Source organism: Rosa rugosa, chromosome 1 (assembly GCF_958449725.1).
Source record: "Rosa rugosa chromosome 1, drRosRugo1.1, whole genome shotgun sequence".
Taxonomy (NCBI): domain Eukaryota; kingdom Viridiplantae; phylum Streptophyta; class Magnoliopsida; order Rosales; family Rosaceae; genus Rosa; species Rosa rugosa.
Genome location: NC_084820.1, coordinates 70113472 through 70174419, shown reverse-complemented (window position 1 = coordinate 70174419; position 60948 = coordinate 70113472). Strand labels below are relative to the sequence as shown.

At 36.7% G+C, this 60948-nt stretch overlaps 3 long non-coding RNA genes and 1 pseudogene across 11 annotated transcripts; 2 read left to right on the top strand and 2 right to left on the bottom strand.

Moving 5' to 3' along the window:
* Positions 1 to 226: 226 nt before the first annotated feature.
* LOC133726545 (uncharacterized) lies at positions 227 to 16395 on the bottom strand. Its single transcript, XR_009854856.1, has 2 exons — positions 16232 to 16395; positions 227 to 390 (listed from the first exon to the last, which is right to left on the bottom strand). It is a non-coding gene; the product is annotated as an uncharacterized LOC133726545 (long non-coding RNA).
* A 592-nt stretch (positions 16396 to 16987) lies between these two features.
* LOC133726544 (uncharacterized) lies at positions 16988 to 20784 on the top strand. 9 transcript variants are annotated; one of them, XR_009854853.1, is made up of 4 exons: positions 16988 to 17536; positions 18885 to 19062; positions 19482 to 20443; positions 20530 to 20784. It is a non-coding gene; the product is annotated as an uncharacterized LOC133726544 (long non-coding RNA). The 9 variants fall into 9 exon arrangements; XR_009854855.1 differs by having other exon boundaries at positions 16991 to 17536; positions 19471 to 19612; positions 19693 to 20784; XR_009854850.1 differs by having other exon boundaries at positions 16993 to 17536; positions 19482 to 19791; positions 20052 to 20784.
* A 974-nt stretch (positions 20785 to 21758) lies between these two features.
* Positions 21759 to 24404, top strand: LOC133726542 (pentatricopeptide repeat-containing protein At3g28660-like; annotated as a pseudogene).
* A 173-nt stretch (positions 24405 to 24577) lies between these two features.
* LOC133726543 (uncharacterized) lies at positions 24578 to 26504 on the bottom strand. Its single transcript, XR_009854846.1, has 3 exons — positions 25908 to 26504; positions 25205 to 25293; positions 24578 to 24587 (listed from the first exon to the last, which is right to left on the bottom strand). It is a non-coding gene; the product is annotated as an uncharacterized LOC133726543 (long non-coding RNA).
* Between the last annotated feature and the right edge of the window lie 34444 nt (positions 26505 to 60948).

The following is a 60948-nucleotide window of genomic DNA, read 5'->3' as shown; positions in this document are numbered from 1 at the left end:
TAATGCGCCGCTCAGGGCGGCACACTCGAACCACCTCAAATAGTTTGCTAAGGATAGTTGGCTTCTGCTCTTGTGGCACGCCCATTATCGAAAGGTGTCTGGCCATGGGTTCTATGAGGTGGTGATATGCATTAGAGAAAGGAATGGTAGTAACCTTTCAAGTGAATGACCATTCAGTCCTGATGTCACTTATACGATCATAGCAAAAGCTGCTCTTCTTGAGGAGATAAAAATCGACAATAACCCGGTCCTCCTTTCCGGCCACCCGTTCTCTTATTTTTCTTTGAAAAGCTTTGCTAAAATAGTAAAGCTTCTCCGGAATCGACGTCGACGACATTCTTGAAGTAGTGAAATTCACAATGCCCCTTTCTTTCGAGGAACTAATATCGCCTAAATAGAAAATTAATCAAAAAAATTCACAATGGAGATAAGACTCAACTATGTGGCACATATATATACACAGCCACATAGCCCTAAATCAACTAGGACAAGAAGCCTTCTGCTACGAGGATTACGAAACTGCGTTTCAATTCCCTAAATCAACAAGCTGAAAAACAAAAACCTCTCTTTTCTTCTACAAGGATTGGGAAAGGCGATTTTTTTATCATTATTTTTTAAACAGATAAAGGAGTAAATCATGTCTAGATGATGAAAATAAACTAAAACAAGGAGTGAATCAAAATCAGATCTTTTGGCAAAAAATCTGATCTGGGTTCAAAATCGGAAAGATTTGCAAACATGGTGATCCACAATTAAGCACATTTGTGTGTGCATATTGAGATTTACCATACCTCAAAAGCATCTATAGAAGTAGGGGTTGAAAAATTGTTAGCTACATAATGTGGAATGAAATGTCACTTATAGGGTAGATTTTATAATTGTCTGTATGAGGCTGACACTTGAGGTTATGTAGCAGATATTTTGAACACTCTAGCCTGCACATATCACAAAGGAAAGTGTGCAATATTTGATTCGTGGAATATTAGGGCTTGTCCGGTAACGTTTTTAAAAATCGATTTTTGAAAATAAAAACGAGAAAACAAGATTGGATTTTTGAGATCCGAAAATGTGTCCGGTAGCTTATTCCGAAAACAATTTTCAAAAACGAGGAAAGATGGCGACTAGAGATGAGAGAAAGACTTGAGAAGAAGATGGCGACTAGAGAATATGAAAGAAGAGAGCATGTTCTTTTTTTTCTTTGTTTTGGAAAATATATCTCTGTATTTTCTAAAATATGAGAATGAAAAGGTGAAAACGTCTATTTGTCGTTTTCCTGTTTTACAAGTAAAATAAAAAAATATTTTCAAAAATTATTTTCTGCATTTTTGAAAACAGACCAACGAACGCATTTTCAAGCCATTTTCATTTTATAAAATGAAAAAGATGACTTGAAAACGTTACCGAACGCCACCTTAGAAGTTGAATACTCTCTTGGCTTGATGTCAAATAAACACTAGAATGAAATATGATGACATGATACGTACAATATATATTGCCCAGAAAAAAAGGAGAAATCAGTTACAAAACCATTTACTCAAATACATCAGTGCTAATTTGAAAAGATAGCTAATTAACTACGCCCCACACATCCATAACATTGTTAAGGCATACACCCAAACCGAAGGGAAATTGCAAGTACAGAAGAAGAAAATGAAAGTAAAGCCTAATATATTGAAACGGATAAAAGATATGACTACAAGTCTGATTAACCCTAACAAACTTAATAAACCCTACAAGTCTGATATACTAAGAAAGAACTTCACTCTCAATCATTCATAGACAACAGTAAGCATATTTCTCCAATTTTCATCCAATTTCTCCTCACAAGCAAGCAGGGCAATCATTGAAGCAGTTCGATTCTCAAACCTTTCGCACTTACTCCATTGAATATTCTCCTGGTGGTACCGGGTGATTAACCCAGCCACCGACGGTGCCAAGGATGCGCCAAAATCTTCGAACGTCGTGAAGGGCGATCGGAAAAAGTGAGACTCAAGCACAAATGGTCAGCCTGCAAGTCGTTCTGTGGCAAGTCGTAAAGCCATGAGGCACGCTTTTGGTTCTGCATCAGGTGCCGATGTGGCCACCCCAAGCTCACATTCATAAAAGACCAGAGAACGATCAGCATCGCGTGCAATGACACAGAATCCAACCTTACGACTTGACTTGACCCAAAAGGAGCTGCAATTCAACTTAACCCGGAATGCATGAGGACGCCAGAATCTATACACAAATGCAAAAACAAATCAGTTCTATTGAAAAATTAATGAGAAAAAAAAGAAACAAATTAAAAAATAATTTATACCTATCGTTGACAACCAGTGATACTGCACCTCCAGCGAAAATTTCAGCACCTAACTCTAAATCCTGTCACATTTTAAAAAACAAACATCATTTAATGAACAAAGACACACAATTTTAAAGATCACACAGAAAACGTCAAAACCACATATTCAGGAACCCAAGTAGCAGCTCATATTCCAACAAATTTCAAGCAAATGATCACTTTGACAAACATTTGAACCAGTGTTAAAAGCTCATGTTCCAACAAATTTCGAGTAAATGAGAGAAAATGATCACTTCGACAAAGATTTGAAAAACATCACTCTAAAACCTAGCACATTTTAAAAAACAAACATCATTTAATGAACAAAGCCACACAATTTTAAAGATCACACAGACAACGTCAAAATCACATATTCAGGAACCCAAGTAGCTTCTCATATTCCAACAAATTTCAACCAAATGAAAGAAAATGATCACTGACAAACATTTAAACCAGTGTTAAAAGCTCAGATTCCAACAAATTTCGAGTAAATGACAAAAAAAGATCACTTCAACAAAGATTTGAATCAGTGTTAATAGCTCAGATTACAACAAATTTCAAGCAAATGAAAGAAAATGAACGCTTCGAATTTCAAGCAGACAAAAGAAAGTGATCACTTTAAAAAACATTTGAACCAGTGTTAATAGCTCAGATTCCAACAAATTTCGAGTAAATGAGAGAAAATGATCACTTCGACAAAGATTCCAACAAATCTTCAAACGTCGTGAAGGGCGTTCGGAAAAAGTGAGATTCAAGCACAAATGGTCGGCCCGCAAGTCATTCTGTGGCAAGTCGTAAAGCCATGAGGCACGCTTTTGGTTCTGCATCAGGTGCCGATGTGGCCACCCCAAGCTCACATTCAGAAAAGACCAGAGAACGATCAGCATCGCGTGCAATGACACATAATCCAACCTTACGACTTGACTTGATCCAAAAGGAGCTGCAATTCAACTTAACCCGGAATGCATGAGAACGCCAGAATCTATACACAAAGGCAAAAACAAATCAATCCTATTGAAAAATTAACGAGAAAAAAGAAAAACAAATTAAAAAATAATTTATACCTGTCGTTGACAACTAGTGATACTGCACCTCCAACGAAAATTTCAGCACCTAACTCTAAATCCTGTCACATTTTAAAAAACAAACATCATTTAATGAACAAAGATACACAATTTTAAAGATCACACAAAAAACGTCAAAACCACATATTCAGGAACCCAAGTAGCAGCTCATATTCCAACAAATTTCAAGCAAATGATCACTTTGACAAACATTTGAACCAGTGTTAAAAGTTCAGATTCCAACAAATTTTGAGTAAATGAAAAAAAATGATCATTTCGACAAAGATTTGAAAAAGATCACGCCAAAACTTACCTAAGCTAAAACACACGATTAAGGATCATTGAGATGCTCATATTTAAACGAGTCTATACAAGAATGAAAAAAAACCTTGTCTCATATGGAAATAAATCATTCAACTAGCCATCATTTGCCAATCACGCAATTGTGGTACAAGCAAAAACTAAAAACGTCATAGAAGACTCATAGAAGTTTATCTAACCTCACACATGCTCAACACATTAATACATTAGGGCCCAGCTTGCCTCGACTTGAGTCTAAGCCAAGAGGCCCAAGCCCAAATCAAGTCGTGCCTAACAGAAAGGCTTTCCAGCCTCATCAGTCCAAGGTTGAGCCTAGGCCCACAAATTTGAGCCCAACAGCCCAAGTTTGAGCCCAGGCCCGAAAACCCAAGCCCAAACCCAGCTCAACAAGGCATAAACCTTAGGCTTTAGCTGCCAGATTGCCTCCACCTTTGTGTCCGGCAGCCGGCTTGTGCACCACTGCATCATAGGGTCGATCAAGCTTCCTGCGACTCGGCCTCGGCGTCTTCTCCATCACGTCTCCGGTAATGAACCGCCAATCTATTCAAACCCAGACGATACTCTCTGACCTTGCGACTATTCTCCTTGTCCATGTGAACAGCCGATCGGGTATGTTGTCGATAATAAGACAAAAATAGCAGCCCCAAACCTGCTCTGATTCAAAACTGATCTGGCCCTGTGTTGTCCACAATTGCGAACTTTCAAAAGCCAAAAGCGTTGCCTACTCTGCTCAAGGTGGAGAGAGACTGCGGGGTCCCAAATTTACAGTCACTGCTAGTCTTGAATTCTAGGGTGCTGCACGTTTTCGGCAATAGTCTCATTTTTATGAATTGCAATTCTATTGATGCTTACTATACTAGAATAATAAGAGTAGAAATTCTTATTATTAATAAATCATAAAATCAATACTATATAACATATGACATAGTGGAAAACACTTTAGAAATGATTTGAGTCGTTGTAAAATTACGAAAGTATTATATTGTACAAACGGCGAATAATAATGCCTAACATCAGCTCAAATATTAGAAAACATTCAAGATCCAAAATTTTAACGAAAATGTGGTCTCTTCCTATCTCCCATAAAATCGAGGTTTTTGCCTGAAACCTTATTAGAGGTAGACTTAGAACTAAACATATATTATTTTCCAATGCTATTGACCGTTCTTGCCCCTTTGTAATTCTGATTTGGAATCCCAAAATCACATCTTTTTACCTTTTTCATCTCAAGTCTGGCTTAATTTAAATACTAAATATTGAAATGACTATTATCAGAATTGGATCAATCATATAGCTTCTAATACTTCTCACAGTGACGTTGCCTATTTTTTCTCATGTTTTGTTCAAGTGTTACAATACATGGCATGCTAGAAACCAAATGATCTTTAAGAATATTAGAAAAGAACTTATCCAAATTGTTTATGCTGCTGTAAATATGTTTCTGTCTTATGACTGTATCAATCGGAAATAAAATAGAAGAAGAACTAATTCTTCAAGTTTGATCCGATGGAAACCTCTCACCAAGGAATTTCATTAAATTAAATTTTGATGGTTCATTTTAATGATTTTATGATGATAAACAAGGAGCAGCACCTCTTCATTTATAAGAGATAATCAAGGATTACTTATTGAAAAATGCTTGGGATCCCAAATATTTTTACCAAAATTGAGTCCCAAATGATGTGGCAGTTGCCACGTAATCATTTTCATCCCAATAGTTTCTGACATGTCCACTTTCTTTTTTATTAATTTCTTTTTATTTGAAAAAGAAAAAGAAAAAAGAAACTCCGGTATTTTTATCTTCAATGTTCAAATTTAGGGTTCTAGCTACCCGAACATTGATTCATGAATCCAACCTAAGAGCATGTTCATCTCTTCTCAATATAATAACATTTATATATGCTGCACAAAAATGGAACCTAACTCAACTAGAGATGAGCAAGTTCTTTTACTAGATGCTTGATCTTTGAAAAGGTAGTTTTGCATCTCCTACCCATCAATTTTCTACCTAAAGATGTTTAGAATTTTTTATTTCTTCAATTAGAGAATGAGCATATTGGGAAGATAAGATCTATGGAACCAATTAGAATGTCTTTTTCAATATTAATTGCTACAAGAGAATGGTCTTCGATTCTAGGGTTTGAAAAGAGAGAAAACAATGGCCTGCATATGAAAGAAACTTGTTGCGTTTATGATCTTCAGTTTTTTCCCTGAAAATAGATGAAAATAATAGGCACAAAGTGAAAATAATAAAGCAAGTTGGAAATTATCAAGTTAAGGTCATTATGTGGCAGTTGACACATCACTTGCCACATCATTTGGGATCAAATTTTGGTAAATATATTTGGGGTATGTAGCATCACTCTTACTTATGCTTGCTTCTACGGAGAAAATTGGGTACTCTAAGAGCAACTCCAACAATAGGGTTCAAAACCAGATTTTGTTGAATTATAGGACTTTTCATCTCCAACAATGTTTTTTAGGGAGATTGGTCCTAAAATTATAAGACAAGTCTCATATTTGAGATTTTTCCAAGACCAATACTCGAATACTGTTCATGGAGCCCAACAAATGGGTTATTATTTGCTTTTACTCAAATTGGCCCTATTTAATCTGACTGTTCAGATTTGAGGAACAAAATGTGATCAATGACTCTTATTAAATCAAGGGTTATTATTTCTATGTTGTTCCAAAATTTTTTTAAAAATTACCAGAAAATTGAGGGAAAAAAAATATACTCATTGGAACAGTAAATTGTGTGAAATTCTATAAATACCAACCCATTCTTTTCTATTTCCTCACACCAAAATATCCTTCATCTCCTTTACAATTTTTCATTCATTCACCCATCTCCTTCACAATTTTTTATTCATTCACCCATCTCCTTCACACCAAATATCCTCCATTCATTTAATAAAAAAATTAATTAAATGAAAATAATAATTTTTAAATATTATGATAAAATTAAAATTAATTTTTTTTACCTTATTTAGCTATATTAACATGCTTTTAATATAATATTCATCAATATTATACTAATATTATATATTTTTTTTGAAGTAAGTGCCAGTGCGGCTGCCCTCAAGCCTTGATTAGTGAAACAGCGAGATACATGGGGGAGACATGATACCAAAACCCTAGATAACAAAGTACAGCAAGAGAACTTCCTGAGATAATAATAGGAGCCTCGACTACAAACATGTATCCTAATGAGCACCAACTAGCAAAGAGCGCTCTACTGGCATCTCTATTTGCTTTGACATAAGTCACACAGCGGTGACACAACGGAAAGATAACTTTGTCTGCAACTCGATTACAGCTTAGCATAATTTCCATACGTACAGATTTCCCATCATGTTGCCACTGGACAAAATATCCAGCGATACTAAGTTTCACCCTGCCACTAGGAGGCAGTGACCATTTGACCAAGCAAGGAACTCGCCGCCTACCTAGAGCAGACAAGGCACACTGAGTGTGCATACCGGGACAACGCCCACTTCGCCCCGCCATAAAATAGCGGGGACTTATTACCGGCATAAAGCCACTTGTACCTAACAGTAAATAACAATAAAACATAAAAGTAAAATAATATGGGTCCAAGGCCAAAGCCCAGGCCCAACAATTACCAAGCCCAAGTAGAAGGCTGCAATGAGCCCAACGCCATCTTCTCGCCTGAAACCTAGCCACGACCTTACCACCGCCGTCACAGTTACGACCTCCCTCCTCTGACTGTGCACCTACCAGCCATCCAATCGCAGCTCCCAGACGGCCATAAGACGCCTCCAAACTACGACCTCCCAAATCCATTCCCTGAAGCCCCGGACTTCGATCTGCATACAAATCAAAAGTAACCCCTCAACATCCACTTCGATCCGCACCCTCTGACCTCCACCAGAGAAAGAAACCGGGAACCCATCGCAGGACGCACAGCCCCACCCTCCCTCCTTCAATCTTCCGCCGTATCTCTCCACAAATCCCTGCAATCTCCAATAAGAATAAACTGGCGCCGTCACCATCACCTCCTCCACTCCGATTTGATTTGTTTGGGGAGATCCCATTGTTGTCCATCAAGAATACTATGCACCAGAGGTCAATAGATCCCGTCCAGCTGCACCCGCCGTGCGCCGACGAGGCTAGAGGCCCACGCCGACTCGGAGGGCCGTCGGACAAGAAGGGAGGAAGGCTTACAGAAAACTTTAGGGGAAGCGCGTTCAGTATATGTTAATATACTCATATTATATTTTAATAAAGAATAGTGAAATAACACCCCTATATAGCACCTCATTGTTGGAGATGAGAATTAAGTCATAGCACCTCATTGTTGGAGATAAGAATTATGTCATATATGAATAGTGCAATAAGGGGGTGCTAAAATAAGAATAGCACCCCCAAATAGAACCTATTGTTGGAGTTGCCCTAATGTTTTGATTACTGGAACCTTAGCCTTAAGAGCCAGACACTGAGTTGTACTCATTCATGGTTACTCCAAGATTAAATTAGAAGGAGATTTAAAGATCTGAATGGACAGCATCAACGATATGTAGGCGCATCAAATTACATGTCCAGGACATCAACTATACGGCAAGTCAATTTTAAGACATTGAGTTCAAAGTTCATACTCATATGGAGAGAAGACACACAGGCAAATTTAGGACACACGGGCGGAATAATGCCTTTCTTTAGGGTTAATTTGGAAGGAACTACTTTCCCCCTTATTCTCTCTTCCTTTAGGAAATGATTTCATTTCCTTTTGCATCCCAAACGCAGGAAAGGAACAAGTTTCATTTCCTGATGCTTACTTTCTGCGAACCAAACGAGGCCTAAATGCTTTTAATATCAATTTTGATCTCCATGGTATAGGTTGTTTTAGGGATTTAGGGATTTTTTTTTCTGGTAAACTTTTCGTAATTAGAAAAAAATAATATATATATATATATATATATATATATATATTTTTTTTTTTTTGAAGTGAAAAATAATATATATATATATAGACACACAAAGAATTGTATTTTTCAATTAAGCTAAAATTGTTAGAGGATCCGTTTACTTATTTTCCATCAACAACAACAAAAAAAAAACAGAAAAGGCAAAACATTAAGATGCCATCACTTTTAAGATTTTGCACTTGAATTTACTTGTGCACCTACTTTTTCTCTCGGATATGCTTTGGGTTTTATAGAGCTTTGACTCTATAAAATGGGATGCCTAAAAAAAAAGGCTTAATGGCCAAAATGTCCCATGACATTTCCTCATATTGTCAATTTGCACGCTAACTTATTAATTTTACTCAATAACACACTAATTTTTTCAAAATTTGCCAATTTCCACATTTCCGTTAAGTTCCACTTCCACCATTAAATGCCATCATGTGCGAAACACGTGAGGGTATTTTGGTCTTTTATTTTATTTTTTAAAATCTTTTTTCTTTTTGGGATCAAAATCCCACTATCCTTTTTTATAAAATAAATAAATAAATTCCCCTATCCATGAATCTTTATTTTCTCATGGGAAAAAATGATTTATACATGAATGATTTAATTTGATAAGCTCATATATTCATCATATGTCGAATGATTATTGAAAAAGTATACCAAAATGCTAAAAAAGAAACCTAGATATTAAGAAAACTAGTCTACACACGTTAAGCTGATCATATATATATATATATATATATATATATATATATTACATCCAACCTTTTGAATCATTATTAACTTCCATTACATTCCATATATTCATCATATTAACGTTGTTGGATATGAGAAGAAATTTTGACGCAAACGGTGAGAAGGTCTTTTCTTCTTCCACGTAAAAGATGAACAAGAATTAGGTTAGATAAACAAAAACCAAAAAATAGAAAGAAAAAGTAAAATGACCAAAATACCCTCACATATTTCGCAGACACTTATCGGTGGAACTTGATGGAAGTCAACGGAAATGTGGAAATCGGCAAACTTTAGAAATGTTAGTGTGTTATTGAGTAAAATTAATAAGTCAGTGTGCAAATTGACAATATAAGGAAATGTCATGGAGTATTTCGGCCATTAAGGCAAAAAAAAAAGGTATAGAGATAAAAAGAGCAAGAACATTAGACCCATGGTGAGTGTTGCCCCAAGTTGAAAAGTACAGGAGGGCAGGATCAAAACATCGAACCCAGGACACTAGCGATGCCTCCAAATATCACCTTAACCTAATGGGAGAATAGTTACTTTGGTCACTCAACTATGACTCATTCGGCACTTTGGTCACTCAGGTTTTAAATATATCACTTTGGTCACTCAAGTATTACACTGTCATTCACAAAAGTCACTTTGTTGTGAGAAAAAATGTCCATTGGGTGACTTTTGTGAATGACAGTGTAATACTTGAGTGACCAAAGTGATATATTTGAAACTTGAATGACTAAAGTGTCGAATGAGTCATAGTTGAGTGACCATTTGTGGAATTCTCCCTAACCTAATTGGTTCGGAAGTTTGTTTTTTTTTTTTGGTAGTCAATTGGTTCGGAAGTTTGGCCACTTTTTTCTTAATACAGTAGGGTATTGCTTAATTGGGTTTTACTTCATAATTATTGTTTTAAATTAGGGTATTGCTTTGCAGAAATGAAAATGAAAATCCCTTCTATTGGCTTTTGGCTTACTAGTTGGCTGCGAGTTCATTATCCATCGTGCCAGAAGAACATGTACAGAGTGTTCTAAGTTAGATGGAGGGAGTTGGTCGAGCGGGTGACTAGAATAAATGGTTATGGGAATATGGCTACGGTTTAGTCTTTGTTTTAGCAACACGTTACATGTATGTATGGAAAGTATATACTGTAACTCAGGTCAATAAGTTCATATTCCCGTAACATGAATGCATGTTCTACTGGTCCGATGTGGTGGGCGGGTCCATGCCTTGTCTTTTTTTTTTTTTTTTTTCCCTTGTCAGAAGGCAGGTCCATTCCTATGGGGGATGTGGCTATATATGATTAAAGTGGAACGAGCTAGCTAGGTGAGCCAGTGACTTATCAAATCAAAGGTCTGCGACTACGACTAGTCGTAGGGCTCAAAGCTATATGGCAGAGCCTAACCTACGATATTGCCGGTCACCGAGGGAGACTAAATAGTCGGTGTTATTTAGCGTCAAAGTGGTCAGGCACTGTACTGCAATGCACAGTTGGAGCATTTCACATACACTTAAGAGGTTTATCTTGAGCCTAAGAAGCATTTGAGTTCCCCTTGACAAAGTCAAAAAAATATATATATATGAACCGTATCTATTCATCAATCATGATGATAAATGCGCGAATTTAATATGTTGTGATAATTTCACATTTTTTAACAACAAGCCATGATTTGCAAACATGGTGATCCACAATTAAGCACATTTCTGTATGCATCTTGGGATTTACCATACCTCAAAAGCATCTACAGAAGTAGGGGCTGGGAAATTGTTAGCTACATAATGTGCTATAGTTGGATAAATACATAGTGTGGAATGAAATGTCACTTATAGGGTAGATGTTTATCATTGTCTGTATGAGGCTGTGGTTATGTAGTAGATATTTTGAACACTAGGCTGCACATATCACAAAGGAAACCATGCAATTAATAATTGATTCATGGAAAATTAGAAGTTGAATACTCTCTTGGCTTGATGTCAAATAAACATTGGAATGAAATATGACGACATGATACAATTAACCCTAATCTCTAGTCACCCCAACATTAAACACCAGCAGCTGCCAGAGTATACTCATTGAACCACTTGAAGAACCCTCAAGAGTCAAGAGCTTCCCCAGACCGACCAACCAAGTGATTTATCTTTTAATATTTCCAATTCCATTCCAAAAACAGACTCCAAATATATAGAGGACAGATTACACAACATTCACCAAATACTTTTATCTGCTAGTACCAAAACTAATGAATTAAGAACAACAAGTTGCAAGGAAGCTAAAACTTGGCATAAAAATCCAATTGATTATGATATGATGACAACCATGTTGTTAAGGGAAGCAAAGACTTTACCAAAACTCTTGGCATATAAGTTGGATTAACTACAATTCCAAGGCAGGTATATCCTACCACATTTGTATAAATAAATGCATATGCCATGCTAAGCATCATATGTGTAAGCTTGCTATTAAGATTATACAGAATATTCCTTGGCATATAAGTTGGATTAACTACAATTCCAAGGCAGGTATATCCTACCACATTTGTATAAATAAATGCATATGCCATGCTAAGCATCATATGTGTAAGCTTGCTATTAAGATTATACAGAATATTCAGACTCAAAATCTGAAACAGATAACAATTCAAGGAACAAATACAGAATTTTAGATAGGAGAAGTTGAAGACTTTTATCTACTGAAACAAAATTTGAAACCAATAACAATACCTTTAATTGAATTGCAGTCCAGAGAGGATCTATAATCACAGAAAGTCTGCATCTTGCACGAGGCATTTTGTTGTATTTTCATTTAGGTCTGGGGTATGTGGCAAACATTGACTGGTAGAAAAATAGGGCTTACAAAAACATCAGGTCTGTTTTCGTAAATCCATGTGCTCCTAGGGTTGACAATCTCTATATATGCTCCAAAAACTGATATGATGCATCACCAGAAGATCATAAGCCTAAAGGGTCCAACTGATGTTTCAAAATGAAACTCAAGCAATAACTGAAACACTAATGACCTTAATGCTTGAACTTAAATTGAATCAACATGTTGACTGTAATACAAAGTCATCTGATAATGTAAGACGAGATTTTAGCCAATTTCAACAAAAAAATATCAAAAAAAAGAAGCGTTGTCATATCAAGAAGAATGATTTGAAGATTGGAATTGGTATTCAAATAGGCTTCTAAAAGGTAGAATTACTCGTAAATTGCTCTTTTGGATATATTAGGTTTTCACTAAAATCACAATTGAGACCCTAGATACAAATTGGAGTAATTTGGAAAACCCTTTTGGATATATTAGGTTTTCACCAAAATAAAAATTGGGACCCTAGATACAAATTGGAGTAATTTTTTTTTTTTTTTTTGATCGGGTTAGTTGTTAGTAACTCATACACCCATGCAGTGGTATCCCAGCGCCAGGACACCTGCACCGACATTGCGGCGAAAGCCTGGTAAAGCCAGACTAATCCACTGCACCGCAGACGCACGAACCCAAAGGGTCCCTCAAATCTGCTGGCCACGGGATGGAGCTGGGATTCGAACGCTAGACCTGGGGGTTCCAGACTAGGCCATTCGACCAACACACCACACCACGTGGTTAAATTGGAGTAATTTGGCAAGCATAGTATTCTTCTAGAATTTAGAATCTTATTATGATTTTAGTTAAGTTCGGTTTCCTTGTCGTAGTCTATAAGGAATTTTTATTTATGTTCTATATAAGCACATTATTCGATTGTAATTTTAAGTTATGAGATATTGAGTAATTTTTATTTCTTACGGCTGATATCGCTAGTAAATTCTAGCCAATTTTGCTAGTAGAGTCTATCTTACTTCATTTAATTTTAACGTTGACGAAATCATGTTTCTACCGTAACACGCTTTCGTAATCATCTAATATCAATGTAATTCATAACACAAAACGTGACATTATAAAGCTGCAGTAGTAATTCAAATCTAGAATCCCATTGATAATGACGAGTCAATAATACATAAAAGTTATACAAGAACTCAGAAAGCACTAATATATCAAGTTTGCTCATATTTATCTTGGCTTAATGTTTTGACTCAACTTTTTCTTTACTACAAACATTAGAAAGGTGATCTGATCATTATTAAACAACACAACATGATACAAATGATAAAAGTATTGAAAATTGAACAATTTTGATGATCACTGACTGATGATACAACTGATAAACTAAATGAACATTGAACACTTCTGATGACATTGGCTGACATACTTGCCCCAGATGATATGTTCATCTTTTGGCCTCGGTTAAGAGTTTGAAGGCTCACTATGTTCCACAATTGGCAGGGCATATCGACACAAGGGGCACACGTGACTGAAGGAATGGATGGATTTCAAAACTTTTTAATTAGTGCGGAATTAGTTTAACCATTAAACTACTAACTAAACATAAAATCCATTCCTTTAACCCATGATCTTGGCTTATTGTGATATGTATATAAACATAGCATGCATAGTAAGGAAGAACAAAGAGGGAGTTTATGTTCTACTCACCCTTGGAGCGTGATTTTAATCCGATCCAAGTGAACCACCAAAGTTCCTCTCCTTGATCTCTCCTTGTGTGTGTTTCCTCCACCTTGAAGCACCTTGGATTAAGAACTCCTTCTTGTGCTTGTAATCTTCTCTTTGATGTAACAAGTAAAGCCACAAAAGGACATGGCCTCTAAGGATCTTCACCAAGTGAATCAAGAGATGAAGAAAGATGAAAGAAAAGAAGAAATTATGCAAGTGTTCTTCTTTCCTTTAATTTTGTAATGGACCAAGAAAGAACTCTTTCTCTCTCTCTCTAATCTGAAAAATAATGGTGTAGAGATACTCTTATTCTCTTTGTCCATGCTTTCACTTTTATATAATAGGAAATAACTCCAATTACTAAAAGAAAATATTGACTTTCATAAAGCCAATATTTTGGCTGGTCCATACTTGTTATTGGGCACTAAAAATGTGTCTTGGGCTTTCATTTAAATCTCATTTAGTGAAGCCCAAGTCCACACGAAAAGCCCGACAATCGTTTAGGCCCAATAGGTTCGGTTTTACCCGAAAAACCTAATTATGTCCAAATAATAAATCTAATTAATTATTTGGTCATAACCAACTCTTGTTTAATCTTCTTCATATACAATCTCAATGATCCACTTATATGGTGTGCGATCTCTTAGGTTCTAATTAACAAGGCAGTGAAGTTTATAGAAACCATTCTATTTTGTTTACGAATCAAAAACTCCATTTTTGATTCTCCCTTGTTATTAGGATTATAAATGTTTATTAATCCTCGGGGACTTCACAAGTCATGAGTGACGTCTTGCAACATATCATGACTACCCTAGTTAATGTAGAATGACAAAGAACCTATTCAATTGGAATTACAATACAATACGGTCCTTCTCTAACACTATGTTCTAAATCACATCATCGGGGTATGGAATTGATATGTCAATCCCCTAATGTGATTTTCATTCTTATGTGATTCTTAGAATGTGATTAAAAACTCCTTTTTAATCTCATTCAATGATTTGGCCAAAGACTCATTGAATCACATCTTTGAACATACACCTTATTTACTTAAGGATAGAGATTCCTTATTGTACACTCACATGTCTCCATGACCGAATTGATTATACCAATGAATGCATCTATTATATCCATTAAGGGACACAATGTTATTGCATCATCAAGAGATAATCCATTCACTCATAAGACAACTATGGTGTCTCAGGTCAAAGGACTAATTTGTATTATTGCAATTTAGAGTTCAAGTTTGACATGTAAGTAAGACTCCATACAAGAACTCTAATGATCGCGTTCAGTGTACTCTTTAAGTTAAGAGTACCCACATACTTGTATTAGTGTCTCTACACAAATGACAAGAGACATATCATCCTCCATATTGAGCATACATAGTATGTGCTAGTCTTTCCGGATTATCAATGTCCAAGTGATAATCCTATGACTAGGAACCTTTTAGGATAAGAGTGTGAAAGAGTAAAGGTCTCACACATCTAACTCTTTAGATTACTTTCTCTTTAACTCATATTCCTTGGACATTGTTCAATCAAATATTAAATATAAGCAATGAACAATAAACTTGCCCTTTTGATTAATAATAATTACATCAAAATGATTGTTTTAGGACATAATTCCTTCAGTGACTCCTCTCCAACCACTGAGAAATGCAATCGGCATGGAAATGGTGTTTGCAAGGCAAAGGAGTAATCAGTTGATCAACACTGCCTTCTGCAAATTCATCCTGACATACACTACATGGTGAGTTCTGTCTGATAGTAGCTTCTTCCAAACTATCAAGTCTCACTTTCTGCAAACTCTCAATTGCTGATCTAGTGGCAGGAATAATCTTGAGCGTAAGAGTTTCAAAGGATCCCAATAAGACTGTTTCAATGTCACGATGATAGTCGACATCACACAATTCATATCTTTCGAAGATCCAATTACTCGGGATCCCACCAAATCGAATAGTATGATAAAGATTGGGATTTGCCCTTGTAAGTCTGTCAAGGGTATCAAAATCATTAAAACTGCCCTGTACGCTTAATTTCACCTCACCTATTAACACAATAATGTGCCGCCCTGGGCGGCACACTCGAACCACCTCAAATAGTTTGCTAAGGATAGTTGGCTTCTGCTCTTGTGGCACGCCCATTATCGAAAGGTGTCTGGCCATGGGTTCTATGAGGTGGTGATATGCATTAGAGAAAGGAATGGTAGCAACCTTTCTAGTGATTAACCGTTCAGTCCAAAATCTAAAGGAGGCAAGGGAATCAAAAAACAAACAATCAAATCAAGAACAGAAGTAAGCAACCGTTTTCACCTGATCTAATGGCTTGAGCCAGAGGAGGAGGACCTAGAACTAGTTGTCTGGAGGCGAGAGAGTGCCCAATGGTTTTACACATTTTTAATGGGCTCAAGTAGATTTAAATTCATCTTTCTATCTGCCTTTTTACTGTATTGTCCTTGGTACTCAAGTGAATTCACTTGAACATCCGTTTCCTTCTATGGAAATTATTCTATGCACCGACGGTGCAAGTGACCCAACCCTTATAAAATAATCTCAACCCTTGATATTTATTATCAATTTTATTTTTAATCAACAAAAAGTGTATTTTATGCAATCTAACCATTTATTTGTGTTGGTGCAAGTGCACGGCAGTGTTCTGAATACTCCCTCTTCCTTCTAAAAAAATATCAAACACTCTCTTATTTGCATACTCGATCTAAATTTATGATTTAACTATTTAAAAGTTAAATCAATCATTAAATATAATCTCTGTAAAAAAATCTTTTTAAATAAAAATATTTTACTCATTCAGTTACAACATACAAATGGACGATTGTCATAGGACTGTTAACTTTTACTATAACTCTTCAATTGTTTTATCCAAACAAATGAGTAAACAATTTTTTATTGACAATGATTTTTTTTGCAGAGATGAGTAAACAATTCTTATTTACAAACATATTTTCAGATAGTTCTCAATCTGGAGTTACATACTGCTATGAGTATATATATACTGCTGTGAGTATATGCTATGTATATCATGATTCATGATTCATCACCAAAGTTCTCCAAGACTTCCTTTGCTTTTATTAGAAAATCTGTTAGAAAATGCAAGCGAGGTCGACTAACTTGCATCATTAATGTACTTTCTTTTACAAAACATTTCAGTAGACATTGAAAGGAGAACAAAGTTTCTGCCTACAGAGCAATAGCAGGGCACCACCTTGTTTCTTTTTTGGTACAAGAGGGCAGCACTTTATTCATGTAAAAATAAAGTGATGTTGTGTTCACAATCGTAAATTAAATTAAAACTTGAAAGGAAGGAATTCTTGGCAACTACTCCCAATCCCAAGCTCAGAATTGACGATCACATACCAGATGCAAATTCGATTCATGCCAAAACTGATATTTCATTAGTTAACGGTACTAAATGTGGATGTACCGTTCACTGTTCATCTTGGCTCGAATTGAAGCGGCGGTTTTGCGTTCTTTAAATTACAGACTGTCATCCTTCTATTTCCTCAATTACAGAACTCTTTTGCTGACTTTTCTCTCTCCCGTCTCTCGAAGACTCTTCACAGAACTCTCTCGCTCACGGGCACAAGCAAGTCTATTCAGGTACTTGCGTTCTTTAACTGCGATTGTTTTGGATTCATCGCCTAATCGAATGCTATCTTCAGTTTCATTGTTGTTGGGTTTTGCCCTTTGATTTTGAATTCAATTTCAAATCAGTGTTCTAATTCTTCTATTTTCCACTTTATCTTCTTCGATACCATCTTTGGTTGGTTCTACTTTTGGCTTCTGCTAATTGCAGTTGGGGCTCTTACATTTTTTTGTCTCCGATTCTTCTCAAACAAAAAATGAAGGAAGCCTTTTCGATAAAACCTGAGAAACCCAGAAGCAAAATGTATGTGATTTGTTGATTTTGGAAATTGGAAATTGAATTTTGTTGCGTTTGGGTTGTGATTTAAAGCCTTAATTTTGAGGGTTAGGGTTATTGAATTGGCGCTTTCCTTGGGTCATTCTCTAATTTCATAATTTCGATTCCGAGTTTGTTGAAAGTTAAATTCACTAAGTCATCTTGCTGTGTTTATGCTTAATTGAAGAGTTGGTTAATATGATTGATTGAAATGAAATTTCTGAATATACTCATGGATTTTTTCAAGGGAAAATAGTAAATTGGATAACTGATTTGGTTTTTGGAGATAAGGTTCTTGACATAAGTAAACTGGTCTGCTTCTAAGACATAAGGAAGAAGAGTTCTGGAAAAGCAAATTGGGATGCTAAATTTGGTTCAGGGTATAGAATATGATTTGGTTTCTTTGCATTCATTGTGAAAGAGTGTTGTTCAATCAAATGTTTCCTCTTTTTCAATGCTTTTATAAGTCAGAATTAGATTCTTTTAATTGTATTGGAGTTTCAGTCATGCTTGGTGAAAAAAAAAAATTCTCAGTTTGGACGAGAGAAAACTGAGAACTGATATATCACCCCTCTTTCCTCAAACTTTTACAACTGTTTGTAGAGAGATGAATTAGTATTGAGATACCCTTGATAGTTTTTATTGTTTTCTTTAATTCTACTATGATGGAATGTTTTCTCTACCTAAGGTTTGACTTACCTCTGTTTAGAATTTAATAGTGGGATTACGATCTGAAAGTTGTGTAAAAGGGTATTCTTTTTGTTTATATATATATATATAAACATATGTATCAGCTGTTCTGAGTCTTTTGCTCTCAATTCTAGAGCTAAATTTTTTAATACATCTTTGTAAACAATGTTTTTAGTATATCTATTTGGTATATCATTGTTATCATTGGTATATCCTTTTAGAACACTCTCTCCACTTATCCTTTTCAATGAAAACTGTACTAAAAGCTATTTGTTGAACCAAACAATGCATTTAGTTCTTACAACAAAACCACAAACTGACTTTGTTCACATTTGCTTCTTCTACTGATATTCTCAGTAAATACAGTATACTATGGCACTCTGGTCAAGTTTCTATCAGCAAACATAACAACTGCAACTCGACCCACCTGGGCTCCTGCAAAAGATGGTAATGAACAAGGTAGTACTTGGATTTTTGGCCAATCCCAAAATCACTCATCAAGGGACATTGCAGCGCATACAACTCTAAAAACCAGGTTAGTTTTTTTTTTTTGTTCTTGCCACCATTGTAATTAGGAAAACTCTTCTGCTTCTTCATCTGGTCAGTATAATAGGAAATATTGTTCGCTTATCATCTTTTAGTAGCATATAATGAATTCTGCTGTTCTTTTGGATGACTTCTCTGTATGTTTCTTACAATAGTAACTTGATTCAGCCCTTCAGCTTTACAATAATGTCAAGTTCCACACAGTGGACTATGGTGATCTTTTAAATAATAAAAGACTGGAAGTTTCCCTACAAACCATGAAGTTTTATACGCCTACGATCAAATGGAATTTTAAATTAGATTGTCGTAGAATGGTTTGATAGAATCTGTACTGTTATGATAAACTGTACCCTTATTCGTTTAGTATATAGACTTAAAACAATCTCAGATCTTACAGTGTATGCCTAGGTAGCGCACTGAAAACCGTGATGCTATGAGGGAAGTTGATGGTACGTTTTGTGACGCTCTAATTAAGTATAGCTGGAATAGAGGTCATATTCTGAACATATCTCATTCATGGGATCAAACAAATCCAAGTGGTACTATTCTTTCTGTTATCTTTTCTCATTTGCTTTTCAGTAAGAATAATAAATTACCATGAAGATTCTTTGGCATGAAGCATGGACTATTCTACCTGCGTTCGTTTATATGCATCATATCTCGAAGAATGCCCTAGTGTTTTCGTGTCCTGAAGTATGATGTTCAGAAAGGTCACTTGGTATGCAGTTTGAATTGGAATTTATGTGCAAGCTTTTTGTATGTACATTGTTCTTTCTATATCATTTAATGGAAAAACCACCCCTCTGGCTTTCTATAAACTTTTATATTATGTTTACTTATCAATGCAAAATGGAATAGGAATGTACCATTCTCTTTAATATAGTACAAATAGGAATGTACCATTCTCTTTAATATAGTACAGTAGACATGATGGCATTTAGAATAAAGCATCTCACAGGTTCAATACAATCTCTACAGAGAACCAAGGAACTTGAAACCCCACACTTACTAAGGCATTTACCTGCTTTGCAACAGCTTCTTTCTCGCCTTCTTGATTGCCAGGTGACTGATCCAATATTCATTCCTTTGTTTTTTGTTTTTGTTTTGTTTATTTTATTTTATTTTTATTCTTCCTTTCTTTTCAGTCTATCTTCCATGAAAGGGAGGTGTTATTCCACCAAATTTTGATAATCTTACCCTTTATGTATTTTACAAGTATATATGGTCCTTCTGTTATGTATATAAAGACCACTGACCACAGCCAACACCTATTCTGTTATTACTGAAACAATGAAGGTACGTAATTTTGCAGCCAGAAGGGGGGGGGGGGGACTATATGTAATAGCCTGATTCAATATGCTATTTCAATGGTACAAACTCTAAAAGGCTCAATTGTAAGTAGGTCTAATCTGATACCATTCCATCCAATATTCCTTTAAGATGTTCCTCCCATCAGGTTGCAGGTGAAAATGCCAAATTGTATGCTGCAATCAAAGATGGAATTGTCAATTTAGTTGACAACGGAGGCCTTGGTTTTCTATGTGCAAAATGATGGGCAGCTGCTACAACATTTTTATTCGTTTACTTTAGCATTCCCTGCTTCCCGCAATACTTGATGTTGTCATAAAACGGTTTGATGGAATGTTATTGTAAACTGCAATAATGTAAACCAAACAATTTTAGAGAGATGAAACTTCGTTTCATTTTATTATTTTGTCATTATTGTAAATTGTTAGCAAACAACAAATCTCACGGCAAAGCGCGGGCACAATTGCTAGTTTATAAATGACTCATCAATGATTACTATGCAGTTCTAATATGTTGGATACTGAGTATAAAAGTTTAATTAGTGTGACAACAGTCCCGAACCATTAACGTTTGTCTTAGCCGGCAAAGCTAATGAAGTAATGGTGATCGACCAACCTGTTTGACAATATAAAATAACCATTGAATGTAAGTAGATTTCTGGCTGCATAGGGATTAGAGAAATCTACTCCCAGTAGAAAATCTTTTTCCTACCCGCTTAATTTGGGATATATCTTCTTTTCTTACTTTTGAAAGGGTTTGGGATAAATAAAATAAATATATCTTATCTATTCCTAATGGATCAATTTTGATTCTCACCTGACCTATTAATCTCTTAGAGCAACTCGAACAAAATAGGGAAGTAAAAATCAAATTTTTAAACAATTTTTCTTCTTCAACTCCAATAGATTTCCTATTTTACAGCAATCTTTAAAATCTCCATAATTCTTTTTTAAAATTTTAGATATTGCTACAAGAAATTTTTCTCTTTCCTCACTATTTCTAAAATGAAAATAGTTATAAGAAATCTGTTAGAGCAAAAGAAGCTCATTATTCCCTAAAATAGAGAAAAATCAAAATATGGGAAAATCGTTGGAGTTGCTCTCAGGATAATCCTAGCAAATCCATGACGTCCTACAAAAAGTCCATGGTTTATTATTATTTTTTTTTAATGTTATATTAGGCAAATCCAAATCCATATATTGCCTGTACAACAATCTTTAACAGTAGAGATGTGAGTAGATTTCTTGCTGCATAGATATGCAGAGGGCTCCAATTGGTAAAAGATAAAAAGATAATCTCGCCTCATTGGGGATATCTGCTTTGGAAGATCAATTTTAAAAACAGACAATATTCATAATGGATCGATTTAGATTCTCTCCCAACCTTCTTATCTCCCAACCTTATCCTACCACAAATCATGGATCCTGATGTGGAATATCCTCATTAGGAAACTAAAAATATGGAAAACCCATGATTTTAGCATATAGTTGACCCAGCTAGGGCTTCAACTTTGATTGTTCGATTGTTAATGTGTGTGGATTTAGAAATATATGGTTAAGCTTAATAACATTACTAGCAACAGTACCCGCACTTTATCACCAGATTTGTTGTGGCTAATAATTTACAATAGATATAACGGAAAGGACTTGATTCTTGATCAAAGTGATAAAACACCATATTTCACACATTAATCAAAATAGTGCATCAAATAGTAATGCAGAATATAAGAGGCAATGCTTCCTGCTTCCAAAATTGTTGGAGATTACAAAGCCTCTAGCTATCTTTTTTTGATACGAGCCTCTAGCTATCTAACACTCTAGGATAGTACCTGATTCTTCTTTAAAAGATTTGCTAGTGTTACCAATACCTTCCAGTTCTGCAACCCTGGACTCCTTCACCTCAAGCCTAGCGCTAGTCTCACCCAGCTTGCCTTCCGTAAGTTTCACATGCTGTCTCAAACTCACTGTGCTTCCAAGGAATTTGTAAAATACAATCCTCTGTTGAGTCCTTTGCATAAAGTTTCCCGCACATATTTTCAAACAACAGTAAAAATCGACCTTAAGAGCATATATTAGCATGAACATGTCTCAAATAAACAGTTCATGCTCAATTAGGGAAAAAAAATTGTTAACTAGTTCAGTGCAGAACAACAACAATCATGACAGCCCAAATGACATTCTGTCCAATCCCAGTGAAGAGTAGCTGCAATAGATACAATAATGCAACCAGTGTCGAAGCCAAGCCAACTTTACTGCAGCCTTTCAATCATTCTGTTGGTCCATGTACCCATTCATGTGAAGTGTGGATTGGCTTCTGAGGCTTTGAGGGTTTTCTGGGATATGTTGGTGCGTGGGTTTGAATCTGATGACTTATGTGTGGCTAAGGGACTCGCGGTGTGTGCTCATTTGGGGGGGGGGCTCTTTGGCAGGGTAAGTGGATTCATGAGTATGTTAGAAAGAGGAAAGGGTTGAAATCGGATGTACTTATTGGGACGGCTCTTTGTTGATATGTATGCCAAGTGTGGTTGTATTGATTTGGCTGTGCAAGCGTTTGAGGGGATGGGGAAAAGGAATGTCGTCTCATGGTCGTACATGATTGAAGCATTCGGGGTGCATGGTTATGCGGCAGAAGCAATTTCTTGCTTAGAGAGAATGCAGGTAGATGATGGAGTCAAGCCGGATGGCGTTGTCCTTCTTGGAGTACTAATGGCCTGTACTCATGCAGGTTCGCTAGAGAAGGGTAAGGCTCTGTTGAATAACTTGAAAGCTCAATATGGGATTGTGCCCAAACACAAGCATTCTAGTTGTGTTATGGACCTGATGTGTAAGGCAGGTCGACTTAAGACCTTAAGTGATGCATTGAGTTTATTAGAAGAATGCCCATGAAGCCGCTTGCTTCTGTGGTGGGGTGCTTTATTGAGTGGGTGCCGTATCCATAATAATGTAAATCCTGCAGAGATTGCTGTCGAACAACTCTTACAGCTAGCAAATGATGACAGGGGAGAAGAAGTTATGTTCAGTTATCGAACATTTTATTCAGGTGCCCGGAGAAGTGAAGAGGAAGATGATTGGTGAAAAAGGAAGCAAGAAGACACCAGGCTGCAGCATGCTAGAGGTGGATGGGAAGGTTACTGAGTTTGTTTCAGGAGCCCATTCGCACCGCGTTCAGATATGTACAACGTTGGATCTAATATCTGCTGACACATACAAGCATATTGCTAGTTTTTTCAAAGGAACGCAAAACTCTTTGATCGCATGCAAAACTGGAAGGATTTGATACCAGGGACAGTATCATAACCCGTAGAAATCTTTTCCGGGATTAAAATCCCAGGACACTATCCAACAAGGAGAAAACTTTTCCGGGTTTACAATCCCAGTTTGAGGGACGCAACATCTTGAAAAGTTTCATTTAAGAGATACGAAATGGCACACCATGGCATATAACAACAAATAAATGTTCATGGCATATAACAACAAATAAATTTTCACACAACCTGCTCGAGAAATAGGATGCCGCCATATTGCCTGTCTTCGCACAATGACTCCAGGAATAGCCAGCACTAAGCTCCCCCAAACTAAGCTTTATCTCATCCATTAAGCTTTTTGCAGTCCACTTGGAACCCAGAAGAGTTTTTCAACAACCAAGTCAGTCAACCAGGGTGGTTGCTGGATTTCCTTTTGATGCAGAATTGAAGGCCGCAAAGCTTGCGTGTTCTCTCGGTGTGGATTATAAGGGAGTGAAGATTGAGTTTGAGGGTGGAAGTCAGTCAACAACTTGCTTCCACCTTCAAACTCAATCTTCACTCCCTTATAATCCACACCGAGAGAACACGCAAGCTTTGCGGCCTTCAATTCTGCATCAAAAGGAAATCCAGCAACCACCCTGGTTGCCAAACCGTCCAAAAGCTCTCCCCGATCATTGCGCACCAGAGAACATAGTCCGCCAATGCCTACGCCACTGCTTTTGGAAAATGCAGAGTGAAAATTTATCTTCAGAGATCCTACAGCAGGGGGTTGCCAACGGCTACAAAAATGAACAAGAAAACTGCTATCAACATTTCTAAACATATAAAATTTAAACAACACGGAGAATATACAGGAAAGGTTGCCAACAGCTACAAAAAATGAACAAGAAAACTGCAATCAACATTTCTAAACAACTACAAATTAAACACCATGGAGAATATACAGGAAGGATTGCCAACGGCTACAAATATTGAACAAGAAATCCGCAATCAACATTTCTAAACATAAAAAAATTAAACACCGTGGGGAATATACAAGAAGGGTTGCCACTGGCTACAAAAATTGCACAAGAAATCTGCAATCAACATTTCTAAACACATAAAAAAATTATACAACACGGAGAATATACAGGAAGGGTTGCCAATGAACAAGAAAACCGCAATAACCATTTCTAAACAAATACAAATTAGACAACACAGAGAATATACAGGAAGATTTGCCAACAGCTACAAAAATTGAACAAGAAAACTACATTCAACATTTCTAAACTATTACAATTATAAACCGCGGATAATATACAGGAAGGATTGCCTACGGCTACAAAAAATGAACAAGAAGACAGCATTCAAACATTTCTAAACATATAAAAATTAAACAACACGGAGAATATACAGGAAGGGTTGCCAACAGCTACAATAAATGAACTAGAAAACCGCAATCAACATTTCTAAACTAATACAAATTAAACACCGCGGAGAATACAGTAAGGGTTACCAACAGCTACAAAAACTGCAATCAACATTTCTAAACAAACAAAAATTAAACACCCCGAAGAATATACAGGAAGTGTATCCTCACCTCAATTTGGAAGCAAGAGCAGAAGTGAGTACAACAGAATTAGCTTCAACATCCTGATCAGCAAATGCATAAGAGACATTCTGAAAATCCTGTGAAATACAAAGAGCACAACAAAATAAGCTGGTATTCCAACAAAAAATTCACAACAAAAAATCTTCAAAAGCCCAAAGAAACTAAAAATTCAACAGATTTCACCAAGATTAAAGAAACGAAAACTTTGAGACAGAAGTCTGAAACAACTTTAAAATGAATTTAGAAACCATACCTCCTCCTCCATTGAAAGTTGAAGGTAAGAGTAAACTGAAGCTTTAGCAAGTATTCGGCGTACTAAAGCTGGTCCTTAAATAGTACTTGAACTAGGGTTTGAACGCCAGATCACGGCAAATATAATAAAATAATTTAAAAAAAGCTCAAATTTTGATTTTGCGCATATTTGGTCAGGAACAAACGGCCCAATTATGAGCGGATTTTTTTTTAATAAAAAGCCCAAATTTATGGGCGGATTTAAAAGTCGCATAAGCCCATATTTGGAAACTAATAAGCCAAATTTTTGAGCGTATTTATAAAGGCCCAAAAACTCAACAATTAGGCGTATTTCAGAAACTAGTTAGCCCAATCCATTGTCTAAAAAAACAGGTCGAAAAATAGAAGATAAGAGGGAAAAAAAAAAGAAAGGAAAAAGATATAAAGAAAAGAGTTTTACCTGAGAACTCCGACAAGAGAAAATAACGCAAACGCCATCTCTTGCGACCAAAAATTGATGGTACAGCTCTGCGCAAGCTCATCTGTTTTGTAAATCGAGAAGGCCCGAAGAAGAGGATAGGGGAGAGGAAGTTTAGGAGACTCTGCATCTCAGGATATTAAATGTGAAAGATGTAGAGAGAATAAGAGAGGCGCAGATAGAGCATCCGTGCGAAGAGGAGGTCTTTAAGAAAAGGATTTGAAGAACAGCTGAAAACCGCGAGAGCATCTGTTTTGCAGATCGGGGAGGAGGTCTGAATAAGAGAGAGAATACCGGAGAGGAGAGTTGATGAGGCTCCGCATCTCTGGTTATCGAACGTGAGACCGAGAGAATAAGAGAGGGGCGCAGATCGAACGTCTGTGAAACCAGGTTTGAAGGCTAGGGAAGAGTGTTTGAAGCAAGAGAATACCAGCTCAAAAACGAGAAGGAGAGAGAGAGAGAGAGAGAGAGAGAGATGAAGGCAAGACAAGAGCGCCTTCAAAGTTTGAAGGCGAGGGAGGAGAGGTTTGAAGGCGAGGGAGGAGAGGGACGACCAGCTCAAGAAGAGAGAATAAGGGGGGCGCTAGGCTCTACATCAATTTATGAGAGAGACTAGGCTATAAGGCTTTCAATTCCTAAAGTACCCCTATACTCTGACAGAAAAATCTATCCCTCTAAACTTGATTGAGACGTGTTTGACTGTTTACTAGGCAATTAATTTTTTTTATTCATGATATTGCGTGTAGATATAGGAACCCTTCAATATATAAGTCCATCCGAATTTATATTTATTGTGCACATTATTATTTAGGTCCCAAATTAATTTTTATCTTTATGCAAATTCAATTTTTTACCAAATACTCCTGCCTTTAAAACTGAAGACAGCAAAATATAATAAAGGGTCTTTCTAGATGTACCCAGCAAATTTCTATTTAGACCCGGCAAGTAAAAATTATTTCTATATTTCCAATTTTACCCCTATTGTTGGAAAAATGTTCAGCCAGCAGTCCTCACCTGAGTCGCCTCCCTTCTTCTCAGATTTTGCGACATATACAGATCATATTCGCGCACGTTTAGAGAAATCTTTAATCTTCAATAGTTCAACTATAGACCACCCTTCTTCTTCTTCAACAACCAAACCCCCCTCCTCTCCGACTTAATGCCTTCCACATACTTCATGTATAGGTCGACATACGGCAACTGGGAAACGCTCGCAAATAAGCCTCTGGTATGAGAATATTGCACCTGTTAGGGAGTCGATTTAAACCCCAAATTGCAAACGAAAAAGAATTCATCGTACTTGCCATGTAACTGTTTGTGTTGTTTGATATGTATGTAATTTATGTTTGTAATGTAACTGTTTGTGTTGTTTGATATGTGTGCGAAAGTGGAAAAACGTAATGCATGACTTGAGTTGATGTAATGATATTGAGGGTTTGGGTTGTTCGGTGTTTCAATTCGTTCTTTGTTGTGTGTGATTAGGCTTTCGTTCTCAGTTAAGCATGAAGTTTGGGAGAGAAGGCAATGAAAAGTTGAAAACGAAAGGGTAACGAGTGTGAGAGAGGAGAGAGAACGTAGAGGGAGAGGGAGGGAGAGAGAGAGTTATCAGAGACGGTCGGCGTACTGGTGCTGGGTTCAAAGAAGGGTAAAATTGGACATTACTGAGCAATTGTTTTGTAGCTGGGTCTATTAAGAAATTTGCTGGGTACATTTAGAAACACCCTATAATAAAATGTCACCGTTAAAACTGAACAAATACTTAACATGCGATATGAATTTTACCGACAGTGTGAATCTAAAATTGTTATAGCTTGGAGCCACCTTCTTTAGCTCAAGTATTATACGAGTGAAAAAGAAGAAGATAAAGTCTGGAATAAAAAGATGGAGGAGGGTAGGATCGGACTCCGGTCCCTTGTGATGAGTTCGAAGGCTCGAAGCACACCTTCACAAAACGGACTCACCAGATGGTTTTTGCATCATCGCCAATTCGCCATTATAAAGTTCCATATTCAAATCTGCATATCATCACTTCATCACATAGTACGAGTGATGATGTCATAATTACTTAATATTTTTAGGTTCCAAAGAAGGTGGCTCCAGGCTATCACACTTTTGCTACAAAAATAATAAAAAGAAAACCTTTTTTTTTTTCTTTTGTCTATGGTGGTTGGTCATTGGTCCCGACTACTGTCCCTTCAGTAAGGCGTGCCTGCCATTTGTAGGGCACAGCAGCACATGCTTGCTAGACTGGGAAATTTAACGTTTTTTTCGTTTCAATTCCAAAACTACACTACTGGTCCAAATGTGGGAACTGCGAAGGTCACTCTTACCAGACTTGACAACGGCAACAATGAAAAAGACAATGCATTCATCATGGGTTCATGAGTAGAAACGTGAGTGAGTTCATGACAAAAGCTTGGCCAATATCGAACGACATAAAGAAAAGTTGTTAAAGTGAACAAAGTCAATAAACAGAGGGACGGAAGGGCTAATGTAAAAAAAATTAGGGAGTTATGGCTACACACTGCTTATGTTTCACTAGCGTCTAGAGACATGTATAATGACTAGTTCACCAAACGGACTAACCGGATGGTTTTGTGGCCATCCACTTGTTTTTGTAAATTCCTTATTCAAATCTTCATCATCATCACTTCATCTAATATGAGTGATCATGTCATAATTACCTAATATTTTTAGGTGGAGAGAATTGTATGCACCGACAGTGCAACAGTTATTTTAATCTAAAAAAAAATAACAGTCACTCATCTAATCCCACCCTTTATATATTTTAATATAAAAAAAATTACATCCATATTGCAAGTACCCATGCACTGTCAGTGCATGAAATACACTCTCGTTCTCTATTTTTAGGTTCTAAAGAAGGTGGCTCCAGGCTATCTGTTTTTTCTTCAATGATATACATAAAGAAATACCAACTCTTCCTAATTCCTATAGCGAATGACTCTACTTTCTTGTTTTTACTGTTTACTACACAATTATTGTTTTGAAATAGGGTATATTTCCTCGAAGAAATGAACATCCTTCCAATTGGCTCCAACCAACTCCAAATGTTGTGGTGGAGGTAGGATGAAAGATTATGGGAATATGGCTACTCATCATTTCGAAATGGTAGGACTACTCTTTATTCTAACAACGTGGGATGTACACGATCACCCATGAAGTGTATTGATGCTGGCATGCTGCTACATTGGAAAGAATTCGATACTCTCACGGTCTATTATATGACAAAATGTATTGTGGAAAAAATTTAAAGCAAGTTTACATGTTGAGTCACTGGATCAGAGACTCAGAGTATATATAGATGATCATTTGGCCCTTGGGTTTTAAGCTCATTTCACGCTCGCCTGGCCCTTGCTTTAAGGCACGTTGGTCTGGCCATTTTTCAAATATGATAGACTATGAGTCATGCAAATGAAGCTCAACCCAACCTTCCAACCCTACTAATTTAAGCCTTTAAAGGCCTAGCCTGGGCTGGCCCGGCCCTCTAAGCTCATCCAGTCGTGACCTAATAATTTTATTTTTTTATTTTCTAAATATATTAATTTTTTTATCCACATAAAACTTATCATTTTCTTATTTTGCAATTGATTCAGTAAGTTTTATTTTATTTAATTTTTATTTCTTTTGTTAAACAACAATTCATTCATGATATTCTATGAATATGACAATTCTGTGAATCTAAAATAATCAAACATCTCATAGATAAAACATCTAATGGTGCATGATACACTAGGATAGGAGGAATAAAATAGTTAAATAACGTAGGAGAATGCTTCTAAATAGTGTTACTATAACGGTTCGGTGCCTTTATTGTTTCACCTAAAATATTTAATAATTTTATCGGAAGGTTTTTCAAAATATTTCTCATTTATAATAAATAAATTAATACAATATTAAATAAACAGTGTCTTGAGTCTTGACTCAACGAGTGGAAACAAAAAAAAAACAGTAAACAATGTTCTTACCGAGTTATCCAATAGTGAATAGGGATGGCAAAAATCTCCAGCGGGACAGAGCTCCATTGGATACCCGCCCCTAATGGGGGGTGAATTCGGGGACAAATGGGGAATGGGGATGGGGACTCAATCCCCGCTATCTAAGATTGGGGATGGGGCGGGGATGGTATTGTGATCCCCATCCCCAAACCCGCCCCAATAATATATACATATATTTAACTTATATATATTTAAATTTATTTTTTATAATATAAATCACAAATATATATATATATATATATATATATATATATATATATATATATATATATATATATATATATATATTTACTACTTTACTTTAATAGCTACACTTTTACTTTAATGATGTTTTAACTTTTGCACTCACTGAATTATGATTTATGAATTTAATCATGTTTTAAATTTATTTGTTGTATATTTTGATTTTAAAAAGACAATATGAGAAAAAAATATTTTATTTATTAAATTCTTATTAGGGATTTGGGGCGGGTTTGGAGGCTTAGTCCCCAGTGGGGATGGAGTCGAGGAATCCTCAATATATTTTTATTGGGGATTGGGGCGGGGATGGGGATGGTATTGTGATCCCCATCCGGCCATCCCCAACCCGCCCCATTGCCATCCCTAATGGTGAACTTGCTCTTACATCAGCAGTTTAATGATAGTACCTCACTAGCTCTTAATCTTTTTGTTTTCTAATCATTTTGTTTTCAATCCATGGTAATACGAGAGTCTTGGGTTCATAGCATGATTTTTTATTTGTGTTGCTCTTGGATATTCTTGGGGAATTAAGGAGATTATTCTAAATAAAAATGCTGAGACTGTAATCGAACTCCGAACACAAGTAATTTGATGCCACTTAATCGTATTAGAGAGTATAAAAATGCGACCCCTTCCATCGGCTTCAACTATACTAAAATGACCTATGACAAGGGAACATCTGTTATAGTTTTTGAAGAGATTAAGGTAGATCGAAGAATGACCTAGTATTTGATTCTTTGTATATTGACATATTGAAAAGGAAAAACAAAATCAATAATGATGATACTCGTAGAGCAAGAAGTGTACAAGAATTATAATTTTTTTTTTGAAATAGGGTCAGTACGGCTGCCCTCAAGCCTTGACCATTAATGAAACCTCAGAATACATGGGGGGGGGGGACATGATACCTAAACCCCAAAATTCAATAAGCATAGAGAGAACATCATAGATTAAAACCGGGATTCTCCACAAAATCTATGTATTCTAACAAGCACCAATTAGCGAAGAGTGCATCATTGGCTACTCTATTCGCTTTACAAAGGTGGTGACATACCGGAAAGATTTTGCTCATGCGGAGCCATAAGTTACTATTACTATCAGCTTTCCCACTATGTTGCTACCAAAAAACAATTTCGGTAACACTAAGTTTCATCCTGCCACTAGGAGGTTGCGACCATTTGGGAACTCGCCACCAAGCTAGGGCAGACCAGGCACACAAAAGGTGCAGTCCGGGACAGAGCCCACGTCGCCCTACCACTACTCGGTAGGGACTTATTACCGGCATATAGCCACAATTAACTAATAAAAGCCAAAAACAATAAAACATAAAGTAAAGGGAAAGTGGGCCCATAGCCCAAGCCCAATCCCCACCTAGCCCAATCGAAAAGAACAGTTGCCTGCAAGCATCTCGCCACCGATCAGCAAGAGAAATCGGCGCAGTCCACCCACCGGCGGCCACCCTACCGCACCAAGCAGCATTCAGCGTTCCACTGTCGGCAGCACACCCACCGCACCGAACACACGCCGGCCGTCCCTCCACTCCGTCGATCTCCCCACCATGCCCGCAAGCATCGCCGCCCCATCCAACAACATCCCTCCACTGGAAGGCTCCAACCAATCCAAACCAGATCGGAACACTCCGATCCGATCTAAACCAGAAAGAAATCGTCCCCCTCCACACGACGGCTCCAGACAACACCAACCAGATCAGAGATCTCCGATCCGATCTGTGCCGCCCAGAACCCATTCTCACACCACCAACCGACGACATCTCCGGCTGTCCTCCTCCCTTTCCTTGTGAGATCGACCCCCACCACACCACAAGCCGCTGAACCTGCAATGAAAATCCTGCAAAACCACCGTGCGATCTGGACCTCGAAACTGCCACACAACCAATTCTGCGACTGGCCTTATTCCATTGAACGATACCGCCGGACACTAGATCCAATTCCATCCCGTCCGACGACGCCGCCACGAGGGCGAGCCGCCGGAGGGAACACGCTCTCTCTGTTTCTCTCTGTTTTTCTTTCGCTCTGTCCACACTCTTGTTCGGATGAAGATTACAAATTTATCATTGCACGCGCCCTTCAAAATTAGAATTTAGAACCAACCAATTAGGATTTAGTGCACCGACGTGCACTTGCACCCACATAAATAGATAGTTATATTATATTAAATACATTCTTAGGTTATTAATAAAAATATTAATTATAAATATCAAGGGTTGAGATCATCTTATAAGTGTTGGGTCATTTACACCGTCGGTGCATAGAATAATTTCAATTCAATATACATCTTTTAGTTTTTCAACCTTTTATACTTACACCAATCATATTAATATGGTCTCCGGTAAACATTTGTTCGACTAGCTAAATCTGCATTCTTGAAAGGATAAAACGCTCTTACCTAAAATACAATTATGAATATAGATAATTTTGAAAATCTGAAATAACTTTGTAGTAATGGTTTTATATATTTTGTCTATCCCTCAAACTGTTGAGATTCGGTTTTTGATAGAATAATGGAGATTAAGATAAAGTGACAAATGGATGGCAATGACTTTTTTTTTTTTTTTTTTTTTTTGTGAGGAGCAAAACAAAAATTACAACCGGAAGCCCCTAGGACAACCGAAACTAAAAGAATCAAAGTTGAAAGCAGAAAGGGCTAAAAGGGGGAGTTTCCCTTTCCAAGTAGCAGGAGTCTTCAAATGGTGACCTTGGTTCGCCATCGCATCAGCCACGAAGTTAGCCTCCCGGGGGATGGCAATGACTTGCAAACTATCTCTTACCACAATCTTTGTATTTAGTCATCGTAAATTTAACTCAGTTGTTTTTTTTTTTTCCAACTAGAACTCAGTTGTTAGAATTAGGCTAAAAGACGAAGATTAGTAACAAAAATAGGGAAAATTCCACAAATGATCACTCAACTATGACTCATTCGACACTTTGGTCACTGAAGTTTCAAATATATCACTTTGGTTACTCAACTATTACATTGTCACTTTGTTAATTTTTTTCATTAAATTTTTTTTTTGCCACAATATTAATGATATTTTCATCTAACCAATTGTGAAAAATTGAGAAATATGTATTAGAATGATTGAGAGAAGTGATTAAAGTGAGAAAAAATACTCCTTGGGTGACTAAAGTGATTGACAGTGTAATAGTTGAGTGACCAAGTGATTGACAGTGTAATAGTTGAGTGACCAAAGTGATATATTTGAAACTTGAGTGACCAAAGTGTCGAATGAGTAATAGTTGAGTGACTATTTGTGGAATTCTCCCATAAAAATAAGATACACGAAGGCTGTAATCTGGAGACTGACGTCCACGAGAAGATATCTGTTGCCGAATAGGGAATCACACTTTTGCTTCAAAAATAATAAAAAGGGCGTGCGCAGTGCCTGCCATTTCTAGGGCACAGCAGCACATACTTGCATAAGACTAGAAAATTTAACGTTTTTTCATTTCAATTCCAAAACTAGACTACTGGTCCAAGTGTGAGAAGGTCACTCTTACCTGACTTACCTCTAGCTGGTTGGTTGGCAATGGCTACAATGCATTCATCATGAGTTCATGAGCAGAAAACGTGAGTTCATGACAGAAGCTTGGCCAACCTCAAACGACATAAAAAAAAGTTGTTGAAGTGAAAAAATAGAGAGACGAAATAGCTGGTGTAAAAAGATTAGGGAGGTATAGCTTGAAAATTCTTATATACACAGCGATGTATGTCCACATATAACGAATATGTAATCTCAGCCGTTTATATGTGGGCTCCGTTATTTAGAGTAAATGTACTCATGAACTAAGGGCAATTGCTGATTTGCTAACTAAATTGGTACTGCTAATCCACTATTCATCTAAAATTGGCAATTGCCTCCAGTTTACACAATACAACAATAGAAGGCAATTTGCCTGCCAATCCAATATTAATTAATTAATTTATGAACGAATTTAAGCTTACAATTTGATTTATTAGTTATTTTTAAATGATAATAATGCTACACATATGTATTAATTAATTTAATAATGAAAAAATGATAATTTGAATGGTAACATTTGACAAAATAATTAATAATATTCAATAAGAATCGAAAAGTTGGCGTAAATAAATAAATTATTGTTGACAAAAGGATTAGTTTGAGTATCTGTCTCAGTGGTTTGAAGGAATTATTCTCAAATTGATTGAGGGGTAGAGGGTATGACTCTCCTCTCAAGTAAAATTTTTTTGGGCTAAATACTAGTTAGTACCCTGTGGTTTAGGTCCAAAATCAATTCAGTCCCTGGACTTCTAATTTCATCAAAAACACCCCTGCATTTTCAATTTTGATCTAATAGGTCCAATTCGTTAATATTCTGTTATGGGTTCAAGTTATAGTTGGATTATTTGTTGAAAAACTAATTATTTTTAATAGTAGGACTCACTCCTAAATTGACTATGTAGACCACCTCGACACCACATCATAAAACATAGGTTATGTATGAGCCACATTAACAAGTTAAATAACTCAATTGTAGGAAAACTAACAAATTGGACCTATTAGATCAAAATTGAAAGTGCAGGGGTGTTTTTGATGAAATTAGAAGTTCAGGGACTGAATTGATTTTGGACCTAAACCACAGGGTAGTAATTTGTATTTAGCCCAATTTTTTTTTTAAATGAAAGTCCATTTCTGGAGAAAGAAGACAGTGGACCCACCATATGTCTTTGGGCCCTATCAATTACCCAACTTAGAGAGTGATCGAGAATTAGTCACCCAATTGCCCGATTATGTGGGCCCCTTCAATTGGTCGACCAATGCATGACTGATGCATTGATCAATTTAGGCTTTGTGAGCAATTAGTCGCTTAATTGCTCTTCTGATGTAGTTGCTCTTATCACTCAAAACCGTCCAATCTTAACAGTGCGTGTATCTTCACGCTGTGTACTGAAGACTCTCCCAGTATGGCTACACATCTTTTGGAAATGGGAAGTATGTCACACTACTTTTTAGTTTTAGCAACATAGGAAGTATGTTAAACTTGCGAGATGTACGATGACTTGTTCTCCTTCCTAATTAAAAAAAAAAAATTAAATAAAAAACATGAAAAATGTGTTTTGACTTATGAACTGCAATTCTTTTTTTCTTTTTTTTTGAAGAAGAAGTTGATGTCACTAGATCAATAGCAAAAAGGCTGCTATCTACCAAAACTTACATAAGAAATCCGACAAAAAAATCCAGAATAACCTACCTAAGCTAAAACACACCATTAAGGATACTGAGATGCTCATATTTAAACGAGTCTATACAAGAATGAAAAAAACTTTGTCTCATATGGAAAGAAATCATTCAACTAGCCATCACTTGCCAATCACGCAATTGTGGTACAAGCAAAAACTAAAAACGTTATAGAAGACTCATAGAAGTTTATCTAACCTCACACATGCTCAATACCTTAATACATTAGGGCCCATCTTGCCTCGACTTGAGCCTAAGCCAAGATGCCCAAGCCCAAATCAAGTCGTGCCTAACAGAAAAGCTTTCCAACCTCATTAGTCCAAGGTTGAGCCTACACCCATAAATTTGAGCCCAACAGCCCAAGTTTGAGCCCAGGCCAGAAAACCCAAGCCCAAACCCAGCTTAACAAGGCAGAAACCTTAGGCTTCAGCTGCCAGACTGCCTCCACCTCTGTGTCCGGCGGCCGACTTGTGCACCACTGCATCACAGGGTCGATCAAGCTTGCCTGCGCCTAGGCCTCGGCGTCTCCTCCACCACGTCTCCGGTAATGAACCGCCAATCTATTCAAACCAGACGATGCTCTCCGACCTCGTGACTATTCTCCTCGTCCGTGTGAATCGCCGATCGGGTATGCTGTCGATAATAAGACAAAAACCGCGGCCCCAAACCTGCTCTGATTCAAAACTGATCTGGCCCTGTGTTGTCCACAACTGCGAACTTCCAAAAGCCAAAAGAGTTGCCTACTCTGCTTAAGGTGGAGAGAGACTGCCGCCATCCCAAATTTGTCGTCGCCGCTAGTCTTGGAATCCCAAAATCACATTATTTACCTTTTTCATCTCAAGTCTGGGTTAATTTAAATACTAAATATTGAAATGACCACTATCAGAATTGGATCAATCATATAGCTTCTAATACTTCTCACAGTGACGTTGCCTCTTTTTTCTCATGTTTTGTTCATTTGTAACAATACATGGCATGCTAGAAACCAAATGATCTTTAAGAATATTAGAAAAGAACTTATCCAAATTGCTTATGTTGCTGTAAATATGTTTCTGCTAAATTTTGATGGTTCATTTTAATGATTTTATGATGATAAACAAGGAGCAGCACCTTTTCATTTATAAGAGATAATCAAGGATTACTTATTCTTGATTGTACAGAGAAGATTGGTTACTCTAAAAGCAACTCCAACAATAGGGTTCAAAACCAGATTTTGTTGAATTATATGACTTTTCATCTCCAACAATGTTTTTTAGAGAGAGTTGGTCCTAAAATTATAGGACTTGGGTTCATCCCAAGTCTCATATTTGTGACTTTTCCAAGACCAAGACTCGGATACTGTTCATGGGGCCCAGCAAATGGGTTATTATTTGCTTTTACTCAAATTGACTCTATTTAATCTGACGGCTCAGATTTGAGAAAAAAAAATGTGATCAATGGCTCTTATTAAATCAAGGGTTATTATTTCTATTTTGTTCTAAAAAAATTACGAAAAATTGAGGGATGTTATAAACTAGAGAAAAATATAGAGATAGAAGAGAGAAACAGAGTATGGAGGAGGTAGAAGTGTCTATTTCATTCTCATTAGACCCCTTTATATAGGAATAATGTTTACATCATAAGGACATAACTAATGAGTATTTACAGTGGACAACCACATATATATAATATTTATAACACTCCCCCTTGGATGTTCACCACTAAATGATATGGTGTTGGACGCGCTTAATGTTGCCTCGTCAAAAACCTTGCCAGGTAACAAAAACCCAGTGGGACAAAAACAACCCTGGTCGAAGGAGAAAAAGAGCACAACGCGCATATGTCCTAGGTAACATATTTTGAATGCTCCCCCTGATGAGAATCTCCCCCTGATTTTTGCAAGCTTCAATCATGTATGTAATAAAATACATGCACCATGTATATTAGATATGGTGTGTCGATTACATAGGTGAGACTATGTGTGCTTTGCATAAAGGGGACTCATCATGAATTGCAATTCCTGCAAAAGTTAGGGTAATACCAATAAAACTATAAATCTTACCTCAAGTAGAACCAGTTTGATATGCTCAAATTATATATAGATAAAGATATTAGCAAAGAATAACAATATAAAGGAACAACAATTGACACATTTACCTTTATACAATATTCCGAGCATTGAAATTTATGTATGGCATACTTAGCCATAAATATCAATTAGTGTAATTGATAATTTCATATAGGCTCAATATGAGCTTTAGATAAATTCATAACTTCGCGAAAGTTAGAATATGTTGCAACATTGTGAGCATGATTCGAATTCGATTTCATAGTCTTGTCATAGTACTCATTGAGGCAATAAGTTACTTTGACTGTAAATGAATGAGTATCTATGAAACTTTAGACTTTTTGATTCCATGAGTGAGCCTTAAGCTCTTTTACTCATTCATGGACTTGCCCTTGGGCAATATGAATCGGTCAAGGATTTGATTAAGCAATATGCTTATAATGACACATTTGGGGATTTGCTTTTAGTAATTTGCCTTTAAGACCTTCATAATAACTATGACAACCTGCTATAAGCCTCTCGTCAATATAACAGCTATATGTAACACTGTACTTATAGAAAAGTTGTCGCTTGGAGAAGAATGCCCATGTCTCTATAAAGAGAATTGTGTCATAGTGATTTCAATTCACGTTAGTACACCCTTTGTAATTTTTAGGGTAGATAAAGTCCAAGTATATCATCATGTTTACAATATTTAAATTCATTGGAATTGCCTCTTTCCAATTTGGCCAATAGTATGATTTGTCGACACAATGAAACGTGGTAGTATATAGCCCTTGATGATATTTAGTTGCAACTACAGATGAGATATCATCAATGATCATCAATTAGAGATCTATCACACATTCAAAATATATGCATGCATTAGCTATAATAAGCTTATTCATATCAGGTACCCATGCCTCTTTTAGGGCATTTGTTGTCTCTCAAGGACAAATTAATTAAAGAATGTGGATCTTTGTATAACCTCATAACGAGTGTTATAGGGCTTGTATAATCTTCCCTTATAGGGAGATTAAAACATTGGACTTATGTAAATGATCGCATAAAGAAAATTGATATTCATCTAGGAGAGAAAGAAGAAAAACTCATAGATCATTAGCCTTGATCATAAGCAACTATGTTGCACCATAAGGCTTGCGGATCATCATGGAGTTCAAAGAAGAAGAAGAAGAAAAATAAGAGCAAATTCGTGCTGATAACGTGTTATAAACTAGAGAAAAATATAGAGATAGAAGAGAGAAAAAGAGTATGGAGGAGGTAGAAGTGTCTATTTCATTCTCATTAGACCCCTTTATATAGGAATAATGTTTACATCATAAGGACATAACTAATGAGTATTTACAGTGGACAACCACATATATATAATATTTATAACAAGGGAAAAAAATATACTCGTTGGAACAGTAAATTGTGGGAAATTCTATAAATATCAACCCATTATTTTCTATTTCCTCACACCAAATATCCTCCATCTCCTTTACAATTTTTCATTCATTCACCCATCTCCTTCACACCAAATATCCTCCATTCATTTAATAAAAAAATTAATTAAATGAAAAGAATAAATTTTAAATATTATGATAAAATTAAAATTAATTTTTTTACCTTATTTAACTATAGAAACATATTTTTAATATAATATTCATAAATATTATACTCATATTATATTTTAATCAAGAATAGTGAAATAACACCCCCATATAGCACCTCATTGTTGGAGATGAGAATTAAGTCATATATGAATAGTGCAATAAAGGGGTGCTAAAATGAGAATAGCACCCCCAAATAGAAACTATTGTTGGAGTTGCCCTAATGTTTTGATTACTGGAACCTTAGCCTTAAGAGCCAGACACTGAGTTGCACTCATTCATGGTTACTCCAAGATTAAAGTAGAAGGAGATTTAAAGATCTGAATGGACAATATCAACGATCTGTTGGCGCAGCAAATTACATGTCCAGGACATCAACTATATGGCAAGTCAATTTTAAGACATTGAGTTCAAAGTTCAGACTCATATGGAGAGAAGACGCACGGGCAAATTTAGGACACACGGGTGGAATAATGCCTTTCTTTTATGGTTTGGAAGGACTACTTTCCCCCTTATTCTCTCTTCCTTCAAGATATGATTTCATTTCCTTTTGCATCCCAAACGCAGGAAAGGAACACGTTTCCTTTCCCGATGCTTACTTTCTGCGAACCAAACGTGGCCTAAATGCTTTTACTATCAATTTTGATCTCCATGGTATAGGTTGTTTTAGGGATTTAGGGATTTTTTTTTTCTGGTAAACTTTTTCTTAATTGGAAAAAAATAATAGATATATAGACACACAAAGAATTGTATTTTTCAATGAAGCTAAAATTGTTAGAGGATCCGTTTACTTGTTTTCCATCAAAAAAAAAAAAACAGAAAAGGCAAAACATTGAGATGCCATCACTTTTAAAATTTTGCTCTTGAATTTACTTGTGCACCAACTTTTTCTCTCGGATATGCTTTGGGTTTTATAGAGCTTTGACTCTATAAAATGGGATGCCAAAAACAAAAAGGCTTAATGGCCAAAATGCCCCATGACATTTCCTTATATTGTCAATTTGCACACTAACTTATTAATTTTACTCAATAACACACTAACTTTTTCAAAGTTTGTCAATTTCCACATTTCCGTTAAGTTCCACCATTAAATGCCATCATGTGCGAAACACGTGAGGGTATTTTGGTCATTTATTTTATTTTTAAAAATCTTTTTTCTTTTTGGGATCAAAATCCCACTATCCTTTTTGATAAAAAAAAAAAAAAAAAAAATCCCCTATCCATGAATCTTTATTTTCTTATGGGAAAAAATGACTTATACATGAATGATTCAATTTGATAAGCTCATATATTCATCATATGTCGAATAATTATTGAAAAAGCATACCAAAATGCTAAAAAAGAAACCTAGATATTAAGAAAACTAGTCTACACACGTTTAGCTGATCATATTATATATATATATATATATATATATATATATATATATATATATATATATATATATATATACAGTCCGGCTACACTAAGGACGTCCTTAGTTTTTCTTAGGTACGGATTTCCAATTTTCACCCACTTTCCGATCAAATTTTCACTTCTTAACCGTTCAGTTTTTAGGTCCTAATGTATAGATCACCTCTGCAAAATTTCAGCCAAATTGGTGATCATTAAGGCATCCAAAACTGCAAATTACAACAATGTAAACGAACGGTTCCAGTTCGACAGATTCGGTTCGTTCGTGTAAATTGCAGTTTTGGACGCCTTAACGATCACCAAATTGGCTGAAATTTTGCAGAGGTGATCCATACATTAGGACCTAAAAACTGAACGGTTAAGATGTGAAAATGTGATCGGAAAGTGGGTGAAAACAGTAAATCCGTTCCATAAGAAAAACTAAGGACATTCTTACCTGAGAAAAATCCTATATATTTATATATATATATATATATATATATATATATATATATATATATATATATATATATATTAACTTCCATTTCATTCCATATATTCATCATATTAACGTTGTTGGATATGAGAAGAAATTTTGTTGCAAACGGTGAGAAGGTCTTTTCTTCTTCCACGTAAAAGATTAACAAGAATTAGGTTAGATAAACAAAAACAAAAAAATATAAAGAAAAAGTAAAATGACCAAAATACCCTCACATGTTTCGCAAGCACTTATCGGTGGAACTTGATGGAAGTTAACGGAAATGTGGAAATCGGTAAACTTTAGAAACGTTAGTGTGTTATTGAGTAAAATTCATAAGTCAGTGTGCAAATTGACAGTAAAAGAAAATGTCATGGGATATTTCGGTCATTAAGCCAAAAAAAAAAGGTATAGAGATAAAAAGAGCAAGAACATTAGACCAATGGTGAGTGTTGCCCCAAGTTGAAAAGTACAGGAGGGCAGGATCAAAACATCGAACCCAGGACACTAGCAATGCCTCCAAATATCACCTTAACCTAATTGGTTCGGAAGTTTTTTTTTTTGGTAGTCAATTGGTTCGGAAGTTTGGCCACTTTTTTGTTAATACAGTAGGGTATTGCTTAATTGGGTTTTACTTCATAATTATTGTTTTAAATTAGGGTATTGCTTTGCAGAAATGAAAATCAAAATCCCTTTTATTGGCTTTTGGCTTACTGGTTGGCAACGAGTTCATTATCCATCGTGACAGAAGAACATGTACAAAGTGTTCTAAGTTAGATGGGAATATGGCTACGGTTTAGTCTTTGTTTTAGCAACACGTTACATGTATGTATGGAAAGTATATACTATAACTCAGGTCAATCAGTTCATATTCCCGTAACATGAATGCAGGTTCTACTGGTCCAATGTGGTGGGCGGGTCCATACCTTGTCTCTCTTTTTTTTTCCTAGTCAGAAGGCAGGTCCATTCCTATGGGGGATGTGGCTATATATAATTGAAGTGGAGCGAGCTAGCTAGGTGAGCCAGTGACTTATCAAATCAAAGGTCTGCGACTACGACTAGTCGTAGGGCTCGAAGCTATATAGCACTATAGCTTAGGAGCGATGGCAGAGCCTAACCTATGATATTGCCAGTCACCGAGGGAGACTAAATAGCCGGAGTTATGCACCTATGACCCATTTCTTTATCTTCACGCCAAGTCCCTGACCAACCAATGCCATAGCCTAACTGAAAATACAAGGACCTTGTACCTACACTAACCTAGAAACACTCTGGCCCAAAACTAGAAACCCGAAGAAACCGCCAAGGCCCAACAAACACTGCCCAAAGTAACCAAGTAGTTGATATTTAGGATAACAAAGGGAATAAAAACAAGTTCAGGTATTGGTATATAATTCATCTTCTCTGACTCTTCTCGGGTCGAAATTAATTTGTGTTTGGTGATAATTAATCTGTCACTCGATATTTTTTTTCCGTTAGGATGATTTATTTGAGTCGATGCTAATCGAGTGTTTGATGCTTAATTGTAATTGATTTAGTGCTGGGGAATGTTTGAAGGAAGATTATAACACAGTGGTTCAACAAGTTCCAGAGGGAAGGAGGGAGATTCGCTAACCGTCTAACCGTCTTTGTTTGGAATGGTAATGGTAAAAGAATGTAACCAAAAGAAAGTGACAGTAGAAAAATTGTAACCAAAAGAAAAGGTGAAAAGGAAAATCAAATGAAAATTTTAGATTCTGCGAAGTGTTTCCTCCTCTTAAATTTTGGTACTATGTTCAGCAAAGTGATCATGGACGCTAGGAGGTTTTAGGTATGAAGTGACAGGGGGTGGATATTTGAGCATTGGTCTCTACACCTTTATGACTATGATATCACTGCGAAAGGGCATAAACAGTCCTTTGGAGATTTAACTCCAGATAAAGTTCACAGCTTGTAGCTCACAACATCAGCACAACTAGTGTCAAATATGATTTAGCTTGTGTATAATTTGTGGCGCTAGGTTTTAGTTGTATCTGGATTGCCTGAACCCAAGTAGCAGCAAGGAGTTGAATTGCTTGAATTGGCAAGCTTGAAGCCGGAATGGGATTGGTTGTAGTTGCTAAGAAACACATGAGCTACTCCAGTATGTGATAGAAAAATTACTTGGGGCATGATGAAGGTTTACATTTACGTTTTGATATACAAAAGGCTGAAGAAACAGAGACAACAACAATGAGGATGGGGGCTAGTTCTTGTAATGTTTCTTGTATTCTTGTTTGTAATCTGGTGTGTCCCGAAGGCCAAGTTTGGAGAGAACAAGGCAGTAAGAAACCCAATCACCCCGCCAAAGATACTTCAATAATCTCTTCCGTCTCTCACCATTGCTTGAAAACCCTTTAAGAGAGTACTTATCCTACAGAGTTTTTCTCTTCCGCCTCTTCCGCCAAAGTACTTCAGCTTCACACCGTAAGTTATCACACAGTCGCTTGTTTTCCTTATATTCATCAGAACACTCATACATCCCCTGATTCTTTTTTGCTGGTTAATTATTTGTATGATTGCTGATTATTATTTTATTTGCCAATTCAGGGACTGCAAGGATATTGAACCAGAAGAACAATACTGTCCAACTGCATCAGCTGGAAGTAAAAGTGAAAGTGCATTGACTTCAGAAGAAAAAGGAAATAAAGATCATTGTAGGTGGGATGTTGCAACTGGAAAACAAGAGGATTTCTTCTCCATTCCAACCAAACCGCTCATTCCAAGCTAGATTTGAAGGCATTCTGCTGCATTACATCAAATTTGCCTGCTGATTTCTTTTTATATTTGATTGGGAGATAATCAATTTATCCAACTTTCGTTGGTTTGTAGCTTTGGTAAATCAAAACAATAGTAGTTATTATATACTATCAACTTTTCACAGAATTTTATGAAGGTTCTTCCAAGTCACTTAGAGCACTAATCACGACACCTCAATGCATGTTATCATAATTGTAACACCATGTCACCCAACATTTTCACTTCTTGACATCTCTAAAAGAGTATTATGTGAAGAAATCAATTCTCTATTTTCTTTTCCTGTCCAAAAACATAAAACTTACTAACATTAACCAGAGCTAGATCAAAATCAGACCTGGATACACTTTCACAGGCAGGTCATATATCCACTAAAGTCATTGATACTCGTTGTGCTTCCTTCTCTACTTTTCACCCCTATATCAATCACCAGAAACTAAAAGGATCATCCTCATAAGACAAGATTGTGGTTTTCTTTTTGAGGATAGTTCATAGTCTCCAGAATTCCATCATGCAAGTTTCCACCTTCCTCATCAGTTTGAGAGTCAGAAGCTGCTTGAGAATTTCCCATTTGAGGTGATATATAGTTGATGTTTAGAATACCGACAATGCCTGATTTCCTTTTACCTGACCGGGTAGCCTCTTTCGTGATTCCTTGATCTCATGTTCTTGGAATCACCTGGACAGATAAGCAGACAAGAAATTTCAGCTATAAACTAGGAATCAAGACATGCAACCTTACTATATAAGAACTAATCGGCAAAGAAGATAAGCCATGCAAGGGTATGATCGGGGCCTTTCTCAAAGTCAAAACATCAAATTCTTCTTATATATCCAGAGAGAGTAATGGAGCAGGGTACTGGGACCTTTCACCTATTTCTTTTTTTCTGTAACTGCAAGGTGATCAATCGAACTATTTAACACAACAGAGAATAATAGAGAAGTGTTCCATCATGACAATACTTGAGAACAGTAACTATACTAGGTACGTCACAAATCTGTAGGACACATCTTACAAACTGAAGTCTTATCTGCAGTAACAATTGTTCCTTTTCCATTATTTTCTGGCAACACATTTTGTTTCTGTCATACCTCAAAAGCAATATGCCAGATGCATTCATGGCAGAGAAGTCTGGTAGGTTATACATTGCTTCAGCCACTTCAATTTCAAGCCAGGGCTAGTTTCATGCTTTCATTTCCGTGGTTCCTTGTATCTTCATGTAGCACACTAGCACTGATAAGTTTAACATTACCATACCCCACTAGTGATTTGAAGCAAAATATTTTCCACATCCTGATAGATTACATCTCGACTTATACAGAAAACAGAAAAAAAAGTGAAGTTAATAATGACCATAAAAGGAAATTCTACTTACATCAAGCATGAAACCCAAAGCATTCAGCAAATGATATTAATTATTGCAATTGTCAATGTCAAAATCCACAAGCAAAAGCCTTGCTCTTTCTGCAGCACAGTTTTGTGTGTCTATAGGACTTTTTGAAACTGAACTCTACAATAACATTTGATATGAGAAACAATACGCATTAGCATCACAATAATGTCATTTATATATTGAGAGAAATTATGCTAAAAGTTGGGTCAGAGCAATATCGAATAAAAACAAGTGACATGGCAATAGACATGGTGCATACTTTGAATTCTAAAGTGTGCACCTGTTCAACTTCCAACTTCCAAGGCCTCTCATTCTCTCAAGTGCTCACAAAGTGAACAAATCTTCAAGGGAGCTCCTTGTATTAGTACAGAATATCAGTTTCCTAGGGAGAGAATTATCATTGTAACACAATATATTGAACAGCAAAGCTCTCTACACAGTCACAACTTTGTATAACAAAGTGTTTAGCCTATGAAAGCATATGCACACTTTTCTCACATTAAAAAGAAGACGAGTATAGGGTTGAGTTTTGTGTTTAAAGTTTAAACTCAGGAACTGATTCCAAATTACAATTCATACATGTTAGTGTCAGGTGTGTCTAAGCTAAGCATCAAACTTATGCACTTTTCAGACTTGTGGCAAATACCATATCTACATATATAGAGAGAGATGCATTCAATTCCATTACTGACCTTTCAACTGTTGTTTCTGTAGAGAGAGATTCAACAAAACAGAAGTTATTTACTCCGTCTTCCCATTTGCAGATATAACGAGGTCACACCGATCAAGACAGATGGGAAATCAAATAAAAATGAGGAAACTAGTATGATTGCTACTTTTACAGTTATATACTTTACCATAATAAAGTCCACAGTAACACAAGAAATTAACAAATTCTGCTTGCCATACAATTCAAGAAGAAATGATCAAACACTCGTACACCACCTATATAACCCCAAAAGATCCAATATCAAAGTATAAATGACACTCTGATCACTTAAGGAACAATACCAAAGATCAATGGAAATGTTGCAGATATAGAATCGAAAGTTAAATCCTGACCTGAAATTAGACTTTAGATATAAAGAGAAAATATATAACAACAAGAAAGCCGTGACCAAAATCACTGATAATGTGTTAACCTATTCCTTCTCCTCATAAGCCTTGTAATGTCCAACTGAATAGCCCAAATTTCATGTGAAAGATATTATCATTGAACAAGAGATAGAGGGGAATTGAGAGAAAATCACATGAATGTAATCATATAAGGTGTCCAGTAGCACTTGAATCACGAAAATAGCCTGATTTTGTTCAAGTTTCAAACCATCTCCTACACTATTGGAGTATAGGAGGGTGCAGTTCTTGTAATGTTTCTTGTTCTCCAGATCACAAGGCAATAAGAACCTCAATCAGTGCGTCGAAAAAGATACTTCAATAATCACTCCCTCTCTGCACCATTGTTGTAGACCCTTAAGACCTAAGAGAATGCTCATCCCACATAATTTAGCAAGTATTACTTTAGAATAACAGAAACTTGCAACTATAGAAACTCAAAAAGAATTGCATCATAGACAGTATAATCATAAATAGCTGGATACCGGCCTTAAGATGGAAGCTCAAATTTAATGACCAATCCAGCAGAACTAAATCAAATTGCCGAGAAACTGTTCTTAAGGACAACTTAAGGCATTACTACAGGTACTCAAAATTCCAATAAAAATTAATAACCTCACATCTACGTACAGCATAATCAGACACTAAAGCTAGCAGTGGTACTGAATGAACAGCATGACAAAAGTTCCAAATGACATACTGTATGTAATCACATCCACATTTGGCACACCCATAGATAGATTATATATGTTATGTAATTGAAAACAGCAAACATCACCATAACAATGCATATGTACACTAGAGCAACCACTCCAACAATATCTCTTTGCCAATTAATAGCATATTAGAAGGAAAGATAAAGTAAAAACAAAACAAAAAATGACCTCATTCAATAGCAAACCACGACAACATCTCAACTGTCTGCTAAGTTGAAGATATACTCCATACCATCTGTCATAGATCCATCTCTTCCAACTGCTTCTCAGCACTAACATCCTTCTCAATTTCAGTGGCAGGCTCTACCTCCTTAAATTTTACAAAAATAGTTATCGTGTCACATCCTCAGCCCCAAACCTTTGAAAAAAGATTTTTAGCAGAATCTTGTGAAGTCTGCTGTTTCAGCAGCTACTTGTCTGTGGACTGTTTCTCTTTCATTTGAACAAAGAGCCCTTGCAATACACCTAGAATCTCCTATGACCAATGCACTTTTGTATCGTATGAGTAAACTTTACATAATGATCTATTCAGACATCGTCTAGGATTGCTTATAATTGCTCAAAAATTCAGGCCTTATCTACAAAATGTGGATAACACATATTTTTCCCCATGTATATTAGATTACAGCAATGTAAAGAAAGCAGACTGATTTGAATTTCACAAAGGACATGAAGAAACTATGCATAATTGATCCACATATGTTCGGTTAGATCTCTAATGGCTGCAGGGAGGGGTAAAAAAGAAAAGGAGAAAACTTTGGCATCAACTAACCTTTTCAAAGCTAAAGCCTTGAGTTCCACGTGGAGAGTTTTGTAACAAACCAGCCCTGATGATGGTGTAAGGGATTCCTGAGGCCATCAGTATTGACTCATCTTCTTCGGCTAATTTTCTTTCATTGCTTTTCACGAGAGCTTGAATGCCACCGGCACCTTTGTAAACAGACAACTGCTACCTTATTAATCACAGTAAAAAAAACATTTCCTTTCTTACAGTGGTGATGTTTCTAACACACAGAGAGAGAGAGAGAGAGAGAGAGAGAGAGAGAGGTACTTGAGATAAGAGAATGACATGGCTTACCTCTTTCAAGCTCCCAACAGCAGATAAGAAACCTTCCTGACAAAAGAAAAAACATTCAAATGACATTAATTTTTAAGGTTCCAGTTTCAAAAGAGGTATGTGATGTTAAAAAGATTGCCACAACTAAGAAACTAAATGGCTTTGCAACGGTAGATATAGATCATTACAATATCACGCTCATAGCAAAATTACAATCTAAGAATATGAAAGGCAGAGTGATATAAAGTTGGCGAAATGGGATCTATGTATAATGTATAGAGCATGCTTTACATGATAATATAGGAGGACAAAATTAAGTCGGTAAGTTCCAGGTGTAGACATTTCATACATTTGGGCATATTACTGTGGAAAATCCTCTCAGAGCTCTCCTTAGGAATGGCTTGTCCCTTGAATCTCCAATCAATGACTTCGTAAACAAAAACCACAACCATGTAATGAGTGTATAAAGTACAATGACAAAGAAATATGAATAAAGCAACCAGAAAGACTAACAGAATATCCTTAATTTCCCTCTCAGAAGAGGTAAATTTATAGCAACTAGTTCCCACCTACACAACCTTATTGGTGATACAAAGCCCCATTTACCACAGTCAATGAAAGTAAAGTATTAAACTTTCAATTTACTTCTCCTTTCGGGAAAAAAAAAAAAAGTATCAAACATTCATATAGCATCAAAGACAAAATCCTGAGATTGTGAGAAACTGGTATTGCCAGCAATAGCCAACCAGCTGAGGAGCTGATGTTGCCAAGAATTGTCAGATGCAGGTAGCCAATAAATCCAAACAGCCATGAATATCATTATTTTGTTTTCAGAGAAAAAAAGGAAGGAGAAGAAGTGCAAAGATCGGCGACGTGCAAATCCTAATTTCATCTGCGGAGGTACTCTTCTCTCTTCATGCATCATGCGGACGAGGGAAACAAATGTCCTTTTTCAGAACCACCCGGCGCACGACGCTGGTAACACCTGTCTCGGGGGCAACCACGCAAAATATCAGAACAAATGCAGGGTAAAACCGTCAGGTCACTATTCATTTCACTAAAAAACAAGCTAAATGAACAGTGATTTTGAGGTTAGGTTTAGTATACGTATAATTTTCTGTTAAATTTTCACTGTAGCTCCGAGGAGGAGGAGAAGAAGAAATGCTGCTCCTCTCTGGTAGAGTGGTAGTGTTCGCTCGATTTGGCCATGTCTGTCTGTCTGATCGTGCCATTTCCAAAGCTGCTATCAAGTAAATGGTAAACAGAGGTAATAGTAAAAGTCAGAATGAATTACTTGATATTATAGGCTCATGTGGGGCTGGGTTCATATGGAGATCAAGGATAACAAAGGGATTAAGAACAGGTTCATGAATTGGTATATAATTCGACTTCTCTAACTCTTCTCCCGTCAAAATTAATGTGTGTTTGGTGGTAATCTGTTGCTCGATTTTTTTTTTTTTTTTGTTAGTATGATTTATCACTGCGAAAGGACGTAAACTATCCTATGGAGATTTAACTCCAGATAAAGTTCACTGCTTGTAGCTCACAACATCAGCACAACTAATGTCATATATGAATTGGGGCTCTAGGTGTTAGTTGTATCCGGATTGCCTGAACCTAAGTAGCAGCAAGGAGTTGAATTGCTTGGCAAGCTAGTAAATGGTAGTTACAGAACAAATGAAGTTCATATATTTGGACATCCTCAGTGTCTAAGCACAACGGAGACCATAACAAAATCAAGTCCCATGGAACTATAGTTTGCATCTATTGAAATACCTTCCCTTGGGATGAGATAAATTTCGAATGGTTTTCCAATCTCCCACTTCAGCGGAGACCATAACAAAATCAAGTCCCATGGAACTAAGTTTGCTTCTATTGAAATACCTTTCCTCTGGGATGAGATAAATTTTGAATGGTTTTCCAATCTCCCACTTCATATTGCACCTCCGGAAATTAAATTGTTGAAGACTTTGTAAGATGAAAAAATAGTTTAGAAACCAAATGCGCATCAACACACACCTTTTTCTTTCAGCAAATCAGAAGGATTTTATTCCAAACAAGAAACCAAAATTAGGGACTGCTGCTACGCAAATCTTATTTGATAAAAAGAAAAACAAACAAGTACGAAATTAAATTACTATAAAATACATTCGGAAGGATCAGCTCTCCCATCATACTTGAGATTCCAACAGCCTCTGTTAGGGATTTGATGGCTCGACTGCGTCCCCGTCCCCGTCCCCGTCCATACTCGCAGGTGGCATTTGGTATCGGCACAAGGGACAAGTGTGATCTCTCTTCAGCCACTGGACAATGCAATCTACATGATAGTGGTGGGCGCAGGGTAAACTAGTAATCAGTTCATCAACACATTCTACAAAGTCTTTGATACAAATGGCACATGTTGGAGTCTCTCGGATAACATCTTCTTCCAAACTATCAAATCTCACTTTCTTCAAACCTTCAATCGAGGATCTAGATGCAGCAATAGTAAGAAGTGACATATATGTTCCTAGCAGGGACACCGTAGAAGCATGTGCAGTAGGAGTGATAGGAGTAGGGGAAGCACGTAAATTAACAACGATCGGTTCTCTTGCAACCAAATCAATGATATCCTGATAGTCAACACTACCTAAAGAGCAAACACGGGTGTGTATTATTACCACAGAAATAGGCAGCTCGGGGACTTGAGCAAACTGAATTATTTTCTCAAGAATAGGTGGCTGTTCTTCTAGTGGGACACCTCCCGCAAAAAGTAGCCAGCGCATGTCTCTTCCTGTTAAGAATTCGGGAGTGATCCAATCGCCTCTTTGACGTACCAAGCTACGTCGATCATGCGTGAAGTTTGCAAGATCATCATGCCAGACGCGGCTTTGCCTGTAGAGAGATAGGTTGATCTGAATATGACCCTCCGGGATTGGTTGCCGTGGTCTATGTGACTGAAATACTTTGCTCCTATATATATATATTCCTCCCTTCGGACATGCTTGAAGAACTGATATTAAAAGAAAAAATGGCGATTTAATCAGTAACCTGTAGTAGTAGGAGTAGTAGTAATCCTCCTTTAATCAATCTGTGAGGGTAAAGGAGTATCTTGAAGAATTGATGTTAATGGTGAATAAATCGATGGATGAGTATGTTCTACTAGTTAAAGATGAAGAGGACTATATATAGCTAGCTATCCCTAAATCAAAGAGGAGTAAAACCCCATTTTCTACCAGGATTAGGAAAAGCTGCCTCCCTAAATCACCAAGGAGTAAAAAGAAGAATTTGTTTTAAACAGATAAACATGTCTTAACGAGTTAACGACGCAAATTGAAATATTGTATCCAAAGTCAGTCTTTAATTACTTTGGGAAGTGTCCGTCGGGGTCCAAATTTAACATTAATTTTTAATATTTTTTATCGTCTGTCGGGGCCCTGAGTTTATGATGGCAGATACATTGAACGGGTTAATAAGCTTTCTGCCTTTTTGGGTGATGAAAAGATCTCCACAATTGGTAGTCGACGAGTCTGTATCTGTCGGTCCCCATTATATAACTGGAAGAAAAAGAAAGCAAAATCTTACAAAAATACTTTCCTGGAAATGGATCCTCTAATGTATTTCAATTATAGACTATACTACAAACTCGATCAAGAATTCACATCTAGCACATCATAAACACCAAAGTGTCATGAAAGTGCAACTCATTTGCTCATGTAACCCACACCCCTAAACCCTAATAACCCAGCAGAGGATCCACTCCGCCATCTAATTTTGGAAAAAAAAAAAAAAGAGTAAAAACACAGATACAGAGAAAACATATAGCGAACCGGAGCCAACTTCCAGTTAGTCTGAATTCCTGACCCAGACCGAAGATTGCGATCGACCGCCGATCAAAAATACCAAAAACATGGAATTCGGAAAACCAACAAACCCAACAATCAAATCTCACCTATTTCGAATTCACGGGCAAAGAAAATCGTCTACCTCTACAGATCTGCACTCAAGACATTAAAAGTTAAGGAGAAAATAAACAAAAAACATAGATAAGGAACTCTGCACCTTACAAGATCGAGCGCTCCATCGCCGGCAGGAGATGGGGTTCCACGCTTGCCACTCCTTAAATACAGGTGTCAACGGGCCCAATAGTCACTTGCCAGTCCCTAAATAGCGGTGTTAAACGGGCCCCATAGTCAGGCCCATTACACCGACGGCCTAGCCCCTTTCTCAGTTCTCCCAAATCTCTGTGCCACAACCACCATGGAACGCAAAGACTGTCCAGCTATTACATAGCGGTCTCGAACCCTGCTATGTTTAATTCGGGCTGTGAGTTGTCACGCCACACTACCTTTCCAATAACCAGTGTCTTCCACCACCTTTCCAATCGACCCCTTTTGCATCATTGATCGAAAAGACAGTATCATGATCCGCTATCAAGTCCCAAGTTTCTGATCTGGCTCATTGTTATCATTTGAGCATCGTGAAAAGCCATCATCATTTCACAAATTTGACACCATTAGTGTCATTTCTATTTATTCATATTTTGCATTTCGAACTCTCTTTAAATCAAAAGCTATAGTTATTTTAACATTCTCAAAAAAAAAAAAAAAAACTATAGTCATTTCAAAATTTTAATCATTTTAGACAATCATGTAACTACAATATGAATTTATATATCATACATAAATATTTTATAGGTGCGGCTATTATCACGCTATCATTTTCTTTATTCGCCCTACTTGCTCATTAGTATTACACTCTATATTTTAATTTCAATAATTAAATTTACTCATCTACCTCATTTCTTCTCTTTTCAGAAATATCCTTAATTATAACATATCCAATTAAAAAAAAAATTAACGAAAATCCCTCCTTTAATTTATACCAATTAAATACATTAAAGTTTCCTAATAAAATCATAAGCTTCCTTACTTCCATTTTTTATTTTTTTTCTTTCAGTTTCAATGTGTGTCTATTTAATCCATGTCAAAAGATTAGTAAGTTAACAACTATGAATAATGAAGAAGAGAATGATATTTGTTTCCTGTTTTAAATTTTTACTTTCAGTGTTCATAAAGGGTATTGCAAAGATTTTGATGAAGTTAACATTAATGGTTTTGTGAATTCAATAACGAACACTGAGGAGGCATAAAAAAGACAAAAATAGAGTAATAAATTTAAATTTGGGGGAGAAATGAAGATTAATGTTATCCAATGAGTAATTAGTAGTCTTTGCATTTAATTAATAGAAAATTACTCATAAGTGTTATTTTAAAGCTTTAATTAGCCATAAGGCCACCTAAATTTTGTTGTACAAATAAGGCCACCAGCATCCCCAAATTATTTCATTATTGACAATTTTACAATTCCTACCTAACAGACCCAATTCCATCGATCTGTGATCACTCTCTTTCTCCACGGTCACAGTTTCTCTCACTCTCTCTCTGCTCCCCCTCTCTCCCTTGTCGATCATAGATCTTCACGTCTTGGTCTCCGCCTCCGATTCCGGCGAACCTCCTGCACGATGCTCTCTCTCTCTCCTCGATCAAAGATCTTCACGTCTCGGACTCCGCCTCCAATTCCGGATACCACTGACACGGTGCTCTCTCTCTCTCTCTCTCTCCCTCTCCTCGATCACATATAGATCTTCAAGACGCCGACCTGATGGTGCTAGTTCACCCTAATTCCACCACCTTATGTCGGTTGATGACCGGGAGGATCCAACTCCGGCGACCGGAATTGGATTGGGGAATATGAACAATTCGGCCGAAATGACCCCACTCCACCGTTTTTCTTCGATCTGATGCTCTTCGATCTGCATCAAGTTCAAATCTACGAGATTTTGTGCAAATTTTTTATTTGAATTCCCCTGAATTTCAATCGTATAGAAGATGACGGCGACGAAGAAGCTCCCATTGGAGCTACCTTACTAGAGGCGAACTCAGATCTCTCTGATTCCCTACTCTGAAGATCGGAACGTTGCAAGAGGTCTTTTCACTCAATTTCGGCGTGTAATTGTGCCTGGAAGAAGCGAGTGTCGGAAAAGGAGATTGATAGTGAAAGACTACGGTAACAAAGCACCAATTTCAGAATTACGATTTCAGTAGACGTTTGATATGTGCATTTGATCTCTTAATATGTCTAGAATTACTAGTTAATTTTTTTTATTTTGATTCATTGGTGGAACAGAGCAATTGAGAGTTTGTAATATGATGCTACTTGATTAATCCGCAAGTACAGTACCATTTCAAATCATGTTGAGCAATCGAGAGTTTGTAATATGATGCAACGCTAAACTTAATTTAGAATTTTGTCGGACTTCTTAAATGTTATGAATGAAATTGGATCTTAATTTTATGCCTCATTGTTCAATTTTGATGCTATGGTATTTGTGTTTGTGTAAACTTGTCAGTTTGATATTTGGATTCAAATTTTGAGCCCAAGACATGGCGTAATCAAAGAATACACCTTGAACCTATGATGTTGTTATTTTCTTAGTTAGTAGGTGTTGTGGAGTGTGGCATGTGAATATATATTGACTCGTTGTTCTTGGTCTCGGAATATTTGGCAAAATTTGTGCCTAATTGGAGCCTTGTTTGGTTGAAATCGGACCGTTGTGATTCAAGCATTTGACATTGTAAATTGTTTTGATGTTTTGGAGTAGATTTTTTGTTGGAAGGTAATAGTTTTTCAGACATTGGGAGTAACTTTGTTAGTCCATGGTAATAGTTTTCTCAGTCTTTGGGAGCAATTTTTGCTCTATTTGATAGTACCTTTTGGTGCTGGTGAAGGTAGTTTTTGGCGTTGATTATAGTAGCTTTTGTTGTTAGTGACAGCAGCAATCTGGTGTTGGTAACCGTAGCTTTTCTTGTTGGTTACAGTAGCTTTTGGTGTTGATAATGATACGTTTAAGGTAAGCGCATAATTTAACCCTATAAGATGTCATCGTTAGTATATAGTAAATAGGGATCGTTCTATTCCGGGGATTGAGGGTACACCAGTCATTGTACGACAAATAAAGAATTAAAATAAGTACAAAGTAAATTATTTACAAAAATAAAACAAAGTATGAACATATTTACGAAATTAAGGGAGGGGTTTTGATTTAGGGTTCCGAAAATTAACTAAGTAAAGAAAATAAATAAAACACAAAAAACTAATTACAAGAATGAAATGAGAGAAACAAAGATCAAAACCAAAGTTATAATTAAATTCGATTCAACCCTAATATTGTTCATCTAAGTCATGAGAAAGAAGTTGATCATGTGAAACGTTAAAAAGCAAACGATTTCCCATATTTTACTTTCCTTGCTAATTAACCTAAGTGAAAGCACCTAGATCAATCCTATCAAACATGCAATCAAAGTCTAGAAAGCTAGCTAATCATAACATGTTCAACGCAATACACATGCAGAAAGGCTATCAACTTAAGTGAACAACTTAGTATGAAAAAGTCCATCTAATTGCAATCCTTTTCAATTAAATTCGGTTTTTGTCCAAAACCTTTACTACTTTTGATTCAAGTTCACAAAACAATAAGTTGAATCATGTTCTTAAATCTAGCAACAATTATATATAAACCCTATATGTTTCGAACCACATAAGATAAATACATAAAAGATTTTAATCAAACGAATTTAATTAAACAATCTCACAAAAGCAACTAAGAATCACAATATAGGAATCGAAAATCTCATTCAATTATATAATTTTCAGAATTAACAACTTTGTTCAAACATCAATGTCAACTAGAAACAACCCAACGAAAATCAAAATAAGGTTACAAAGAAGATGTGGAATTACACCGTGGATGGAAGATGAGAATGAATGATTTATGTTATTGGTTTCTTGAATCTCGAAAGCAAGCTCCAAGGGTGGTGATGGATGAATTACTTCACGGCTCCTTCTTCTCTTCTTCGGCCTTGCTTAAAATCCGTGGGTGCACTAGAGGATGGACAGAGGAGGAGAGGCTAAACGTTTATGAGAGAGTAATTTTCTGAAAATTGTAAAGTGTTGAACTCCAAACGTCCAAGGAGGGAGGATATTTATAAGGGAAATCATGGCTTCATGACACAGCTCCATCCAATCAGTTAATGCCACGTCAGCTTGTCATGTCACTCAACCAATCAAAAATTTCCACGTAAGCCTTGTTGTGTTGTCCAAAAACTCACCAAAATAATTCCCTAATATTAAGTTGCCGAAATTCCATGAATAAATTCTGATTTTCTGATTTGTTTTCGGCCACAATATCTGTATGGATGAACCTAGACTTGATTTTAGCATCTCCTTGTTGTCTACACTTTTTATTTCCTTAAAAACTCTCCCTAATTCTCCTCCAACGCCATCTTCCATATATTCTCTTGATTTCCACATTATTCTCTCTTGATTTTCACGGCAACCACACAATTATCTTTCAAGAATATCCCTTTTCCCTTAAAACTCTCTCCCAGAAAATCTCCAAGGCAATCCTTTCTTTTGTGGCGTCAATCTTCTCCTTGATATTTTCTGATTTTCACATTATTTTCTCCATTCCTCCTTGGCATTTAACGGCAAAGCACAATTAAGTCTCCAAGAATATCTCTCATGCATCACAAAACCCTAATTTGTTGGGCTTTCAGCCATTTTGCCGAAATCCATAATACTCTAGAAGATTCTTGGGCCTCCTTGCGTCATCTTCAAGCCTTATAGTTTCCTAGTGCCATAAGGAATCTTCCTCCAACGTCAACTTCCTTTATTTTTCTGCTCATGCTTCCTTGTTTGCTCAGGAGTCTTGCTGTGACAAAGTTTCCTTTTCTAAACAAGGTTTCCTGGTTGAAACAGGATTTCCTGGTTGGACCAGGAAAACTTCATTTCTTCGTTTCAGCTCATTTATGCAGTCCTTGAGCTCTCTCCAGCGTTCTCCAGCTTTTCTTTCCCTTTTGAGGTTATTTCTGCTTGTTTGCTCCAAGGACCTGAAAATATAAACTATTACTAAAAATGGAATCTTTCTAAAAATAGTAACTTTCCTAAACAAGAAAGATTCATTTAAGGAAATAACTAAGTAAATATGAGGAAATAACAATTAAAACGTCACATTAAAATGCTCTTATCAGATAACAGTAACTTTTGGTGTTGTTAAGAATGTTAATGATCATAGCTTTTGTTATTGGTGTCACTAGTTTTTGTAACTTCGTCGAAGACCTCACCGGAGTAAATTTTATTGTTAATGAGAGTAACTTTTAGTATTAGTGACAGTAGCTTTTGTTACCTCATCAGAGTAGTTTTTGTTGTTGGTGATAGTAACTTTTGTTGTTGGTGATAGTAACTTTTGGTGTTGGTGACTGTAGCTTTTGTTAGCTCACTGGAGATCTCATCGGAGTAACTTTTGATACTAGTCATAGTTACTATTGTTGGTGGGGATAATAGCTTTTGTTGGTGGGAATTGTAGCATTTGGTTATAGGGAGCGTAGCTTTTGTTGCTGACAATACATTTTTTTACTGGTAACAGTTGCTTTTGTTATTTGTGACAGTAGCTTTAGTGACCGCGCCGAAGGTCACGGAAATCTCATCAAAGTAGGTTTTGTTGCTAGTGCTAATAGCTTTTAGTGTTAGTGACAATGACTTTTGGTGATAGTAATTTTTGTTGGTGGGAATAATAGCTTTTGGTTTTGAGGAGCGTAGCTTTTGTTGCTGGTGAGAGTAGTTTTTGTGACCTTGCAAGAGGTTGCCGAAAATCTCATAAGAGTAGCTTTTGTTGCTAGTGACAATAGTTTTTGTTGGTAACAGTAGCTTTTGTTGTTGGTGACAGTTGCTTTTGTGACCTCACCGGAGGTTGCCGGAAATCTCATCAGATTAGCTTTTGTTGCTAGCGACAATAGCTTTTGGTGTTTGTACATACAAAACACTTGCTGGCCATAATCAGCACTGATACTTAACCATGTCACCTTTTCGGAATGACTTCAACGATGTAACCCCTGGAAACACAGCAAGACAACTTCCACCGGCAAGCCAACTCCAAGCCAAAATATGCCTTGACGCGCCGACACGCGCTACCCAAATTTGTCTCTGCAGAAAGGACCAAAACTCGGCAAACTGAAGTGTATCAGTCTCACATCGAAAACAAGAGTGATATAACTCACTATGTCACCTATAAAAGGTTCACTTCTCTCTCTTCATTTATTACGCATTCAATAGCTATTTACCGCTACATTTGTCAATATAAGTACATAATTTAACTTTAGCATCGGAGGAGCAAAGACCGCGAACCGCGGTCTCCCCTCTTGACGCCGTTGTATTTCTCTTGACAGATTAGCAGGATTTCGTGAACTCTATACATATCGGAAGATTGGACCTTCATCCACGTTATCGGAAGCTGACATTATATGGTGGTATTCTGAGCATTAACAGTGTTAATGACAGTAACTTTTGTTGTCACCAGAGTTTGCCGGAAGTTGGCAGGAGGTCAGCTGGAGTCCCGCTGGAAGTTGGCTGGAGACCCGTCGGAGTCGGCCGAAGTTGACCGGAAACCTCGCAGGAGAGGAGAGAGAGAGAATGGTTGTTGACTTTTTACTCTAGTGGTATTTATGTAAATATCCAAAATATAACACCATTTTTAATCTAGCGGCCTTATGAGTGAAAAAATTAGTTGGTGGCCTTATGGCTAAAAAAACATTCAAAGATACACTTATATGTAATTAACTCTTTAATTAATTGGTTATGTATTTAGTCTTTTATACTTGGGTAAGATAGTCTTTCAATAATTCAAATGTTTGAAGGATGAACTAAGAAAATATTAGAATGGCAATAGCCGCACCCTTATTTTACATACATATAGGTTACATATTTTCCATAGGGGAAATGGTCATTTACCCAATTTTGGGGTTAATTAACCACACTTATCCAAACACTCTAAGATATTGCCCACTTACACAATATTTTATATATATTTTGCCTTAATACCCAATTAAGTTTTTTTTTTAATTACTTTTTATTTATTTTTAAGACAATATTACCCTCTCTTTCTTTGTCACTTAGAGAGAGAAGTCATCGGAGATCTTGCCAGACTCCAGTGACGGGCGGCCGACCGCAGACTCCTGTGACGGGAATCCCGACAACTGGTGACCTGAATCTGGCCATCGGACCAGTAGTCGGATTCCGACGTCCGATTTTATTGCCCCTAGTAATATCAAGTAATCATATTATTGCCCCTCAATACTGTTTTATTGCCTCCCAATAATCATATTATTGCCCCTGATAATCATATTATTACCCTCCAATAATTAGGCATCGTCAAAAAGCCCGCGGATCAAGTGGGCCGATGGAGGCCCGCCTGCCCTGAGGGCCAAAAGCCCGCTAGGCCCGGCCCGTAAAAGCCCTTAAAATATTACATATGTATGTGTTATATATATATATATAACACACACACACACACACACACACACACAGATATATATATATATATATATATATATATATATATTTATTTATAAACACACACACATATTCTTATAAATATTTATATATAGGATTAAATACTTGTTACTCCTCATACTTTTCCCTGAAAAACAGTTTGGTCCCTCGCCTTTTAAATTAAACTGAATAGTCCTTATTCTCTCTAATTCTCATATAACAAGTCCAAAATAATCTGAAATGACTATTATGCCCCTCATTTTCTATTATTATTATTATTTATATTTTTTTCTCTATTTTTTTAATTTTTCTCCCTTTTTTTATACTCTCTCTCTCTCTCTCTCTCTCTCTCTTCATCCTCACCGATTGCTTCCCCATCTTCTTCTTCTCCTCCTCTCAAATTCTCTTCGGCTCTGAGATTACAAGCAAAATCAAGTCCGTTCCAGAATTCCAAAGTCTCCATTTTTCTCCTCAAAATATATATTTAACCTCAAAGCTCGCATCTTTAGCCTCTTCCCTTTTTTGCATTTCCTCTGTGATACTCTCTCTCGCTGCAACCAAAAGGCCCAAAAACCAAACAATTCAATCACATCACCTCAGTTCAAAAATCCTAGGATCAAACGATTCAAATTCCCCTTATCCCAAATCGCATCACCTCTGATCCAATTCCCACGGATCTACCAAAATTACCTGAGGCCGAAACCGAATCGTGACCGACACACTATCCCCAGACCTCGAAGCATCCACCGTCTCGGGCATAAGCTCCTCCGCCGCGAACTCTACCGGCAAGACGCCGCCGTAAGACCGCGAGCCCTGGTATATTGATTCAGAACGGGAGCGACTCGGCGTGGCGGATTGGGGACCGAGTCTACCTTCGGAGTTGTAAAATGATATTGCCGAGCTAGAGGAGGAGGGCAGAATGAGAGCGCATTCGTTCAACAACGAGGACCAGGAGGAGATTGACGAGTAAGGACTTGAAGGCTTCCGATATGAGGATAGACGAATTTGATTGTTGGGATTCGTGGAGATGAAGAAGTGGGATTTGGTTTTCTGAATCTGTGTTTCTTGGTTTGGTTCTTTCACTGTATTAGATTTCTGGGTTTGAGATGAATGTTGTGTTGGAAAAGGTTTGTTTAGTTTAAGCTAGATGTGGAATGCAGATTCAATTTAGGGAAATGGTGGTTGCAGAGGGAAGAAGAAGAGAGAGGGAGCGAGAGGTCAGGGGAGAGAGAGAAGGACGCACGGCTGAGAAGAGAGAAAGGGAGAGTTTAGGTTTTTGGTGAGATGGTGGCCGGTATACAGTGGTCTCCGGTGATGGCAGAGGAAGAGAAGAAGAAGAGAGGTCGAGGGAGAGAGAGAGACCGTGAGGCCAGGAGAGAGGGAGGGAGGGAGGGAGAGAGAGTATAAAAAAAGGGGAGAAAAATTAAAAAAATAGAGAAAAAAATAAAAATAATAATAAAATTAGAAAATGAGGGGCATAATAGTCATTTCAGATTATTTTGGACTTGTTATATGAGAATTAGAGAGAATAAGGACTATTCAGTTTAATTTAAAAGGCGAGGGACCAAACTGTTTTTCAAGGAAAAGTATGAGGAGTAACAAGTATTTAATCCTTATA